Genomic DNA, 72,089 nt, shown 5'->3' with positions numbered 1-72,089 from the left:
AACTAGTTGTTATGACCTCGGGCAAGTTCTTAAAATACATTAGTTTCTTCATTTGGAAAAAGAGAATAAAAACTGTTTTCTTCATAGATTTTCTCTGAGTATTAAATCACTCCATGTGAGTAAAATTATTACAATGCAACCAGGCACATACTAATTCTTAATCTGCTTATTAATTTAAAAATATTTTCTTCATTTTCACCTTTTTGTAAACATCCAATGTGTTCAGCTTTTCCTCTCTCACAATGCTAACATTTATATAATCAAAACTACCTCATTCTCTCTCAGTACTACTAATTATACTCCAGTCTACCTTTAAATTTTTCCCACCTAAATATTCTTTCTTCACTAATCTCCCCAATCTCAGTATGTGGCAACACTATTACTAATTTTCCATGCTTAGAAATTTGATTATTTTCTTCTCCTAAGTCCTCTTCATCTCATCACATTCTATCAATTCCAACTTCTAGCAAGTCCAAAAGATATGTCTCCTTTTTTCTATATTTATTATTCTTACAGTACTTCAAGTTACAAATATCTCTTATCTCAAACACTTAAATAGCTTGTTTACTTCCAGTCTTTCCCTTAATCTATTCTCACACCAGTAGCCAAAACCATCATTTAAATGCATAAATAATCAGCACTTGTGGATAAGCTAGAGTAGGCACAACACACCCCCTATCCTACTGAATGCTACTCTGAAAACTGAGAAAAATATATTAAGCAGATGTTTGAGAATTTTGAAAAGTAAATAGTAAAAGTCTAATCATAGAGGGATGCTCAAAATTGGAGGAATTACCAAGCATCTTACTGCTTAAAGGATCTTCTTTGTCTAGACATAAGACCACCTAAAACCAGAAGTGGGCATCAGTATGACCACAGAGGAATCAGGAAGGAGCTCTTTATTTGTAGCTCAAGAAATGGGAAAGGAGGCTCCTGTGCATGGCAGTGGTGGTGACAAGGACCTACAAATGCCTAAAACTCTGAAGAGGTTTCCTTTTTTCCTCTCTGACTGCAAGTAGGGGAATTCCAATGAATAGTGCAAACCTCATTGCTTTTTTTTTTTTTTTCTGTGAACATCCTGCAGCTGAGCTCTGGACAGAAATGCAATAGCAGGCAGGCATACAGGTTAAATAAAGCCTGAGCTTCTTACACAAAGAACTAGAAAGGAGAGCTTCAGGGACTAAGAAAGTGCCAAGAGACTATGGAGGAGGAAGAACCAACCCTATAAATTTGCCTCTGAGCTCCTGGGCTCATCTCCAACTTCAAGCACGAATCTGATGCTAAACAATAACACAAAGAATTTTTGGAACTGAGCTAAAATTTCTATCCTTGTCCAGGTCCCATACTGCCTACTGTGTATCTCCCATGCAGGCCATGTTCAAATAGCATGGCCAAAACTCTGAAACACAACTGGTATTGCAACCATGACACAAAAAGTGCTGGCCAGAACTTGCAGACTTGAATTCATCCAAGTAAATGGCCTGCTGGTACAGAAATATTATTTTTCCATATGATTTAACTAATAACCAGAATTTTGTAGCATTTTATACAAAAGTTTCAAGATATAATCTTCAATTACTTGGAATATAAAGAATAAAAAAAAAATCCCACCTTGTGTTGAAAACACCACCAATATTTATCAATACTAAAATAGCACAGATGCCAGAAATATGTGACAGAGATCTTAAAAGCAGCTACAGTCACTCCTTAGTATTTGTGCATGTTTGGTCTCTGGAGCCCTTATAGATATTAAACACTATCGATGCTAGAGTCTATTATATAAAATGGTATAGTTTTGATGGAGTTATTTGAATTTTTATATGGAAAGGCAAACGATTCAGAATAACTAGTGCAATATGAAAGGACATGATGGAAAATGTCTGGGGCATATGTAATAAACCATTCTTTTTTCCTGAGTTCATTAAATATGTATCATGCTTTAAAGTAAATATTATATCATTTTTAAAGGGGTTTAAAATATGGGTATATGTGACATAAAAGACAATACTAACTTAAAACAGGGAAACATACATTTATGGTGTAAAGCTTCTATATGCAAATGTTGATTCTAAGTAGACTTTGGAAAGTTACTTATGGCAATTTTAATCATTACAACAAATGCTAAAAATAAAACTATATAAATAAATACAATAAAATACAGTTGATCAAATGAAATGAAGTAGGGGGAAATAATCCCAGAGAAAGCAGATAAATGGAAACAGACAAGCAAAAACAAAACTAAAATATCCAGAGAAAACAAATAGAAAACAAAAAAATCAGATTTAAATTTAAATTAATAATTACATTAGATATCTAATCTTATTCCAAGTCCAAGCACATCAAACAAAAGACATTGTCAGAAAATATCAAAACTTTTAACTCTAATTTGCTTGTAAGAAACTCAGTCTGAATATAATATTTGTAGATTAAAAAGTAAAATGATGAAAAATGAATATACTGGATAACTACATTCAAAAGGATGATGGAATGACTTTATCTATGTCAGGCAACTTCAGAATAAAGAATTAACAAATCACATGAAATTACTTCCTAATTATTATCATTAAGAACTTTCGAACCACTCATAGAATAACATAAAAATTACTTATTTTGACCTAACAAAAATCACATCTACACTCCTATTAAGGGACTCCCAGTATGCTTACAAACAACTTTGCTTTATAATTTCTAAAATATCTGAAATTCTGAAATTCTCTTCTTCATCATTGTCCGTTTTTCTTACATCAGAATATGTGCTTCATAATGGAATCATCCTGGACTATCTTGTTCCCTCCAATGTCTTTGGTATCTATACACAGGCTTAGTATAGAATAGATATCCAATGAAATACTTTTTTTTTGGTACCAGGGTTTGAACTCAAGAGCACTGAACCACTGAACCTCAACCCCAGCCCTATTTTGTCCTTTATTTAGAGACAGGGTCTCACTGAGTTGCTTAGTGCCTTACAGTTGCTGAGGCTGACTTGGAACTCACGAACCTCCTGTCTCAACCTCCTGAGCTACTGGGATTAAGGTGTGTGCCACTGCACCCAGCTCCAATAAATGACTTTTGAGTGTATGTACAAATCTTTTTTCCTTACATTTTTATATCAATTGTGTTTTTACCATGATATAATAAAGTCTTAAAAATTACCACAAGAAATAATCTTACCACCATTTGTGAATTTTGAACTCATTGATTAAAACTTTTATTACTATCTTTCTATAGGTAAATATTTTTTGACTTGTCATCTTATGAATGTATATTGATAATGTGAGGAGAATGCTTAAAGGATTATTCTGTCTTTTTCTTGGAAGTTCTTTGCATTATTTTACTATGGGTTTTCAAAGTAAGTACAAATTAGGCAAAGATCATGTAAATTTTCATGAATATCAGAAAGCATGTTGATGTTGGTCATTAATAAATTCCAAGAGAACTCAGGATCTATTGTTCCAATGCAATTAATATAAAAGGAATAAGAGGAGAAAAAGATTGAGATAATTTTATTAATAGTCCTGTGAATTTTTTTGTTTGGGGAGTGATTGAATCTGGGATGGACAAAGTTTGAAGGTCAATATTGACAGGGTTCAGTAGAATTTAATTGGTAAATACATTGATTACTTTCAGCTGGAAGGGCATGAATGGTTAAGTTATGCTGCGGTCTGGCTGTAGCAAAATAACCAGGGGGTGACAAACAACTTCTGTACATTGATACAGCAGGAGTGGGAGCCGTTTATTGTAGGAAAGGAGGGGTATATATACATTCCACACAGCTTATCTTAATTAACATAAACTAGATGCAGCAGTCAACCAATAAGGAATCTCCACACTTAATGGCTCCCTGGCATTACTTCACAAACCACTCCCTCTGGCAAAATGCCAGGCGCCCTCTTGACTTGGTTACAGACTCTAACATCTCCCCCTTTTGTTTAGTTTAAATAAGGACCATAGTGGTTTTTACACAAACACCATAAATAATCGGCTAGAAGCAGAAGGGGAGGATACAAAATATCACAATACCAAGCCAATTGATGGCTCCATGCAAGAGCCCTTGGAAAAATTATACCAGCAATGACACCGTTAGCAAAGATACCGAGTTACAATTTGTTGTAGATTACAGTATGTTGTCTCAGTCCAGGTAAAGCAGTGTCTCAATAGATTAACTCACAGTCCAGGTAAATTACAGCAAGCCATTGAAATGATAATGATTATGTTAAGATGTGCATTCAATTGGAGATTAGACCCCTGCTGTCTGCCTCGGCCTGATACTTTGGAGCTCTCGCGGGACTCCCAGAGAGTTCCAATTGGTTGGGGAAGTGCAGTAGGAGGGAATTCTGGAGGAGGGATTTCCTGTTGGTGTAGTGTGTCCCCAGAGAAGGCCAGGTGGTGTGCGAGAGAATTCCCGGGGAGCGTGGGTGGAGTGTGCTGGTGGAGTTCAGAAATAAAGTTTGTTCCTGCTTCAGTGGCTTGTTATTTGTGCCCAGCAAGACTGCGGCATTTGGCGACCCATGTGGGGAACGCCTGAAGCTCGGAGGTAAGTGAAATTGCTCGCCCCTAAGGGAAGGCAAGAGAATGAGTGACCATTTCAAAAAACAATGTGTTCTTGTTTTGATTTGTTTTGTTTTTGTTTCAAGCTGCCTATCCCTAGAACTTTCAGGCAAACTGGGAAAAATGGTTGGCTCAAGGTTTGAAGTTGTTCAGCCCTGAGGAAGAGATAGAGATAGACCATGAAAATACATTTCAAGAAAATAGGAAAATTGATACAACGATATTTTATTCTGTTTTTGTTTCATTCTGTTTCGGTTTTGTTTTGTGTTATCTTGTTGGGTTGCGTTATCTTTATAGTAAATTAGAAATTAGTAAAAAACAAACCGAAAGAGTGTTAAGCAAATTGTTAGAGGTTCAGACCATGGAGAAAGACATTTTAGATCAAGCAAAAGAGAAGGTCTCCCGAGCTAGTCAGACAGAGGAAGAAAATTTAAAGGAAAAGGGGCTATTAGGGAAAAAGCTACAACAGGAGACTGCTACTAACACTGTTCTATCACCAGAGGATGTAATTCAACCAACAGCTCCACCTATAGAGACAGCTGAGTGGCCCTCAGCCCCCGTAGTTGATAGATGGGATCCTGAGACAGGACCTCAAAGATTAGCATGCCCTGTACTTGAGCAGGCAGGAGGGCAGCAAATTCACCGTGCTTTAGATTTCAAAACAGTGAAGCAGTTAAAGGAAGCTGTAAAAACCTATGGTCCCCAAGCACCCTTCACTGTAAGCATGGTCGAATCCATTACCAACTTGGACATGACGCCAGCAGATTGGGCTAGCATGTGTAAATCTGTGCTAAATGGAGGACAATATTTGTTATGGAAGGTTGCAATGAGGAATTTTGCATGGAGACGGCTAGGCGAAATGCAGCAGCCGGTTACCCTCAAAGAAATCTAAATATGTTGTTAGGAAAAGGACTTTATGAGGGTCAAGAGCAACAAATTGAATATGATCCTGCTATATATGCACAAATTGCTGCAGATGCAGTTAGGGCGTGGAAGACTTTACGAGGACATGGAGATTTACAAGGTCAATTATCTAAGGTAATACAGGGAGCTAATGAACCTTACACTGAATTTGTAGATAGGCTTCTTCAAACAGCTGCCAGAGTTTTTGGGGATACAGAACAAGCAATGCCATTAATAAAACAACTGGCTTATGAGCAAGCAAAAAATGGACAAGGACCAAGTATTTACCCACAGTATCGTGGAGAAAGGCATCAGGCTCCATTGCCAAAAAACGGACTGAGGGGCCCAATGCTCCAGGGCCCACAACCACAAATATACGGGGCAACACCATCAGGGTAGTGCCCAGGACACATTATCCATTAAATCCCTCATCAGACAAACTAGAGGGAGCGCAGGGTTGGACATCTGCACCTCCACCAGAGCAGTACTAACTCCAGAGATGGGAGTTCAAATCATTCCCACAGGAGTAAAAGGACCTCTTCCCCAAGGAACAGTAGGCTTATTATTGGGACGCAGTTCTTCTACACTAAAAGGACTTATGATATGTCCTGGGGTAATTGATCCCAATTATAAAGGTGAAATAAAAATTATAGCTAGTTCTCCAAGAGGTATATCAGTAATTTCACCAGGAGATAGAATAGCACAGTTATTAATAATACCCAGCCTGCATGATAAATTTTCCAGTCATATTGTAGAAAGAGGTTCCAGGGGATTAGGCTCCACAGGTGTAGATTGGGCTATGCTTTCTTTAAATTTAGATCCTGGCCCCATGCTAAAACTAAATATTCAAGGACATGAATTTAATGGGCTATTAGTCCATATACTATGGATCAAATTAATGAGTTAGCTAATGAGTTAAATACTTGGGCAATAATCATGTGTAAATCTAATGTTTCATTTGATAATCCTTACCATCTAACCCTTTGTTGTCTTTTTGGTCTTCCCATCCTGTAGTTTTTCCAAAAATGACAAGAAAAACACCTATCATGAATGCTCCAAATATATTCACTGATGGGTCAAATAATGGTACAGCAGCAGTAGTTACCCCCTGATCAAACTTTTACATTTTTAGTACCCAAACAATCAGCTCAAAAGGTAGAGCTTGATGCAGTATTACAAGCTTTTGTGATGTTTAAAGATTCTGTATTTATTTTCTGATAGTCAGTATGTAGTTAATGCTATAGTATCCCTTGAAGATGCTGATAGGATTTCCCCTTCCTCTATTGTTTTCTCTTTGTTTTCCACTATACAAAGTCTAATCTGGGACAGAAAAGATCCATTCTTTATAGGACATATCAGGGCACATACAGGATTGCCTGGAGCCCTTAGTTTGGGCAATGATTTAGCAGATAAATCTACACATGACATACATATTTTCTCCACAATAGAAGAAGCTATAAATTTTCATAAAAGGTTCCATGTCAATGCTAATACTTTACAAAAGCATTTTAAAATAACTAAGGAACAAGCCATACAAATAATAAAACAATGTCAAAATTGTGTGACCTTTTTACCACAAGTTAATCTTGGAGTCAATCCTAGAGGATTGATACCTAACCATATTTGGCAGATGGACGTCACACACTTGCCAGAATTTGGAAAATTGAAATATTTGCTTGTTACAGTTGATACTTCTTCTGGATTTTTGATGGGCTCCCTTCATGCTGGAGAAAAAACTAAAGATATTATAGCACATTGCTTACAAAATTTTGTCACTGTGGGCGTTCCAAAACAGTTAAAAACAGATAATGGTCCTGGCTATACCTCTAACTCTTTTAAACAATTTTGCTCATCATTTGGCATTACTCACATAACAGGAATTCCATACAATCCACAGGGACAAGGCATAGTTGAAAGAGCTGATCAAACTATTAAAATGTACTTATTAAAACAAAAAGAGGGAATTGGAAATGGGTATATATCCCCCAAAGATAAACTTAAAATAACCCTTTTTACTCTAAACTTTTTAAATTTGGATTCATCAGGGCTTAGTGCTGCGGAAAGGCATATGTATCCAAAAAATGTACATAAGCCTAAGGTACTTTGGAAGGATATTCTAACAGGACAATGGAAAGGTCCTGACCCAGTGATTGTCTGGAGTCAGGGTTCTGTTTGTGTGTTTCCATAGGGAGAACAGCAGCCAATTTGGATTCCAGAGAGACTAACCAAAGCGATTTCTACAGACCAAAAAGAAGATGATTTGACTCAAATCCATAACAGCTGATATCCAGAGCTCTAGCTTGGCTATTCTTACATCTGCGACAGTGATTAACCAGGATGCTTTTTTCAATAGCTATTTTATTATTGCCTTTTCCCACATCATAAAGTTCTATTTTATTTTTTGAGCTCATACAGAACCTAGGTTAATGTTTTTCTGATCAGTTTTATTTTTTGACTGTGGAGTTTTTAAATATTGCAATGGAGATTTCACCTGTGTAAAGCTACAAGCCTTTACTATTGCCTTATGTGTTGCATGTTTGTGTGCACTCTTGTGTTTTGTGTTGTATGTCTGTGTGTGCATATGTCCATAAATCATATATGAGGAGCGCTCATGAAAAAATGGATCCAAATATTTTTATTATTCACGTGATTTAAATGGTTTAATTTAAATTGGGTAAAAAGCTGTTGAGGATTGTTTTAATATGTGAATAAATAAGGAGGTTAATAGATCTGTTTGTTTACTTTCACCTTTTCTTTTCATTATATTTAATAATTCTGTTCAGGATAATGTAAATTGTTCAGAAAGTTGTTTTCTTAGTACCTGTTGGAATGTTACATAATTTTTTTTTAGCATCATTGCCAGAATTCCTATCTTCATCCCAGTGCCAGTGAAGACAAAGATAAAACCAAACTACAGCTTCTTCGATAGTTATCACAACAAACTGTATAAACTGATGCATCAATGAATAATAACTCAACAAGTAATGCTCAATCAAGGAGTCGATTTACTTTGGGAGGAAATGGACATATTGATGGATTCCTCTGCTTTGAACTGCTTGCAGAACTTGCCTGGACTATGTATCACTTGTATGCATTGTGAACTATCTGTTGATGCAGCGAATTGTGGTAATGCTAGAGTATCTTTGCTGATGGTGTCACTGGTGGTACAATTTTTCAAAGGAGCCGTCAATTGGCTTAGTGTCCTGGCATTTCTGTATCTTCCTCCCTTCTGCTAGTGATGGTCTAAAATTTGGGGGCCAACAGAGTTGAGGCAAAGAACCTCACCCCCCACTAGTACAAAGGCCAAATTTGGGGGCCAACAGAGGTGAGGAAAAGAACCTCACCCCCCCACTGGTGCATAGGCCTATCCACAAGTATGACTGTATGCTGGACCAGTAGTCAGTGACGGGTATGATCCAATTGCAGTGGTACCAACGTAAGACAGGAGGCTGACGCCTTGAGGTCAGCTCATCCGATGACAGGTAAGGGCCATATGTAGTATTGGATAGCCTAACAGGCACGGTTCCTAAACCACATGCTTGGTGCTTAATTAAACAGACAGGGGGAGATGCTGAGAGCCATAGCCAAGTAGGAATGATGCATTTTTGGTTGAAAGGTGACACCAGCAAGCCCTTGAGATGATAATGATTATGTTAACATTTGCATTCAATTGGAGACTAGACCCCTGCTGTCTGCCTTGTCCTGCTACTTTGGAGCTCTCTTGGGACTCCCAGAGAAGTTCAGAAATAAAGTTTGTTCCTGCTTCAGTGGCTCGTGATTTGTGCCCAGCCAGACTGCCGCAAAGTTATACAGCATACTGGACTATTGCATAAAGTCTGCACATTCAGATCATCTTGGCATCCACTGTGAGGGTGAAGTGCAAATAAACATTACATGTCAAAGGACCCAACAATTATTTGTTGAATGGAAGAAAGGTAAACTACAGAGATTTTTGAAGGCCATTCACTGTATACTAACATATGATACTCTCCATCTCTCTTCTTATAAAGATATTCTGCTTTGTTACTCTCAGGAGTAAACATGAAACCCAGTCTAAACCAGTGATAATTATATCACTGAAATGTGCATAGTGAATTTCCAAGGGATAATCTTGGACTCAATCAAAATTCTTCAATAGAAATTTTAAATTTGGAGGAAAAAGTTGAATGATTCCTGTTGTACTTCCATTTTTTGTTCACTGAATGTTGAGATTGTGAGTGCTGTCAATTGTCACAGCTCCTCCATCATATGCTGATTATCAGGGAGTATGCCGGACATTTAGAAATGAGCTGGGCATGTTGACACAACCTATAATCTAAGGGAGTCTGAGTCAGGAGAATTCCAAGTTCTAGGTCAGTCTTTGCAACTTAGTGGAAGATCCTACCACAAAATAAAAACAAAAAGGGCTGAGGATGTAGTTTCCAGAGTGGTAGAGCATCCCTGGGTTCACTTTGGTGCTGGAGAAAAAAAAGTAAGAGTGATAGGGAAAGAGAGAAAGAAACCAGAATGTCACATGCTGGGGGAGCACATCTCTAACTCGAAATTCTTTTCATTTGGCAAAAGGAAACTCAATTAATGTCACATAAGAGCCTTCTATTCTCTTACATGGGGAGAGAGAATGACTTACCCCACTGATACATTTGGGAAGATTAAATCAGACATACTCTGTTCAAATTGGCTACTTTTTACTTTTAGAATGGAGCAGCTTGAAAAAAGGTATGAAAAGAATTCCACCATCATGGCCTGTAACTGGTTCTGTCTCAATCAGTGACTGACTGTTCTGCAAAAGGCATATCTTTCAATTTACCATTATCACTGATAATGTTGACTTCCTGAGGTATTCTCCATTGATTCAGGACTTTGACAAGGAGGAGGAGTAATAGATATCGGGCCTCTTCAAAACACCATAGGAAGGAAAGCTGAACACCAGTTTTCTATCTGTTTAAATTCTTGAATCCATCTTTTTTTTAAAATGCAATCCTTACAGGTAGATTAAGTAATCTAATTAGTCCCTTTTCTTCTTATTCAAATTCCATTTGTGTTTCTGTCACATGCCAAATTGAAAACAACTGAATAATATGATCATATGGATTCATTATATTTTCTTACCTAGACTAGTTAGAAAAATATCACTGTATTTGTATGAAGAGGATGACAAGTTGGTTTAATCTTCTAAAACTTTACTGTATAATGCTACCAGTGCCAAAATGCAAATCGCCATTCTCTTTCTTTAAGGTCTCAAGAATGTGGTATTCCTCAGTGCAATATTTCCTTCTTGGATGTTTTATTACAATTTTAGTAATAATAGGAAAGCAAATATATTATCAAAAATTCGATTTTTTTGAATTACAAATTCTGTTGCATAGTTGCCTCAGATGATTAAAATAAATGTGAAATTGTTCACATACTCATTGACTTTATTCATTGGGTAAATATGTGTAATTTAAATCACAGCATAGCATCCTTGAAATCATTTTTTTCCAGGATATTTTTTCCTTTGGCTCAATATAACATTCTGACACATTTGATTCATGTATTATCAATGTGAATGAATCATGTCATCAATATACGCAGTGTTTCTGTAAATTTTATGGTTTGATTGAAACTTTATTCTTGATACATTTTAGACAACTTCACATACTTTGAGTAATCTTGTGATTTAAAAATATGTTATCTTTGTAATTTTTAACCCGTAAGACGGTAAGATTTCCTAATGTGTACCTTAAATTCCTGAAAATGCATGTTTATTGAAAGAAAGGAAGAAAGAAAGAAAGAAAGAAAGAGACTGATGGTATTTTACCAGTATGAACTATATATTCACAGTTACAAATAATGTTTGTATAGCAGTTTGTTTTAGTCAGCTTTTTCTCTGCTGTGACCCAAAGACCTGACAAGAACAATTAGAGGAGGAAAAGTTTATTTGATTCTCACAGTTTTAGAGATCCCATTCTTTGGGACATCGAGTGAGGCTGAACATCCCAGTGGAAGTGCTTGGCAGAGGAAAGCAGCTCAGGACATTACCAGGATGCAGAAGAGAGATCCACTAGCTAGACATAAAATATATACCACAAAGGCATGCTCCAATGACCCCTCTCCACCAGTCACATCCTACCTGCCTTCAGTTACCACTCAGTTAACCCCTATCAGAAGATTAATTCACTGATCAGGTTAAGGTTCTCATAATTAAATCATTTTACTTCTGAATGTTCTTGCATTGTCTCACAGATGAGCTTTTGGTGGACATCTTTTATCTAAACCCTAACACAGTTCTTAACCATTTGGGAGTAATGAATTATTTTGAGTATCTAGAGAATGGTATCTCTCCTTTCTCTATATTCTTGTTCAACAATAGGTTTAAGCAATTTGTTTACTTTCCTGATGTCTACCCATGTACCTTTTGCATATATACATCCCAAGGTAAGGAAATAACTTTAGTTTTTTAGTGCATTGGGGAAAACATTTAACCAAGAAGCAAAATAATATTGATTTTTTTTTCTTATTCTCATGGTTCAATTTTATCTATTTATATTTCTTAGATTTCCTTATCCTTCTGTTGATCAATTTGTATTACATCAATTTTAGAAAATTCTAAGTCTCTGCATCTAAAATGGCTCAAAATTTACATTTCAGTAGCAAGATCTTCATCTGCAGTATTTCCGAAATGTTAAAAGATATTTGGGTTGTAACCAGCTATGATACTGTCCCATAGAAAGCTGAAATATTTAACATAGAATCTACAAAGTGTGATCACTTCTCGTTTTTTGTATAAGAATGTTTTTCTGTTTGTGAACTTCCCTTGGGAACCTGTTAAATTATTTTGCATGCTCAAAGACATGTGCTGTGAGTAAGGAAATAAATTTACATTCTGGTCTAAGTTACAGTTAGATAACAGGAACCTTCAAATTGGTAGACACTGAAAAGTCTTGTCTCCTGAATGATGATTCTTCCTGACTTGCAGTTATTTCCTCCAATTGGATCAGGATTTACTAATATAAAACTTCATGTCCAGTACCTTACATGTGTACACTAATACAATGCTAATTTTTTCATTTTAAAATTGACGCTGTGACAAGCTGGATAATTTTCATAAGTGAATTAATTGTCAAAGGATTCTTTTTTACAACCATCGGGTTGGTGATGGAAGTTGAGCTTAAATATTTCTTAGATCTTTACCTAGTACTGATTGCATACATCAAAAAGTCCAAATTCCTCAGCCAAGCATTTTAGAATTTTCATTATTTGCCACCATCAAAATTGTCCTGCCAAGCACAGTGGTTCATGTCTCTAATCCCAGTGTCTGAGAAAGCAAGAGGACAGACAGTGAGTTCACAGCCAGCTTCAGCACTTTAGTGAGACACTAAACAACTTATTAAGATCTTGTCTCAGAATAAAATATAAAAATAATTGTGTGTAGTTCAGTGGTTAGGTGCCCTTGGGTTCAATTCCCATTACTCCTCTTACTCCTCAAAAAAATATTACTTTTAAATTATCAATAATATTTCTTAAATCTGTACTTTTGCCCACAAATGGCTTAAGTACTTGATCTTATTTCATTTTATTTTGTTTTGATGCCAGTTATTGAACCCAGGGCCTCATGCATGTTAATAACATGTTCTATCACTGAGATACACCCCTGCCTATTTATTTTAATAAGCCAAATATTTTTTTGAAATACTACTACTATTGTTTTATCATTTTACAGAAAGAGAAACAGAGGTCTAGATGGATAAATCGAATTACCCAAGTTCTCAAAAATACTCTTGCCCACTTAAAGACTTTATCAAGGAGCATATTTGTTGTATTCGTTCAAAGATGGATACTGGAAATGAGCCACAGTTTAGACAGTTAATATTTTTTAATGTCCTGGATATTCATCATTTGTTTCTCTAGCTTTGATCTCCATAATTGTACACCTTCTTTTCCATACTTGGTAGAGTCAGAAGTGACTTTACTGACTGCATTAGTTTACCTCTCTTGCTGTCTAGCTTCATATTTGTCTCCACTAGTAGTATCATTTCAAGAAATGTGGGTCACCAGGAAGCTTGGTTCATGGGAAACAGTATATCCAGTGATGTTTGAACTATGTATTGTGAATAGGACTGCAATAACAAGTTTAATAATCAGGGCTCTGTAAGGAAAATACAATGTAAAACTGTGATGTGGATTTTGAAATGAAGTTGTGTTATTCTCTGCAAATAACCACTATTGTTTTACAAAACAGCCTTTGACTTGTTCGTAAACTTGACTATTAGCCATCAGGTTACCATGAAACCTGAGACTCTCCGATGACTTGGGTGCTTTTGAATCCAATATGCCATAGGTTGGGTAGCAGACTCAGAGCATTCCATTGTTAAATGGAAGTAGTATGTATACTACTGGGCTTGCAGAAATTCCAAAGGTATCAGCAATTTATATAGCTAAGTGATATAGATGTCCATGACCCTGTACACTGACTTCTTTACCGCTTCTCTTTGAGCTTGCACCTGTAGATAATAAGGTCTTGCGTTTAACAGGGTTACTTAGAAAGAAGAAAAAAAAAATCTAGTACTTGAAAATAAATGACTATAGTTTATATGCCTGTTCATGGTGGCCCCAAGGGACAGTAGTCAGGTATTTAAGTAGTGCACGTTGTAGTTCATTTTGCTTACAGAGAAATAATTGAAAAATGGATTTACACTGAGTGTTGATAGAGGTTAAGTTTTTCATTGGCTAGTCAGAGCACTGAAAGGGAAAAAGATAGAAATTTGGTTTAAATAGGTCTAGGGAAGAGCTATGGATTTTACTTCTCTGAATGGGCACAAAGTGTGAAGCTGGGTTTCACAGGAATGTTTACTGAAGACCAATAGCAGAAGAGTCAGATCTTAATATTCATGTGAAAAAGATTGTGCTGTGGATATCTGTTGACTTTTTTCTTATTATATGAATTTATAAACAGCACGATATTAGGGATGGAGATTTTGAATAGATTTATCACCCAGGATATTCACTTGCTAACCTCTTCTCAGACTACCAATGGCTCCCAAGGTGGCATCATTCCACTGGAAATGTGGAGAAGGTCTGACAGCCACTTCCTTTTCACTGGAAGAGTCACTGTCTCTGGATATAGATTCTCCTTTCCTAGCAGCAATAGTTTGGCACAAATAATCATCGGTAATACTTTTCTCATCATTGAAGTATTTCACATAACATTGCTCTTGACTAAGAAATCTTAGGTAGAGCAACTCAACGCAGAACAATAGATTCACAGTCATGGAATTAGTTGTATTACTGATTCTCACCTCTAGCCTGAGAGAATCAAATAGCCTTCATAAGTCTTGATTGTTGTGTCAGCTAACTACTAAGTCAGGCCAAAGTACTGTACTCCTTGAAAAATCAGGTATCCTAAATCAAGAACAAACATAATACAATTTCTTCCATAGGCAGGACTCCCAGGCAGAAATGGAGATGTTACTATTCTCAGTATTAATATCAACGATCATTTCACCTTTGTGAAATGTTTTTTTGGATATTATTTTCCATTTACAATTTGGGACTCTACTGATTTAGAAACATTAGTTCACAAAGAGGAGTGTTTCAGTGAGGGGAGCAACCATGAGGCTTTTCTTTGGAAGCAGAAAAGAAGCCAACAGAGAGGTCTGAGAGTAACCACAGGGGAAATGAGAAAGAAAGGAAGGAAGAAAGGAGAAAAGGAAGGAGAAAGGGAGAAGAGAGAAAATAAAGAAAGAATTGGTGGTCAAGTAAAGCAGTTTTTAGTAAGTTTGTGGAATTGAACCAAAGGGCACCTTACCACTGAGCTATTTCTCCAGCCCTTTTTAGTTTGGGGTTGTTTCTTTTTTCTTTTTTTTTTCTTTTTTTGCTTTTGGTTTTTCTCAGACATGGTCTGGATAAGTTGCTTAGGGCCTCACTAAGTTATTGAGGCTGGCCTTGTACTTGGAACCCTCCTGCCTCAGCCTTATGAGTTTCAAGGATTATATGTGTGCACCACCACACCCAGCTTGGTTTTTTTTTTCCCTCTCTCTATTGAGCAGTGATCACCTTCTTTTGGAAATAGCATCTGGGTTGTTTGTGTTTGTTTTTTTTTTTTTTTTTTTAAGATAACTGAATTTTACGTAACCAGTGTGTTAGTAAGCTTTGTGCTAAGGTGAGCAAAATACTTGACATGAACAATTTGGAGGAGGAAATTTTTATTTTGGTGCCACAGTCCGGCTGCAGCAAAATAACCGGGGGGTGACGAGCAACTTGTGTAGTTTGATACAGCAGGAGTGGGAGCCGTTTATTGTAGGACCGGAAGGGTATATATACATTACACACAGCTTATCTTAATTAACATAAACTAGATACAGCAGTCAACCAATAAGGAATCTCCACACTTAATGGCTCGCTGGCGTTACTTCACAAACTATTCCCTCTGCAAAATGCCAGGCGCCATCTTGACTTGTTTACAGACTCTAACATTTTGGATCTACAGTTTCAGTGGTTTCAGGATATGGCTGACCAATTCCATTGCTCTGGGCTTTAAGGGAGGCAGAATATCAATGCAGGACATGGCAAAGGTAAAGTTATTCAGCTCATAGAAACTGGAAAGCAGAGAGAGAGAGAAAGAGAATCAGAGAAGATGGGACCAATCCAAGAATATACCCTCTGTGATCACTTTCTCTAGTCTTGCCCTACATGCCTACAGTTACCTCTCAGTAGTCCATTCAAATTATTAATCTATCAAATGGATTAATCTACTGATGAGGTTACAGCTCTCATAATCCAGTCCTTTCACCTCTGAACATTGTTGTGTTGCCTAACACATGAGCTCTTTGAAGTTCATTCTTAGATTCAAGCTATAACACCAGATTGGAGGGAAGTTGCTAACTAAACCCTCACTCTAGACCAAGTGTGGTTTCATGATCCAAATTAGGTCAATCCAACTCTGCCTTTAGAATTTCAAAATTTTTGGAGAAACATATGGATTAGAAATTTTTACAGATTTTATTTATTTTATTAGCAGCATAGGGGACAGAAAGTCATTCGGTTTTGCCAGCTCTATCTTATAATCATCCATGGTTCAAGATTTTTGTTTTGTTTTGTTTTCCTGAGATCTAATTATTTAGCTTTACTTTGAGTTTATGAATATGCTCATGACTGTGTTTTTAACCAAAGTCACCTTGGCCATATTTTATAGCTTACAGCTAAATAATAAAAGAACTATAACATAAAATGAGAATAAAATATTGTACAGAGAATTTGACAACTTATAGTAGGGATAAGGTTGAGTGGCAGAATGCTTATCTAGCATGCAGAAAGTTCTGGGTTCAGTCCGCAGCAAATAAATACATAAGAATTTTACAACTTGTAAATCATCACTGATCTTGAAAAAGGAAGCTTAACTTGTTTGGGGAATATTGAAATGAGATAGAGATTGAGGATATGAACATTCTGAATGTAAATTTTATTGAGAACTCTTACTGTGCATGGGAATGAAGAAATTAAGTGGGATATTAAACTTATATGGTTTAAGAATGTTTTTCCTTTTTAAAAGAATTTCAAATAGAAACACTAAAATATGTTTTTATATTAACAGGTATTTTATTTTTTAGTTTTTTTTAAATAATGAATTTTATAAGTTTACAATTTAAAGTAAAGGTCTTTAAACATACAAATATTATGTTTGTATTCTTCCTATAATCTAAGCAAGCAAAGCTTGAGTGGAGTTACTGGCTGATGCGCTAGTCTTAGGCAGTGGGACACAGAAGCCTGAGGGTAAATTTTCTCCCTCTCCAGTTCCCACAGCTTCAGGCTGGAGACATGACAATCAATCCTTTGTATCCCTGGGTTCCACATCCTGAATTCAGCCAAATGCTAATTGACAATATTTAAAATGAAAATTGCATCAGTATTGAACTTATACAGACTTTTTCTTATTATTCCCTAAATAAATATTTATTTAACTTTTATATTAGAGTTTATAGGTAATCTAGAGATGATTTAAAGTATACAGAAAAAGGTTCCAAGGGATATGTAAATATTATTTCATTTTATTTGAGACATGAGCATCTACATATTTTGGTATCCACAGAGTTCCTGGTACCAATGCCCTACGGATACAGAGAGATGTCTGTGGTTCCACATGACTTCTTAGAACAGTCAAAGCCATTAGCTTATATTTGTATTTTTTTCATTTCCTTGCTCATTATCCTTTTTTTAATCTTTTTCTAAAACTGCAGCCTACATCAGTATTATCCCCTAAGATTATGCCTCAATTATTGTTTTCTAGAAAACCTACCATATGACAGCCAAAACTATCATGAACAATAGATACATATAAAATGCCATATTTGCATATATTTCTCAAATTATTAATGTTGTAAGTTATATTCTCTTAAGCATTTGTATATTTAATTCCAAAATTTTTAGCATAAACTATATTTAGCCACTACAGAAATAATTTTTATCATCACAAACAATTTGAAGAACTTCCTCATATATTTCTTGCTATTGCTTTCTCAACATGAAGTTTCTAAAAGACAGTTTTTGAATACAGATGAAAGTTGAATATTATTTGCACACTGATAGTATATGTAGCTGTATGCAACATCTATAACACAAACTCCGTAATTTAAATAAGAAGTGGCTATATAGTCCATGAGTCTTCATTTATGTCACATATGACTGCTTTTTGTACTCAATCTGGTTACTGTATTATTTGATTCAATTTTTACATTGAATCTTTGGATAATTAAGTCTTTTTTCCCAGCTGAAAGCTTTTTACCTTAATGGGAAAAAAAACTTATTTTTTTAATTTATTAAAGCCATAAAAATATATAATTCTTTTCAGTTTCCACTTAATTTTGCCTGATTATATAGTTATAGATATAAAATAAAATTGTTCTCAAAATGTTAGGTAGTAGATAATAATGAGCAGTAAAACTCATGGAAAGGTCATGCATTTTCTTTAAGGTATTCATAGATTCTTCTTTAAACTATATCCAAGGCAAATGAGTAAACATCTTGTAGCAGACGATTTGTAGAAAACCATCAGATGTGCAGACCTTGAGAATAGTCAAATAGAAACAAAAGGAGCTAATTGGGGAACTATGTCAAGAAAGAAGGATTAATGGAAGCAAATCTCAGTGGAGTCCTCTGAGGTCAGAGTAAAGCTAAGTGTAATAGCCATAGGTGTTCCCATCTACTTCAGAGGGAGATTTCTTTAGTACAGCAGGTGCACTGGGAAAACTTCTGACCATTCACTAACCTCAGTGCAGACATTAACAGAATGGACTTGTAAGCAAAGTCCCCCTGAATAGGATGGCTACAATGACATTAGCGGATAAGACCAACTAGGGTCAAAAACTCCAGTGCTCAACGTGAAGGAGTTGAACACCTGACTGGCAAAGAACGCAGAGGGTGAACCCCAGTTCTCAAGGCAAAAACATCAGGTGTAAGTTTGGAAGCAGCTGTCTCCTTTGTCTATCTCCTTTGTCATTCTCTTCTTGGAGATAAGCCACTCTTTATTGAGAGTGCTCTTTGCTGGAGCCTCACTTTACTTTCACTACACTTTCATTTATTATAAAGATCTCTCTTTCATGACTTCTGGTGTTTGATTTTAAACTTTTTCTCATCGGGACACACACACACACAAAAAAAAAAAAAAAAAAAAAAAACAGAGGTTTGGAGCTGTTGCTGTCCACTCTCTTGTGACAAAACTTGAGCATATAATATAATCATGGGGAACTATGGTCGAAATATACATTTCTGGGTCTCATACCAGAATCCAGAGTTTAAGATTCAATATGTTTGAGGAAGATCCTAAGGATGTGAATATCTTGGAAGTTTCAAAGGGATGCTGATATTGCTGCACTGGAAATCCCACTTTGTGTACCACTATTCTAATGTACTGATGACACAGACCATATCAAGTGCCACTATAGACCTTTAAAATGTGTGACATTAATATTGGAAATCCAAGGAGACAAGTAATACAGATGTCTATATTTGAAAAGAATCAGAATATTTGATGATATAAAATATTTTTAAATAAGACACAATAAATGCCAAGACCGAAAAAAAATGGCATTGTTATTATAAGTATTCTGTTTAATAAAATTTTCGTAAATAAACTAAGCTGTCATTTTCAAGTAGGGAGTAAATATTTGTGGTAAATATAAATAATTGAATAATAATCAGTATATATAAATAGCCCATACATGTTACAATGAAAAATAGCAATAATTCTATAAAAAAATGAACAATGGACCTAAAAACAAAAATTTTAAAAGTGCATATCCAAAGTTTCCATTAACTTATTTTTTTTTAATTTTTTATTGTTGGCTGTTCAAAACATTACATAGTTCTTGATATATCATATTTCACAATTTGATTCAAGTGGGTTATGAGCTCCCATTTTTACCCCATATACAGATTGCAGAATCACATCAGTTACACATCCATTGATTTTCATATTGCCATACTAGTGTCTGTTGTATTCTGCTGCCTTTCCTATCCTCTACTATCCCCCCTCCCCTCCACTCCCCTCCCCTCCCCTCTTCTCTCTCTGCCCCCTCTACTGACATTCGTTTGTCCCCCTTGTATTATTTTTCCCCTTCCCCTCACTTCCTCTTGTATGTACTTTTGTATAACTCTGAGGGTCTCCTTCCATTTCCATGCAATTTCCCTTCTCTCTCCCTTTCCCTCCCACCTCTCATCCCTGTTTAATGTTAATCTTCTTCTCATGCTCTTCGACCCTACTCTGTTCTTAGTTACACTCCTTATATCAAAGAAGACATTTGGCATTTGTTTTTTAGGGATTGGCTAGCTTCACTTAGCATAATCTGCTCTAATGCCATCCATTTCCCTGTAAATTCTATGATTTTGTCATTTTTTAATGCAGAATAATACTCCATTGTGTATAAATGCCACATTTTTTTTATCCATTCATCCATTGAAGGGCATCTAGGTTGGTTCCACAGTCTAGCTATTGTGAATTGTGCTGCTATGAACATTGATGTAGCAGTGTCCCTGTAGCATGCTCTTTTTAGGTCTTTAGGGAATAGACCGAGAAGGGGAATAGCTGGATCAAATGGTGGCTCCATTCCCAGCTTTCCAAGAAATCTCCATACTGCTTTCCAAATTGGCTGCACCAATTTGCAGTCCCACCAGCAATGTACAAGTGTACCCTTTTCCCCACATCCTCGCCAGCACTTGTTGTTGTTTGACTTCATAATGGCTGCCAATCTAACTGGAGTGAGATGGTATCTTAGGGTGGTTTTGATTTGCATTTCTCTGACTGCTAGAGATGGTGAGCATTTTTTCATGTACTTGTTGATCGATTGTATGTCCTCCTCTGAGAAGTGTCTGTTCAGGTCCTTGGCCCATTTGTTGATTGGGTTGTTTGTTCTCTTATTGTCTAATTTTTTGAGTTCTTTGTATACTCTGGATATTAGGGCTCTATCTGAAGTGTGAGGAGTAAAGATTTGTTCCCAGGATGTAGGCTCTCTATTTACCTCTCTTATTGTATCTTTTGCTGAGAAAAAACTTTTTAGTTTGAGTAAGTCCCATTTGTTGATTCTAGTTATTAACTTTTGTGCTATGGGTGTCCTATTGAGGAATTTGGAGCCCGACCCCACAGTATGTAGATCGTAGCCAACTTTTTCTTCTATCAGACGGCGTGTCTCTGATTTGATATCAAGCTCCTTGATCCATTTTGAATTAACTTTTGTGCATGGCGAGAGAAAGGGATTCAGTTTCATTTTGTTGCATATGGATTTCCAGTTTTCCCAGCACCATTTGTTGAAGATGCTATCCTTCCTCCATTGCATGCTTTTAGACCCTTTATCAAATATAAGATAGTTGTAGTTTTGTGGATTGGTTTCTGTGTCCTCTATTCTGTACCATTGGTCCACCCGCCTGTTTTGGTACCAGTACCATGCTGTTTTTGTTACTATTGCTCTGTAATATAGTTTGAAGTCTGGTATCGCTATACCGCCTGATTCACACTTCCTGCTTAGCATTGTTTTTGCTATTCTGGGTCTTTTATTTTTCCATATGAATTTCATGATTGCTTTCTCTATTTCTACAAGAAATGCCGTTGGGATTTTGATTGGCATTGCATTAAACCTATAGAGAACTTTTGGTAATATCGCCATTTTGATGATGTTAGTTCTGCCTATCCATGAACAGGGTATATTTTTCCATCTTCTAAGATCTTCTTCTATTTCTCTCTTTAGGGTTCTGTAGTTTTCATTGTATAAGTCTTTCACCTCTTTTGTTAGGTTGATTCCCAAGTATTTTATTTTTTTTGAAGATATCGTGAATGGAGTGGTTGTCCTCATTTCCATTTCAGAGGATTTGTCGCTGATATACAGGAATGCCTTTGATTTATGCGTGTTGATTTTATATCCTGCCACTTTGCTGAATTCATTTATTAGCTCTAATAGTTTCTTTGTAGACCCTTTTGGGTCTGCTAGGTATAGAATCATGTCATCTGCAAATAGTGATAATTTAAGTTCTTCTTTTCCTATTTTGATGCCTTTAATTTCTTTCGTCTGTCTAATTGCTCTGGCCAGTGTTTCGAGAACTATGTTGAACAGAAGTGGTGAGAGAGGGCATCCCTGTCTTGTTCCAGATTTTAGAGGGAATGCCTTCAATTTTTCTCCATTCAGAATGATGCTGGCCTGAGGCTTAGCATAGATTGCTTTTACAATATTGAGGTATGTTCCTGTTATCCCTAGTTTTTCTAGAGTTTTGAACATAAAGGGATGCTGTACTTTGTCGAATGCTTTTTCCGCATCTATCGAGATGATCATATGGTTCTTATTTTTAAGTCTATTGATGTGGTGAATAACATTTATTGATTTCCTTATATTGAACCAGCCTTGCATCCCAGGGATGAATCCTACTTGATCATGGTGCACAATTTTTTTGATATGTTTTTGTATCCGAGTGGCCAGAATTTTATTGAGGATTTTTGCATCTAGGTTCATTAGAGATATTGGTCTGTAGTTTTCTTTCTTTGAAGTGTCTTTGTCTGGTTTAGGTATCAGGGTGATGTTGGCCTCGTAGAATGAATTTGGCAGTTCTCCCTCTTTTTCTATTTCCCGAAGTAGCTTGAAAAGTATTGGTATTAGTTCCTCTTTAAAGGTTTTGTAAAACTCTGCTGTATACCCATCCGGTCCTGGGCTTTTCTTAGTTGGTAGTCTTTTCATGGTTTCTTCTATTTCCTCAATTGATATTGGTCTGTTTAGGTTGGCTATATCCTCCTGACTCAATCTGGGCAGATCATATGACTTAAGAAATTTATCTATGCCTTCACTATCTTCTAATTTATTGGAGTATAAGGATTCAAAATAATTTTTGATTATCTTCTGTATTTCTGAAGTGTCTGTTGTGATATTGCCTCTTTCATCCCGTATGTTAGTGATTTGAGTTCTCTCTCTTCTTCTCTTCGCTAGCATGGCTAAGGGTCTGTTGATTTTGTTTATTTTTTCAAAGAACCAACTTTTAGTTTTGTCAATTTTTTCAATTGTTTCTTTTGTTTTGATTTCATTAATTTCAGCTCTGATTTTAATTATTTCTTGCCTTCTACTTCTTTTGCTGTTGTTTTGCTCTTCTTTTTCTAGGATTTTGAGATGAAGTATGAGATCATTTATTTGTTGGTTTTTTCTTTTTTTAAGGAATGAACTCCAAGCAATGAATTTTCCTCTTAGAACTGCTTTCAATGTGTCCCATAGATTCCGATATGTTGTGTCTGTGTTTTCATTTATCTCTAAGAGTTTTTTTAATTTCCTCCTTGATGTCTTCTATAACCCATTGATCATTCAGTAACCTATTGTTCATTCTCCAAGTGATGTATTCTTTTTCCTTCCTTCTTTTATCGTTGATTTTCAGTTCCATTCCATTATGATCAGATAGGATGCATGGTATTATCTCTACTCCTTTGTATTGTCTAAGAGTTTCCCTGTGACATAATATATGATCTATTTTTGAGAAGGATCCATGTGCTGCTGAGAAAAAAGTGTAACTGCTTGATGTTGGGTGGTATATTCTATATATGTCAATTAAGTCTAGGTTATTAATTGTGTTATTGAGTTCTATAGTTTCCTTATTCAACTTTTGTTTGGAAGATCTGTCCAGTGGTGATAGAGGTGTGTTGAAGTCTCCCATGATTATTGTATGGTGGTCTATTAGACTCTTGAACTTGAGAAGAGTTTGTTTGATGAACATAGCTGCACCATTGTTTGGGGCATATATATTTATGATTGTTATGTCTTGTTGGTGTATGGTTCCCTTGAGCAGTATGTAGTGTCCCTCTTTATCTCTTTTGATTAACTTTGGCTTAAAATCTATTTTATTTGATATGAGTATGGATACTCCTGCTTGTTTCCGAAGTCCATATGAGTGATATGATTTTTCCCAACCTTTCACCTTCAGCCTATGTATGTCTTTTCCTATCAAATGCGTCTCCTGTAGGCAGCATATTGTTGGGTCTTGTTTTGTGATCCATTCTACTAGCCTGTGTCTCTTGATTGGTGAGTTTAAGCCATTAACATTTAGGGTTATTATTGAGATATGGGTTGTTCTTCCAGCCATATTTGTTTATTTATGTTACTAAACATGGTTTGTTGTCCACTTTGATTATTTTCCCCCCTTTAGTGTCCTACCTCCCACTGTTGGTTTTCATTGTTATTTTCCATTTCCTCTTCCTGTAATGTTTTGCCAAGGATGTTTTGAAGAGATGGTTTTCTAGCTGCAAATTCTTTTAACTTTTGTTTATCGTGGAAGGTTTTAATTTCATCTTCCATCCTGAAGCTTAATTTCGCTGGAAACACAATTCTTGGTTGGAACCCATTTTCTTTCAGTGTTTGAAATATGTTATTCCAGGATCTTCTAGCTTTCAGAGTCTGTGTTGAAAGATCAGCTGTTATCCTGATTGGCTTACCCCTAAATGTGATCTGCTTCCTTTCTCTTGTAGCTTTTAAAATTCTCTCCTTATTCTGTATGTTGGGCATCTTCATTATAATGTGTCTAGGTGTGGGTCTCTTATGATTTTGCACATTCGGCGTCCTGTAGGCTTCTAGGATTTGGGGTTCTGTCTCATTCTTCAAGTCTGGGAAGTTTTCTCGTATTATTTCATTGAATAGATTGCTCATTCCTTTGGTTTGAACCTCTGTTCCTTCCTGTATCCCAATGACTCTTAAATTTGGTCTCTTGATGTTATCCCATATTTCTTGGATGTTCTGCTCATGGTTTCTTAAGAGTCTTGCTGAGCTGTCTATGTTCTTTTCAAGTTGAAATACTTTATCTTCATTGTCTGATGTTCTGTCTTCTAAGTGTTCTACTCTGCTGGTAGTATTCTCAATTGAGTTTTTAAGTTGGCTTATTGCTTCCTGCATTTCTAGGATTTCTGTTTGTTTGTTTTTTATAACCTCTATTTCCCTGTATAGTTGATCTTTTGATTCTTGGATTTGTTTATGTAATTCATTGTTGAAGTGATCTTTCATTGTCTGATTTTGCTGTCTGATGTCTTCCTTGAGACTCCAGATCATCTGAAGCATGTATATCCTGAATTCTTTATCTGACATTCCATCAGCTGCAGCTATTACCTCTTCTAACGTTGAGTTGACCTGCAATGCTTGTGGTCCTTTCTTTCCTTGTCTCTTCATACTGTTCGCGTTCCTTTCTACTTGGTGAAACTGTTGTGCTATTGAATTTTCCCCCTATATATTTATATTGGTCTTGTATAGTTGCAAAGTCTCCCTCGCAGGCGCGGGCGGCGGCTCTGCCCCTCCTCCAATTGGGGCAATGTGCCTACCACGCCGGCAGGCCGCTGGGCCTGCTCTGCCAGTCAGTAGCAGGTCCGCCGACCTTGCAGGCGCGGGCGGCGGCTCTGTCCCTCTGCGGGCCGCTAGGCTTGTTCTGTCCGTGGTCGCAGTTCTGCCTACTTTGCAGGCGCAGGCAGCGGCACTGCCCCTCTGCAGGCCTCTGGGGCTGTACTGCCAGTGGGTCGCAGGTCCGCCTACTTTGCAGGCGTGGGTGGGGGGGGCGGCTCTACCCTTCCTCAGGCCACTGGGCCTGTTCTGTCTCTCGGTTGCAGGTCTGACCTGTTCTGATAGTGGTCACAGTTCCGACTACCTTGCAGGCGCGGGGGGGAGGGGGCGGCTCTGCCTCTCAGCAGGCCGCTGCTCCTCTTCTGCTGGTGGGTCGCAGGCCCGCCTACCTTGCAGGAGTGATTGGAAGCTCTGTCCCGCCGCGGGCCACTGGGCCTTTTCTGTTGGTGGTCACAGTTCCCCTACCTGGCAGGCGCAGGGGGTGGGGGGCGGCTCTGCCCCTCAGCAGGCCGCTGGGCCTGCTCTGTGTTTGGTCACAGTTCCCTCTACTATGCCGGCGCAGGGGGAGGGGGCGGCTCAGCCTCTCAGCAGGCGGCTGCTCCTCTTCTGCAGGTGGGTCGCAGGCCCGCCTACCTTGCAGGAGTGATTGGAAGCTCTGTCCCGCCGCGGGCCACTGGGCCTTTTCTGTCGGTGGTCCCCCTTCCCCTACCTGGCAGGCGAGGGGGGTGGGGGGCGGCTCTGCCCCTCAGCAGGCCGCTGGGCCTGCTCTGTGTTTGGTCACAGTTCCCTCTACTATGCCGGCGCAGGGGGAGGGGGCGGCTCAGCCTCTCAGCAGGCGGCTGCTCCTCTTCTGCTGGTGGGTCGCAGGCCCGCCTACCTTGCAGGAGTGATTGGAAGCTCTGTCCCGCCGCGGGCCACTGGGCCTTTCTGTCGGTGGTCACCCTTCCCCTACCTGGCAGGCGAGGGGGGTGGGGGGCGGCTCTGCCCCTCAGCCGGCCGCTGGGCCTGCTCTCTCCATTAACTTAAATAAGTAATCATGCTAAGAATAAGAAAAAAATGCAAATTAATGGTGATTCATTGGATAAGTAAAAATTGGACAAATTTCTTTATATCAAATTTTGGTGAGAACAGGGGAAACCTTTTTAACATTGCTAGCAGCAGCATTATTATTGAAATAGAATATTGGCAGTCTTTTTCATTTTAGTCATTCTCGTAGGTAGATAACAATTAGCATTTTACCCCACCAAAATAGTTAAAAAGAGTAGTATCTCATTTTAGTTTTGTTGTTGGGTTCTGATACTTTTGTATTGATTTTTGAATGCTATATTTAAAAATTTATACAAATGTACTGAATAATCATAGCTACTTAAATTCAATGAGTATATTCAGCTCTCTAGCAAAGTTTGAAACTCTAAAACACTAAGACAAGTCGAAAGTAGTAAGGAGCTTGGTTATCTTTCTCATGCACCTACTGAAGTAATTTTGTGTGTATCACTGGAAGGTGGTGTCTACCTAAAAGTTGTACAGAAGATGATTTTTGTTTGAGAAAGTTTTAATTTTATTGGATATATTTTTAAGATATATTATGATTTTACTAATGTAGATAAGTATGCTGCCAACAGTATTCATTAAGGACTTGGAATCTGCTAATGTGTTTTGTGGTTTTTATGATGATTTGAATTAACCTTTATAATAAATGTTAATTTTTGTTGTATTTTAAAATTTACCAGGTGAGAGTAACTGTTCTAAGACCATTATAACATTAAACTACTTTTACTGTTGTTTGAGGGTGGGAGGGGAGCATTATATGCATGTTGCAGATGAGTTAAGTGGGCCACAGGGATTTGAGCAGACCTCTTTCTCCTAACACTGATAATAATGGCAGACAGAATTCACAACTGGCATCAGATTCAGAGTCTGTGCTTTTGACTCTTACTCCTATTTTTTTCTTTGAGGAAGGAATCTGACAGGAATGGGAAGATCAAGGCCAGGAGAGGTTGGTACTCATGGAGGGTGAATCAAAAGCAGGCCGTTTCCTTCTGGAATCAGTACTTTTAACCACTGCACGTTTTTTTTTTTTTTTTTTTCATAATTCTAAGTAATTTGTAATAAGCAATCATGATATTCCAGTCACTGCACTCAACACCATGGAATATTTCATTTACTTAAAAAATTAGATATAACTAATATTCTTTAAATGTTCATATTTTATAGATAACAAAATTTGCTTGTAAGGCAAGGTAAGCAATTTGCACAGTGGATAAAACGCGATTTTCAGAACTATATATGAACACAGATACAACTCTTCGTTGTATAGCCAAAAGCCACTTTAACGTCTACAACTCTAATTTTAATTTAAAAAGGAAGCAACATCAGTAAAATAAACATTCAAAAATTCCTCTATTAAAATGTGTGTGATTCAGGCATGACGATATATACCTATAATCACAAGGACATGGGAGGCTGGAGGAGGCTAGCCTCAGCACTTGAGTGAGCTCCTCAGCAATATCCTGTCTCAAAATAAAAATAAAAAGGACTGGGGAGGTAGCTTCAAGGTAAAGCATCCTTGGGATCAAGCCTCAGTATCTCAAAAACAACAGCAACAAAAAACCTTATTGGTGTGATAGCTTCTTTTTCTTGAATAGATCATAAACAATTTAATATAATCTGAGCTCCATGACTTCAAGAGACCTTAGTCATATCAGTGATTTATTCAACAAGCACTTATGGAGTGTTTGCTATTAATTCTTTTATTTATTCTTTAACATATATTTCCTGTGTGCCTAGAATATTCCAAGGACTCTTCAACACACTGTGCATCTGAGATGAAAAAGAGAAAAAGACTCTATAGTCCCCAGGCACTTGTACTATAGTAAGTGGTTTCAGGGGAGAAAGCCTGTAAATAAATAAGAGCTGAATGAGCAAGGTAATTTCAGAAAGCAGTAACTACAAAGTCAAACAAACAAGATTATAAAATGAAAGATTTTGCAAAAGTTTGTAAGCAAAATCTGTTAAAGCCACCATTTGACATAAACACAGAGGCAAAGAAGGAGCCATCTCTTTGAAGATCATTCTAGAGTGAGGAAACTGGCCTCAGCCAAGAACAGTGGAGCTATTTTCTCCTTATTCTCATCCTGAACTTCATTATTCTATCAAGACTATTGTAATTTCCTAGCTGATCTTCTTTTTCTCTATGAGGTCCAGGTTAGCATTTATTCACCTGAAATTAGCAGGTTAGCAATTATTCACCTGGAAAGGCTTACCTTTCCAAAGCACAAATTTTATTATTTCATTCATCAACACAAATATTGTCATTACATTGTCTCAGCCTGTAGAAGCATGCCCAAACTGTGCATGCTGTCATTGTAACCTTCCTTTGCCTGGAAACCTGTATATCCTGCCATATTTCTCCAAATTTCTTTTCATTTACATCAACCAAAATAATTTATCCATGGGTCTTTGCATCATTTCAGATCTGAAATTTTTCTTTCTAATCCTAAATTCTCTTCTACTTTGAATCTAAAAATATCCAAAATGTATCCCATAGTCCAATGGTTAATAAAAGTTCTGAACCTAGTTTCAGAGTCTCTTGAATGAGTAAATTAATTGAAATTACTGCTCCATACCACAAATATAAAAAGACTAGAAAAGTGATTAGAATGACAAATACTTATGCAACTACACAATGTAATGTGTTTCTGTTAAATTTTCTTTCTGTCCAGCATCTCTTTCTACCCAGCTCTTTCTAATGGCTGGAAGATTCTTCTCTTTATGAATTATGCATATCCTAGGCTGGAGCCTTCACATCCACTCTTGAGAGTCTTTCTTTGAAGCTGAAACAAAGGCATACGACCTTTGGCTTCACCAATCAACTAGGGAACATTTGATTTGAAATGAATGGGGTACAGTTTCTGGAAAAAAAATATGTGTTTTCTTATTATCAATTTGACATCCTTCAACAACTGTAACAGTCATTTCAAGTTTAAGAATATGCAGGGTTTTTTTTTTTTTTTTTTTGTATATTCTCCTACTGATGTCGTACACTGTAACTTAAAGGTAAGAAAAAATAACATCTATAGTCTTACCTTTATTCATGCTGTTTTATTGTGCATGCATTATCTTCGGGAATGGGGAATATATGATATTTTAATATCTTACAACTCTCTTTTAATTAGAATTGACTCTGAATAAAGTATGATTTTGCCCTCTGTGAAACTGCCTTGAACTTACTCCACTCACATGGATTCAGCAGTTCTGTTGCCTGGCAACCATGTTCAGATTGCTACTTTGCCTTTGCTTGGTACCACACATTCACTTTGCATTTTTTAAGCATAAAGTTTTTTTTTTACTTGTTTCTTTAAAGAAATCGTATATAGTTCTGTGTTCTTGATGAATCTGTTCCATAAGTTATTTATATCCTATATCTTACACCTTTGAATTTTTTTCCTGTCAATTTCAGAAATTTGCATTTATATCTCCTTTTGCTTCTTCAGTTAAGCAGGATTGTAGTTGTTTCTTCATGTGGTAAAAAAAAAAAAAAAAAAATGTCCACCGCACTAAAAATGGAGGTAAGTATGGAAATAAAATAATTAATTCAGGAAATATTTACTATATTCCATTTACTCCTTATGGAACCAAGGATATACTAGTGACCAAAGCAAACAGCTTTAGAAACATAAAAAAAAATGTCTTATACTCTGCTGAGTGAAGATAGATAATATGTATGGGAACAAAATAATGGAGCAATATATAAAGTTGGTGTTGATATAACTTATAAGCATTAGGTGATAATATTTTGTGGAGTTTAAAGCTCTACAATAAAGGTGCTTGATACTGAATTAAAAAAAGATATAGCCCATGCTTTTATAAATACGTCAAAATGGATTCTGTTGTCTTTATAACCAAAAAGAACCAATTCTGTTGTCATTATAACTAAAAAAAACTCTACAATAGTTTCATGGCACTTTTTAAAGGAAATAATAAAAAAAAGATACAAAATTAGAAAAATTTTGGAAAGGAGTAGGTTAAATGAAGGATTCTGAAGCTTAAGTATTATTACTTTCACCATGCATCCAATGTTGATATTATGGCTGAATATAAAATTGAGAGAGTTATGGCGATTAAGGCTTGTGGGAAGTTGCAATTTTGTGTAGGATACCTAAAGAAAGTCTCAAGGAGGCCATGACATTTGAATAACAACTTAAAATGATTGAGGGAATTAATTGCTTGGTTGTTACATGGCTACATATAAATGGAGGGAACTTAAAGATAGGAAGCTGAACTGAAAAGATAAAGCTGTTGCTTCATAGTAGAATGCTTAAATTTGAGATGGTTGTGGACAATGATATTGATAATAATAAAGTAGTATATAAATGTTTTGGGGAATGAACAAGTGAAGTAGAGGGAAAATATGATTAGTAGATAAATGAAAGTCAAATAACTGCTTAGCAAATTTTAGCTGACTTATCCACATGGATATTTAAATAATTAGAAATTATTTAAATTACAATATCAATGTTAGACTGCATGAAAATTAACTAGGTGCTAAATTTTGTATAAATGATGCACCATGAGATGTTGGATGAGGGTGGTGGTTTTAAGAAGAAAGTAGAGCAGGGTTCTCACCAGGAACACACAGAGTTACACATGTGTACCCATGTGGATATGATAGCAAAAAGGATGGGCAGTGAGTGATAAAATCTGCTGTCAAAATTTATGACTGGGATGATTTAGCTAACAGAGAGGAAGGTTATTCTAAAATAACAGTGAGAAATAAGAGTGTGAGCAACTTCACCTCCAGAATCTTTAAGATGTATCTTATGTGACAGAAAACAGCAATCATTTGATAGCATTATAGAAGAAGCAGTGTCCTCAGGGAGATCCAGGTTTCAGTTCTGCAAAAGTTAAAGGGAATGTTCAAACAAGAGATTTAGATTGTAATGCATTTGCTGATGACCAAGCATGGTTCCCTGAAGACATATGTGGAACTATTTCAACAGCAGGAGAGCAGCTGAGAAAAGGACATGCAGATCCCTCAGGGAAAGAGGATCTCCATAATGATGGATGATATGGGATTCCTTGACTATTGGTAGGATTCACATACAGTGTCATTGAAGTGATTTGTCCTAATGGTCTTTAAGAATATTCAGAATTACATATAAACATATAAATTTATTATATCTGCATATAATCATACAAGTCATGGTTAAAAATATATATATACTTATATGGATATACATACATATATATGTATATATATAAAATTTGTATATATATATACATATATATATATAAAATGTGTATGTATTTACATACATATATATGCATGTATGTGTGTGTGTGTATATATATATATATATAAATTTGCAATTATATACTCATAAAATTCCAGAATATGTGTGATGGAACCTGCAGACTATAGGCTAAAGATGAGATATTTATATTAATTATCAACTAGCTTCTTTCCATTGGAGTTTCACAGCATCTTTCCAATAAATCACTTCTAGCAATAGAATCTTATAGTACCCAAATTTTAGAAGACCAAGGCAAGTGTAAAATTTCCTTATACCCACAGGTAAATCACAATGGAAAGCATCATCCTTCTGCTCTATATGAGCACACCAAAAATTAAAAGGCATATGTCCCTTATTTAAACTTTAAGTAAGTTCTTTTTTCAAATAAGGTGATTTATTCATTAACACAAATAATATGGAGTAGAAGAAAAGCAGAAAATTCAACAGAACATATTCTTATATTTACAAAGCTATCTAATGAGTCCTACCCATTTACTAAGTTCCTTTTATTGAGCAAACATTGAATCTATACATTTTTTAGTTCATGTGTTTAAAAGGAAGAGGACTGTTTCATAAAAGAACCTTGTACTCTTAATTAAATTCTAAATTTTAGTTGTAGTTCATTGTATGACTCATTGGATTTTATCTCTTAGGTTCTCTAATTTGAATTGAACTCACATAAGCTTTTCCTAAAACCCACACTGGTAATTTGTTTGTAAAAATGCACTTTGGAAAAGCATTTTGTAAATGTCTTTATCTCACTTGAACATAAAGTAATCCAAAAAATTCAGAGTAACTGACAGTTTCAATAAGTATTTTTCATTCATGAACATGAGTGGAAGACATTTTTATTTCAAAAAAGTAAGCATCTTAAAAGTTGGCCTTTTATAAAACTTTTAAAACCTCTCAAATCATATGCTCTAAGATTCTGAATAGAGGAAGATAGGCCAGAAGAATCACTGTGCACTGAGGGAGAATTAGAAAATCATGGGGCATGATAGCATTGAAGCTCAACCCTGATTCTATTTTTGGCTGCTTCTATCAGAAATTCTTTAGTAAGTCTACATGAGTAATATATCTAGAAGGATATTTATGATTTTATTGAGAAATACTTTCCCATCCTCAGATAATCTAGGGGATGTTTTATATATGTAAGTATTAGACTTGCCACCAGAAAGGGCTAAGCTCTTTGTGATGGGTAATTAAAGCCTTAACTTAAGAAAAACTAAATAAATGAAATAAGAACTTGTGTTCCTGGAACAGCTAGATCAAAAGAAGGACAATAAGGAGAAACAGAGAGAGGACAAGAGTGTTAGAATCTGAGGGATCAAAAGCCAGGTCTTTTCTTTAACAGAACCCCCATTCTTTTCAACAGTTTGAGCTTTGAAAGCGCCAAGTCCAGTCAATAGATGGGAAAGATCCTCCAGTGAGGTGTACCCTGAGTTACCAGGGCCCATAAGGAATGGCAAATTTCAGATCAGGACTTTAGATTGTTAAGATATTGTGCCTATTCTCTGATAGAAGAATTTTCTGGTTTGCCTGGGCCCACATCCCGCCCTCGCCCCCAGTAAATTTTCCCCTGCAATCTTTGCATGAATCCAAAATTTGAATCCCAAATGTAACCTTGGGCTTTGGAATTGATATGTGTCAAATCTTTAGTTTACATGGCAGGATATGTCCCTGCTTTTTCCCAGAAAGTGGCTTCCCCACCTTGTAGCTGGTAGAGAGCAGCTTCCTTAACAGAGTCCCCTTGCAAAAAATAAAACATGGAATATACCTGAAATGGGAACCTAGTGAAGCAAATTTTTCTCGTGTACTACTGATAGTTACCACTTTTCTTTTTATTTCAAGTAGAAATAGCAGAAGACAGATGTTGCACATAAATAATGTTGATGGAAATCTCAGAGCACAAATACATGTAAGACAAAATACTAAAGGTAGTTTAAGTTCTTAAAATTCTTTCTTGTCTAAAGGAGAAGGGTTTGTAAATACAGAAATACAGCTTCTCATTGAAAAAAGGGGATGAGACGTTATTAGGATTGGGCGGAAAATGTAGAGCCTGAATTTGATTTAATCAAAATAATAATATAAGTAGGGTTTGTCACTAAAAGAATTCATTCTACAATCCAGACTGAAATTGTTCTTAGGAAGTCTACTGATTAAAAGGAATTCAATGCAGAATAGGTTTTGGTGGTTTTGTAGTTTCTGCAAACATGTGTCATATCTTTTAGGCCACAGAGAATTTATGATTTCTCTATATATTCAAAAAATTTCTTCCAGTCCCTTCCTTTGTCCCTCCGTGGGTAGGTCACAGTGGAGGCCATTAAATATTGTTCAGATCTGTGTTTTGTTAAGATTATATGCAGGGAATGATTTTATTCCACTCAAAATAGAAATAAACAAAACAAAAAGGAGGTAGAACAAATGATTCTAAAACGGTCATTTTTATTAGTAAAAGACAGTGACAGTAAAAGATAGTGACTGCATGAATGACAGAACGTCACTAAGAATAAAAAACTTTATCACAACTTTCTTTCAAGTTACAATTTTGGAAGCCCCAAGGGTCAAATGATTTGCATAAAAGTATAACAGTCAACCAAAATCATCAACAAAAAAACACAAAAATGTAAAGCAACAAAATTCTAGGGTAACAAGATAAATCCAGCCAGATTCAATGAAGTTATACAGAATGTTTTTGAGATTCACATTGCATTGTGAGTACTCATCCATATGTGACAGATCAAAGAAAGAATATAATTATTATTACTAAAGGTTCAAGAAATGTGTGTTAGATTTGGAAGCTTCATGATTTCAATGAATGAAAGGAAAAAGACTCTTCAAGGAATTTTAGTATAAAGCTTTACAATTCACTGAAATTACAAATGAAAATGCTAAATTCATTCATTAAAAAAAACTAGTTTCTCACTCAACAAAGAAAAGCATGTGGTAATACGGAATTGAGGAAAAATGTCAAGTGCAGGCTATGTTTAAACAAAGCAGAATTTTAATTTGAGCAAAATAAGTGGATTTGAAAGCAGAACCTACTCATGGAGGGTTGTGGGTAGAATGCTACTATTAGTATGGGATTCAACAGAGAACCAGTCCTAACCACCCCACGTGTTTCAGAGTTATGTTTTTGAAGATACTCAACAACATTTAACATTTTATTAAATTGTAAAGATTCTTTTAATTATATTGCTCAAATACACCCAAGAACCAAGCTTAGAGAGGAAAAAAAAGAGTCAAAACACTGGCTGATTTTTTTCTGTTGTATTAATTTGTTTGTAAACTAATCATGCCTTCCAAGTATAAGCAATGATATGGTGATATGCATATTTTTGTCTATTCATGGGGAAATTATGTTGAGATGGCCTTTATTCAGATGTTAATTATTTTTGTGCTGTCAAGGAAAAAATAATTCAAAATGAAGTAGCATTGGTTTGGGACTCCTAAAATGAAGTTAGTCAGTTAATATGTTAATGAGATTCCAGACACTTGTAAAACCTCTAAACTGGGTCAAATCACAGATTCCCATACATTGTCTGGAAGCCTCTATTGACCTTCCGTACATTGGGCCCATTCAGTCAAACTAATCAGAGACTGAAAGCAAAACCAGGGACTTTCTTAAAAGATAACTTTGCCAGCACCAATCATATTTTCTGGTCAACTAGTGATGTACTTTCCAACACCACTTGCAGCAAAAGTTTGTAAGTACCACTGCAATTTTGTAAAACAAAGCAACACATTTTCAACTAAGTTCGAATCTGTGTTTTCCTGAACTTCCATCTTAATTACCTCCAAATAAATACCATCTTTTCTTTTCTCCATTAGGTTGAATTTATTCACTGTTGAAAGTGCTTATAGTAAACATAGTGTAATATATGTAATATATATTCCAGATATGTGTGTGTGTGTATATATATATATATATATATATATATATATATATATATATATATATATATATATATATAATATGTATATATGTGTGTGTATATATATATATATATATATATATATATATATTCCAGATAAAAATCTATTATACTGTTTAATAATTCTTAAATGGTATTTAAATGTAAGATTTAACAATAACCACACATGATGATAATTTTACACTCACAGATAAGCAATAAGGTCATAATTTTCATGAATGATTTATTATGTTTTTAATGTCTTATAAAATTATATACAATATATAAAATGCAAGATTTGCATTTTATACCTTTACAGAATTTCCACATAGTTTCTAAGTCCCAGCTTAATTTCTAATAGCAATTTGGTTAAGTTTGACTAACTTAATAACTGAATAAAAAGTATATATGTATTTTAAATTATCACATTACCAGTAGGGTTTGGTTAGAAAACCACTCGCAGAAAACCTTAGGGAGCAAAGAACAGGGATTTGCCATGACTTATGTCAACTGAAATCTGAAACACTCAATCCAGGAGTATTTATGAGATCTTGTGAAAAACTTCTTTGACCCTAGTTGCACATGTAGCTGAAACTTCTTCTGAAGAATAATGGAATATTCTGTTGGTTTTCCAAACATCATATATATGGTCCTCTGAGAAAACATTATTTTAATACTGAATCTTATTTTGTTGCATTATTTTCATATTGCTATATTTAGAATGAGTAGATATAGAGTATCTTTAATCCAGGGGAAAAAGTAATTACATTGTTTGCAATATAGAAAAGCGACAAGAAAATACAATTTCCCAAGGCAGTTTTTCATAACACCCCTATAGCTTATACACTGAATAAACAAGAAGGCACACATCAAATAATAAAGTATTTTCCAATTGTCACCACATTCTGCCTTGTCCTATGCTCCAGGTTTTCTCCTCTTCCCACAGGGACAGTTTGATAAGAGCTTCTCACTTACTAACTTCTTAAAACTTTATAACAATTTTATTAGAACATTTTTTGCCCTTTTATAGATTAAGAAACTAAGTCATAGAGAGATGAAAGAATTTTTCCAAGCTCATACAGTTTTAATTATCCAAGAAACATGTGAAAGTCATAGAGAAATTTAATAACACAAAAAATGAATATTGGTTTTTATAAAGTTCCCTTATTTAAATGCCCAATGATAACATATGGTATATCTTGATTAATATGCAATGTGTTTAAATAGCTCGGCATTTTCTGCCTTTCATCTAATAAACTTAGTAATGAAACTTGATTTCTATTGTATTTTATTGCTTTAACAACTTATTTTACCCTTTAAAGGTGTGAACACACACAACTCAGAAGCCTACTATTATTGATTTTGTTTTTCTCTTATCCAGTTTGAAAAATGAGCTTTCAAATCAGGATTAATAGTATGTTATTTATTCTCTTCTTTTTGAGAATTCTTATATAGAAATCATTTATTAATTACATGTCATATTATTATAAGATAACCTCTTAAATAGGCATAAAAGGTGATTTCCAAGGACTTCTAAGTTATATAATCATAAGACATTTTTTCTGTCTTTAAATATAAAGTAAATTGATCATTTTTTTATATTTATATTTTAGTTGCAGTTGGACACAATACCTTTATTTTACTTATTTTTATGTGGTGCTGAGATTGAACCAGGGATTTGCACAGACTAGGCGATCACTCTACCACTGAGCCACAACACCAGCCCAAATTCATCATATTTTTATATACAGATTTTATGAACATTTAAAAAGCAGAATTTAGAAAGTTGTTAGCTTTATAAAAATATTGTTTATTTGATGCTAAATATATTACCAGAATTACCAAGTACATTTAAGGAATTTTAAGGTATTTGGTAGGAAAACTCTTGATTAATAAATGTATTGAAAGAAAATATATTTTGTTTGGATCAAAAAATAAATGGTACAAAAGAAAAATACATGGTTATTTCTTAATCTTATATAATAGTTTTATTTTAATAGAAATATGTATACATATACAAATATTCACATGTAAACCTGAATACTTACTATCTATACTTAAATAATTTATTTTGATGTTACTTAGAAATTCAAAACATAGTCCTATAAATAAATTCCAGTAGGTATACATTTATGAAAACAAAACTAATTGAAAATTAATTACGGACACTATAAAATTAGTAACATTCAAATTAATAATAATTAATTGTATGTTACAAATTACACTTTAATGAAATTTAACTGCAATAGCCTGCTGTGCTAAGCATAGGTTGGTTTTTAAGTCAGCATGATTAGAAGCTTGTGTCCTATGATAGCTAAATGTTCTTACCAGTATTTCTATTCAAATGTTGTTGGAAACTTCACCAACTTAAATCACTTAACAAGAATGCAGAATTTACAGTTAATATGCTTCTGTTGTTATCTCATTACTAGTAAAATGTGACATTCTTTCCTCTTCTCATTAAAATAATATCACATGGATTCAAAGTGCCTTTAAAACAAACAATAAAATTGAGAGGCAAATTTTCAGCTTCTATTTTTAAACATACATTTTATAAACCTAAAATATCATATTATTATTTTATATGCATCCATTTATTTTACAAAATCATTGAGTTTAGTAGCAGGCACTGGGTAAAGAAGAGAACTTAGACAAAAAACATATTTATAAGTATTACATTCTAAAGTAGGAAACTTTTTTTTTCAAAAAATCTATATCATGTCTCTGTATATATCTGTATCTACTTCTATTTCTAAGTATTCTAGGGAAAACAAAAGAAACAGGATTAAAAAATCTTTTTTCCCTCATGATATCAGACATATAAATATATAAAATGATAACAGATTGAATAATTATCTATATAGGGATTATGCCCATATGTGAATAATATTAGTGTAGCATTATTTTTAATGGCATAACATAATATACATACCAAATTCTCATCAGCATGAGCTGTCTAGATGTCAATGAAATGGAATATAGCAGAGCCATAATGAATCAATTTGCTACTTATATAACAAAATAAAAATCTCCACATGCTTTTTTAATAAGTGAAAAAGTATGGGGGATACTATTGTATATTGTGTGCCATTATTTTTCAAGAAGAGTTAATATCTGCTGATGTACCTGTTTAAATTTTTAGAAGAAAATACAGAAGAAAACGAAAAACAGTAGCTACCTTCCTGAAAGAAGGCATCTAGGAGAATGGGATGGAATGTAGGCAGAACTATTACACTGAATGTTTTTCTGCATGAGAATCATGGGAATTCTTTACCCATAAAAATTTGAATTAAATTGTAGTTATATGAAGACCTTCTCCTGGACTTAAATCTCTTGTATGCGTTTGGAGTGACCAGATGGGATAGCACTAAAGTGCTTGTTTTAAAATATGAAGAATCCATAGACAGGTAAGAGATTTTTCACATTCATGATACATTTGAAAGGTCACATAAGAGTTGGCAAACTATAGCCCTTTGCTGAAATCAGGGCCATTGTGAATTTCTTTTTTCTCTTTCTTTCTTTCTTTCTTTATTTATTTTATTTTAATTTTACAACATGATTATACCCATTTCTTTATACATTGTGTAGGTATGAATTTTATACTTCAATTGTAGAGTTAAGTAGCTGTAACAGTGTCATCTTGCCTTAATATTACAACAATATTTACAATCTTGAACTTCACAGAAAACATCTGCTAACCCCTGCTACAGGACACAGAATTTTGCAATGGACATCCTCTGTGGTATTAAATAGTAATGAAATAATGGTTTCACCATTTTTAATCTAAGCCACTGGCAAATTAAAATGTCCATTTGCTAAGATAAGGAACACTTGGAGTGCAACAAACTTAGGATGAGAAGGACTACAGCATCCAATATGGCAGAAGAGAATTTCCTGAGTTTATCTGCAAATCCACAGGGGTCCATAGATGCCAGTTTGTGAAACTGTCCTGTAGTGGGATAGGAAGTTCTAAGACTAACAACCCTTTGAGAAAATTGTTTAAACTTTCTGATTCTCAATATTCTCATAAATAAAATATTAAGCTTATCATGGTAACCACTAAAGTAGTTTTCCAAACAAAATTCTATAAAATGGCTATTGGAATTTTTATATGCATACAAATTCATTAGATGTTGCTTCTAAAGACTTGTATTAAAGTTAGTGAAGGATGCAAGGTAAAGATAAGAAGTAACCTGCCCACTGAGGGTGTCAGGGTAAACATTAATAAATTTTTGTAAAATAAATAAACTTACTATGATTTATAGTACATATTTACAAATATGTTCAAAAAAGAATGAAACATATCATTCACATCTTACTTGAAATCTGCATAATGCAATTGTATTTTAATATAAAATAGCTTAGTTAAGATATTGCTACATTATATATAAATGTAAAAACATAATACTAATCATCTTTTATATTTGTTTTTGATTCAAATAAAGACATCATCAAAACTTAACATTTATGCTCATTAAATTGTATGGTATTAAACCTTAGGAACACTTACATTTCAAAGTTTGATAGAAGAAAAATTAACCTATCTGCTTGTCATATCCATCAAGCTTTCATCATAGCTCCACTTTGCATTTCAGTTTGCCAATTGAGCATAAAAGACTTTGATGGCAAGCAATTTCACGAAGTATAATTGCTAACAAACATAAGGTATTCTTTTGCAAGTTTAACACCTTACTGGCATATTTGACTTAAAAAATAAATGTAGCTGGAGTGTAATGAAAAACAGAAAGTTTGACAGTATTCTCTCTCTCTCTCTCATTAGAAACTTCCCCTTTCTTTTTTTTATAATTTTAATTTTTTTTTATTTTTATGTAGTGCTAAGGATCAAACCCAGGGCCTTGCACACACTAGGCAAGCGTTCTACCACTGAGCCACAACCCCAGCCATACTTCCTATTTCTTTAAAAAAGAAGTCACACTGAAAAGAAATATGTCTAGTTATGAAAGCCAATACTCAGTTTTAGCATTTCTAATTGACACATTGTTTTTGTCACTATGAAATTTTTAGGCCATTTATGACCCTTTCAAATAATTAAATATATTTAAATATTATCTTAGTTTTTAAGAGGTAGTTGGGTTTTTTTTAAGCAATCTCACCTATAATTATTTGTTGTTGACATATATTCACTCTTACTGTACAACCACTTTATAAAAATAGCAAAATTCTACATTTAGATTTTCTTTATAGCTAATCTTTTACAGCTAATTTTCCCGATAGTAGAAGTGAGTATTCTTTGATAAAGGCCCTGAGGAATACAACCAGCTGTCTATGGACTGAGACCTCTGACACTGGAAGCCCCCAAATAAACTTTTCCTCCTTAAAATTGTTCTTAGTAGAATGAATCATACATTACTTTATTATGTGCATATATGATTCTACTACCAATGTAATTCTACAATTTAGTATCTAAATTGGTATCAACACAAGCAATATAAATGAGGAATCCCATCATTCTTGCATAGTCTTTGTAAAACTCTATTTCCATTTTCTGCAATATTTTTTCTTAGGTTTTCTATATTAATAAAATTTTATTCTTAAAACCAATAAACAGTTGCAACTGAATGAATTGCTGCTCTGTGTAATCTAATCATTCTAATTTTTAAATCACATCACTTATCTGAATAGTTATCAGGCACACCTCAATAGAATAAAAAATAAAAAGTTATAAACCTACCTGCACATATAATTGTTATTTGCATTCTCAACCAGAGTTTGTACTTTATTCTTTATAAATTATGTAAAGACTATCTCAGAATATTTAATACACATTTTAGAAAGAAATCCATGGAGATTGTTACATTTGCTGACACTAGAAATGTAAGTTTACAAGAATACTATTCTTTTCATCTTGTAGTTGTCACAAGAGAACAGAAATATATACTATAATTTCATAAATGGTCTCAGTTTCCCCATAAATAATACTTTAGTGTTAGTTTAGATATGAGATGTCCCCCAAAGCCTCATGCGTGAGATAACACATGAGACTTTAGAGGTGAAATGATTGGGTCATGAGAACCTTAATCCAAAAAGTGCAGTAATCTCCTCATAGGGATTAACTGAGTGGAACTGAAGGCAGGTGGGATGTGGATAAAGGAGGTGGGTCATTGGAGATGGGCCTTTGGAGGTATAAATTTGTTGAGTTGAGCTTAGTCTCTCTCTACTTTGGGATCATCTTGTGAGCCGCTTCTTTCTGCTATGCTCTTCCACCATGATGTCCTGCCTCACCTGGAGCCCTGAGGAATACAACCAGCTGTCTATGGACTGAGACCTCTGACACTGTAAGCCCCCAAATAAACTTTTCCTCCTTAAAATTGTTCTTAGTAGAATGAATCGTACATTACTTTCTTATGTGCATACATGATTCTGCGACCAATGTAATTCTACATCATGTATAACCAAAAGAATGAGAAGTTATAATTCATATATGATGTATAATATTTAAAAATACATTCTATTTTCATGTATAACTAGTAAAAAAATTAAAATGAATAAATAAGAAAGACAAATTGAAAAAAGAGCTGTTGAGCAAAAAAGACAGCCAAATATGATATTTTGAAAATTCTCCACCTCTTCAGCAGCAAAGAAAGCATAAGTCAGAAATACCTGATTCTATGCCACATAAATTTTGGCATAGAGAAAAGGCTGGGAAATCCTTTGCTGAAACCTCAAAGAGATCAAAATGTTGCAGTACACAAACTCTTGCACTGAGGGAAGGAAATTCCTCAGAGTTCTCAATTAAGCCAAAGGATGTTCTGGAAAAGGTCAAGGCAAAGGGTCTTCTCAATCTTAAACCAGGGGGCCTCCAGGAGTTGGCCTGAGACAACTCAGTAAAAGCCACAGACAGGGGCTTTTGGCTAATAGAGAAAAGCCCCTGTGCATTACATGAACTTGAGAAATTTGTATCAGTAGAAACACTCAGTTTAGATCAAAAAAGGGCAGAAAGGATCACCTGAAGGATGGGTACTAGATGCCACAAATTCTACAGGAAGAAGCAAGCTGATGAAAATACTTGGCTGCAGACTTGTGCCGCTTTAGGAGAAATGAAAATATAACTCAGTTTGTGAAGCTAAAACCCCAGTGGGCAAAGCCAAGTACCACTGAAGATGATTCCCAGACTTGGAAATCTAATCAAGAAAATATTGTTTCTGCTTGTCCAGTTACATGTTTTTGGATTTAAAAAAATGTTAATATGCCAAGTAAATGCCAAATGCCAAATAAAAAATATATTAAACACTGAAAACCACAATGCAAAACAATTGTTATTCACAACTGTTGACAACTTTTATGAGAAAATTCTAACATCACCTTAGGTCGTGTGGTCCAGTAAAGAGACGAGAGAATAAATTGTATGATACTTACCTTCTTATATGAAGTTTTACTTGCATGGCCTTTGATACTCTTAACTAAGAAGCTATGAATAAAAAGTTAAATAATCTACTAACTGAAGGCACCCTCAAAATACTCCTGAAGTTGGAATCAGCTCTAGTGTGTGCTATTTCAGAAAGCTAGAAGGATATTTAATATTTTCACTAAAAAGAAATCATAAATGTCAGAGGATATAGACAAGTTTATCCTGATGTAAATATTGTATAATGTATACATGTTTCAAAATATTACAAGTACAAGTTTTTTATATATATTTGTATATATCACATAAAATAATAAATTTAAATAAAAAATAAATAAAACTGTGATATGATTCAGCAACCCACTATTGGGTATTCTCCTAAAGGAAATGAAATTAATATGTTGGAGAATTATTCACATTTGCATATTTATGGTACTCTATTCACAATAGCTAAGATATGGAATTAGCTGACCTGTTCAACAACAAATGAACAGAAAGAGAAAATGTGATGTATAGGTAAAATGGAATATTATTCACTATAAAGATGACAAAATTTTATCATTTGAGACATATATGAACCCAGAGTACATTATTTAAATAACCAGATCCAGAAAGACAAATATCACATGATGTCACTCACATGAGGAATAAAATGTTGATATCATAAAGTAAATTTGGTTATTGGAAGCTCTAGAGGTTGATGGGATTGGGGAGTTAGGGCAGGTTGGTCAATAAAGTACAACAATATAGGAGGACAGTAGGGTAACTATAGTTCATAATGTATTAAGTATTTCAAAATAGCTAGAAGAGAGTATTTTGACTGTTTCACTAGAAAGAAATTATAAAGGTTGGAGTTCATGGATATTCTAGTTTGATAGTTGCATAAGGTATACATTGTACTATATATATATATATATATATATATATATATATATATACACACACACACACACACACACACACACACACACACACACTGTATTGAAATATCACATTGTATCCCATGAATCTGTACAAAGTTTTCAATTTAAAAAAATGAGTAAATTTAATAAACACAATTTTTGTACCAATTCTGGTTTCCAATTTTCCTCCAAGGTTATTTTTTGTTTTGCTTTGTTTTATTATAGTTTTAACTTGTTAATTTAGATTAAATCTCTGGAACATGCCTTCCTCATAGACCATAAGTTCTGGTATCACTGATCAATGTTTATTTTGCTTGTTTTAACTTTAAGCCCATGATTCTAGTGATCACCCCAGTGTCAGTATAGATTAGTGTTTAGTTCATTATTAGTCAAAGGTTAAGTTTAAACAGCATGAGCTAGTAAAGATTCCATTCTCTGCTGTTGGATCTCATACAGAACAAAATAGCAATAACAAATCGGGAAGTTTAGATTTGTACTTTGCTTTCTACCTTCCTCCAGGCTTTCTCACATCTTCTTTGCATGTGTGCTTGGCTTTACATGTAGCTAGAGAAATCTCTCCTCTTCAGCCTTGTTCAATTGTGCATGTTTCAAGACTCCTAGGGATATATGAGATGTTGTCGACGTTCTTTTTTTGCTGTTTAATATCCCAGATTTCCCTGTTAATATCCCAGGTAGTATGCTTGATTGTAACTTAACGACAACAATCACAGCACTTGGAGACTTACAGAGGTATTTGACTTTTCCATTTGTTTACTACTGGTTTTGTTATTCTTTCTGGCAATGTCTCAGGCATGAGATATTTGTATTCTCTAAATAAAGTGAGTATCTCTTAGCAGCAATGTTACTGATTTTCATATTTTCTCTCTCCTTGGCAGAAATTCTAAACAGAGTCTGGTGTAAGGAAATAAGGGAAGCTATAAGTATGAATACTATGACTCTCATGATTTTTTTTTCCCTCCAGGATCAGTACTTTTTCTTGAATAAATGCTTCTTAGTTAGCTGTGTGCCTTTGATTCATTTCCAGAATCCTGAAATTGTTATTTTTAACAATTTGGTTCAATTTATCATTGTATTATTTAGATGCAAAATTGCCAAACCCCTCACTCCACCAATCGAGAAATCCTGCCAAAACACCAACTTAAAAGAATTACACTCCATGACCAAAAAGTGGAAAATAATCTCAAATTTACATAAATCTCATCTCAGCTTCACTCTTCTAGGGATCTGAAACTGACTTAGAACATTACATTCTTCAATCATTGCTGAACGATGCATGACAAAGGGATATCTAGAGATAGTAGAGAAAAAATTAGAAATAGCAGAGTATAATGTTAAAGACTATTCTTAGCCAAGCATGGTGGTACACACCTCTAATCTCAGCAGATCAGGAAGCTGAGACAGCAGGATTGCAAGTCTGAGGCCAGCCTCCGAAATTTTGCAAGACCCTGTCCCAAAATAAAATGTAGGGAAAAAAAATTATAGTAGGTCTTTTTATTGGTTCTCTATTAGTTATGAAGTATACTTTAATTGAATTGTGTCATATTGAATTTAATGCATATTAGGAGAATAACATTAAATAAAGAAGATATATAAATAATAAAGAATACATATTACAGTATTAAGTAAAAAGATTTTCTTTAGAAAGTACATATATGTTACTGAGACATAACAAAAGAACAAACTAAGTCATCTTCTTGATTTTGCTTTTAAAGATAACAGCTTACTTAAACTCCTGAAAGACTAGTTAAGGAATCTCTAATTTAAAAATTTGCTCACGCTATTCACTTTAAGGACAATGCATGGAACTGAACAGAAAGAATGCCACCTATAAGAAGCAACTGCTCCTGGGCCTGGCTCATTATCATCAGGCAGGAGAATATTCATTGCTATAGAAATATTTTGATTCTTTGAAGAGAAGACAGTAAGATAGATTTTTTAAAATTTGAACTGTCTTAAAATTGAATTATATGTGTATATATTCTACCAGATTTTTTACCTCTAATCTAGACATTATATATTTTCAAGAATCCTCCAAACATGAGTGCACATAAGCACCTCAATGTAGTCCATGAAATTAAGAAGTAGCATTTTATATAGGCGTCAAAATTTTCTCAATAAGTTACTATAATACTTATTTTTATAATCTTCATGAAATAAGGCAGAATGATAAATTCATTAAAATCAATAAGTTTTTATAAATAATTTATGACAACATTGTTAAATAGAAGAGTTCAAGATAAAATCACCAAAATAAATATAAGCTATACCATCTCTGATATAGGGATTTAACCTAAAGACATTATCTAATAAAATAAACATTGCTAAACGTAATATTCAAGACACTGCTAAACAACAGAGACATAAGTGTGAAAAGGCCATGGTTAATGAGATGTTCAGTATACCCTATGCAAAAATGGAACAATTCTTTAGCACATATGTATACTGCAGATAGGGGCATTAAGTGGCTTAAATTTTCAATACTACGAGTAGGCAAACCAGGTCAACAGCCATTTTATTTCTAGTAATGTATCCTTTGTATATAATTACAGATATATACAAGAAAGCAGTTATAAGGAATTCAATTCATCTTAACAACTTATCAACTAATATTCAACATTAAGAATAAAATTTTATAAATTATATGCGTTTCTAAGATCAGATGTGCAGACATTAATATCATGTTCTCAGTGGATGTTAATGATATGAGAAAATGTTTTCATTATGTTATTGGGAAGTGGATACAGGATGCAAATGTATAAACAGCAAGATTGCCAATAGATATTTTATAGAATGATTGGCAGGAGGTATGAAGATACATGGATAGAATGATAGGTACAGAGATGGATAGACAGATAAGCAGATGTATAGTCATGGATACAGTCAGTAGTCATTACAAAATTTTGTTGTATCTCTGATTTATGGTATCCCTTAAGACTTTTTCCTTTATATTTTTCTAGGATAGTAAGAAATTCTTTTTATAAGCACTTCATTTCACATTCGTCATCACAAAATTAAAATTTTTTCTCTCACCACCTACTCTACAGCCTTAACTAACTTCAGACAGAGTACTCCCGATGGGCCCTATGTGCCCACAGTATTCAATACCTACACAATCATCTTTATATGAAAAATAATCATAGATCATTGTGTCATCACCTTCAATCAACTCTAATATCTTAAAAAGTAGGAAGCATGATATTCATCTTTTTCTCCCAGATATAAATACCCACATCTGACCATAAATTTAAAAAAATTGACATGAAGGCATCCAATTTCATTGCAAAAACAGAATATACTGAAGTACGTTAAGCCAGTAATAGATGACATTTTAAAGTGGTAAATTTTGTCAGTAACATGATCTAAAAATTATCAAGAATTATAGAACTTGTGTATGCAAGGTCATATATTTTTAATTCTCTCTTCTTTCAGCATTTTTGGTATAGGTGTACCCATTTATGTACTTACATATGTGCCAAATAATTTTTAATGTTCTTATATAGATTCTATCTTATTTCCTGTTACTTTTATGTACTTGTCAAAACAACTGCAAAAACATCTATTGGTTACCTTCTGCTTTAGCATTTTGTTTTTAGTTGACATTTACTAACTGTCATTATTTTATTTTTAGTCATTTATTTTTATCTTTAGCAAGACCTCCAAATCCAATGCAATTTACTCTGATCGTTTTCCTCAGTGCTGAATTATTTTGAACTTCTGAAGCCTTTTTATGTGAGTTTAGATAGATAAAATGGATCAAGCTTAACTGTTTAATAAAGCTTCAATGAAGTGATACATCAGACACTATATAAAACAATGTAGAAATACACTGATATCCCTAAATGATGCAAGAAACATATCTAGTATAAATGAATTGTTTGAAAATCAAACACCATTCAGTTCATTTTTTTTTTTTTTGGTCAAAGGGTCCTTCAAAATCTGTTTTGCTAAGAAAAATAACTGTTTCCTTTGAGCTATGATTTTCCCCAAGCAATTACCAGCAATAATAAAGTTTTTAAATAATCTGAGTTCTCAAAATCTGAAAATGTAGCCCAGTTATTCTTTATTCTGTATTTACTATGATTTTGTTTTAAAATTTGATTTGTACAAGTGAAGCCCTCCAAAAACTTCTAGATTAGAAGCTAATATTAATCCTTTTCTTGAAAACATACCTGTTACATACCAGGATCACTAAAGTCATCATATTCTCATGAGACAAAGACTGATGAGATTATGCCATGCATACTTATGAGATATCTTTATATGTCCATTTGATATTTCCAAAGCTCTTTTGAAGATATTGTTGTTATTATAATTTTTATAATATGCTCTTTTTCTATTCTCTTAAAATACCAAATGCAGAAAGATTAAGGAATATTTGTTTTTTCTAAAGAGAATCTTCTTTTTCTAATCTGAGTCGCAAGGAAACAATCCAAGCTAGCCCTTTCTATTTCATGTTCCACAGGAACTGGAGAGTAATAGCATATTTAAAATCAGGCTTTCTTTGTGCACATTCTGGCTTTTGTGTGATTATTGCCAGCATATAAAATAGTATATATGTATGTATACACTCACACACACACACACACACACACACACAGAAACCTATTTAAGTTTATATTCATGAGATTAGAGTTCAGTTTGAGTAGTCGCCTAAGAAACCTTTGCACTATTCCTGGATTCAATTGTATAGTTGAGATTTTTGTCTATGATGGACCTCTGGGCTTCTTATTTGTACCCTTTTACCTAAATTTTTCTACCATCAAGACTGAAAAATGGGTTTTAATAACTGGAAGAGGCAACATTTCCCTCCTCTAACAGCACATCACCACAAACCCACGTTAAGACAAAAAGTTCTTGGAGTAAATGTATCCTTTAAGGATAAAAGATAGTCACTCATTTTTTGATAACTGTTCAAGCAGAAATAGGAGAGAAGCACAAATAGGTGCTGAAAAAAGTAAACTGCATCACAACATTAGTTTGGCGGCATCCCAAATAATTCTGAGTGCTCCCAGGAACCAGAAACACCCAGCTGGTAATCAGGTTGCTCCTGTTTGCTCTGCTGCCCTACCTGAAGTCACACCCTGCACATGCTCTACTAAGTGGAATGCATATTATAGAAAATAACCAAGTCTACTGAATATAGGAATAGACCTAGAAATCAAATCTCTTCTAATATATTTGCTATGCAAATTTCCACTGAAAAGCAGGAGAAAAAAATCTATTCTGTTGTTTATGCAGCACAATTTGTCTATTAATGCTTTTAGATCTCTTTTCACATTTAAAAGCATAACTCTCAGTAAACACAACTCTAACTTGAGGGAGCCCCACCATGTATTATCTTCTTATTGTCTTTGCCACTCATAATGACTTGTTCCATTACCTCAATTTTCCATGATCAGCCATGTAAAAAAAAAAAATATATATATATATATATATAAAAAATATTCTATTAAATATCTCTTTTATTAAATTCCCAGGAATACTAAGTGGCTCATTTCCTTGATAATAACTTGTAGATAAATCTTCAGAAGTAAAGAGAGGTAGGAAAACCAAGAAAAAGAAAGAAGGAAATAAAGAAATGTAAGAAAGAAGAATGAAATAGATATTTTAGGCAATATATATAAACTTGATTATATACAACATAAATAAAACCACAAAAATTACTTATTGTTGAAATTTTAATTTAGTTCAAATTTAATCCTTTTTTCTCTTGGAAAATCTATTCAATAATAAAAAAATACTTTAAACTCATACCTGATACCTTACCAGCCCTTTGTATAGGGAAAGAGTAGATTAAGCAAGATTATTTCAGTGTAAATCACTGCATGAGTCATTACAATGGTAAAGGAGCTGAGCTACAGGCAATTTTTTTCTGAAATATTTTACAATTCCTGAGACAGTAAATCCCTGGGATTATTTTTAATGACTATTTTTAGTGATTTTATTTTTAATACAAGCATTTCAATTCCTTTTTTTAAAATTTTTATTGTTGGTTGTTCAAAACATTACATAATTCTTGACATATCATATTTCACACTTTGATTCAAGTGGGTATGAACTCCCATTAAGTAGTGCTAGCCAGCAGAAAATAAATTTATGAAAAGCTTCCACCTTGTAACAACAGGGAATTTGCTATCATTGTCATTTTCACTACTCTGCAAAAAAATCTGGAAGATTCACCAGCGTTTTTCTATTTACCCTTAGTTCCACATGCTGCTCTTTCATAGTTGTATTTAATTATGTTAGACATATGGTACCATGAAAATTTCCAATACTTTTTTGGAATAATTTTAATGTCTATATTCTCCTTCATCTTAGATAACTTTAGCATTAGTTTTCCTTACTAACCAGTAGAAATTTTCAACTAAAGTTGTAGAATTTGTAAATAAAAAAAAAAATATGCGATTTTTTTTGAAAAAAAGTAAACCTTTAGAAAGTAGAAACATTTAAGAAATTGACACCATAATTTTTAATTTTTTTTAAATTCCACCTTAGCAATGTGTAATCCTATGGATTTTTACAAAAGAAATGAGTTATATTTACTGCCACAATCATGATACATAACAGTTCCAGTAACTTAAGAAGTTCTCCACCATTCTTTGTGCTCACCCTCTTGTCTCTTCCTTGGCCCTGAAATTAATTATATGATTTCAAATAGTTGTATTTTTCTTTAAAAAATTAATATACATGGAGTAGTATAAGAAGATAATATTTTAATACTAGTTTTTCCCCTTACAAAATGTAATCTATACTGCATTTATAAATTGTTTAGTGCTTTGTAGTGTTAGGCATCTCTTTTCTGGGCTTCCTGAATCCTATGCTTTGGTGTCTCTTATTAATTTGTAAATTCTTGGATCCTATTGATTCTAACATATTCCTCTGCTCTGCTCTCTTTCTCTTATCTGTCTGGGACTTCAATTTTAGGTATATGTAACAATTTAGTATTGTTTCACACATATTGATTACTTTTTAAAAAATATTTTTCTCTTGTGTTTCAATTAAATTTCTGTTGACTTAGATTTCTAAGTTTGTCAATTCATGTCTACATTGTTTGAATCTGTTGATTAATACAATAAATATTGTTTATTTTTCTTTTTCCTTTTTAATACTTTTATTTGATTCTTAGAGTTTGCATCTCTTTGCTGAAACCACCTTTCTCATTGGAACATTAACAAAATATTTACATTTAAAATTGGTTATTTTCAATATTAGGGTCAAATTCAAGTCTTGTTCTATTGTTTTCTCATTTACATGTCTTTTTTTAATACTAGTTTTTGAAGCTGGAAATTCTGTGTGTCAGTAAGAACTTACCATTTAAAAAACCAAGTAGTGAGTTTATTTTGGGTCAGAAACATATAGATAATCGTGTTTCAAAATAAGCGGCTCTTCTTCCATTAAGCCTTTAAATGTGGAGTTTTGATTCAATTTGAGGAGAGGTGGAGCTGATTTTGATTGTGTTAGGCTAGGGATTCTCTCAGTGCATCAGAAGCCCCAGCTGGTTTTAGAGTAAGTCTGGTTTATCAATTTTTTTTCTTTCCATTATGTATTTCCTGATTTGAAAGTATGGAGTAAATTTTTTTCTATCAGTTCTTCTGAAAAAAATCTACTCTATCCTGAGCTTCAATCTCCCCCTTGCACTACACAATTTCCCCCTCTCCTCTTCTACCCTCCGCAGTATTCCTTTCACTTGTTAACCTGAGGGTGTTGTATGTCTGATTTTCTGACGGAATCTTAGTTTCACATACACTAGGTCTGAAATATCTTTTTTTGTACTCTTGGTTCTCCTGTGTAGGCAGTTCTGTGCACAGCCCATATTCCTTCCCTCCACCCATTGGTAAAGGTGATTTTTATGTTCTCTCCCTCCAGCTGTGCTGGGTCTTCATAAGTGTCTTAAGGGCAATATAGAGGAAATAAAAAAGAATCTTTGTAGGACTTGGTTTCCCTTTTTAAGGAGCTGCCCTTAAGGCACTTTGAAGCTGCTGGCTTCTGCTTTGAAACACTTCTCCCTGGCTGAACCATGAAGGAGGCTTTTTCAAGACTCTTGTCAATCATTTTTGTGAGCACTCCATGAACTCCACAGAAAAGAGCCTGTGTGAACTACCTGTATTTTATCTGTCTCCTCAGTGGCTGCACTTTATCACCAAACCACATTCTGCTCCCACTGCTTGGAATGGTGTTTTTTCTCCCGTATCCAGAGTCAACTCTCTCCACTCCATCTCACAACTCAAATAGCTTATGTTTTCTGACACATTCTATGGTCATTCTAAATCAAATAGAACCCTACCAGGCTTCTCTTTTCATTCTTACTCTAATTTTTCCATGACATTACTCTCTGACAAAATTTATGTTGGTTTTTATTTATTTTATTTTTCTTCCATTTAAACGTAAGATCTATGAGGAAGGAAAATTGTTTTGCCTTTATAAAGCATTTAATAAAATGCCTGCAAAACCACATCTCCAAGTAATGGAATGGACCAAATATTTTAAGATATAATGAATGAATGGCTAAGAATTTTTCAGAACTGATAGAAAAAAAGTCACTCCATAAATTCAAATCAGGAAATACATAATGAAATCCATATATAGATACACTATAGGAGCATGATTATATAACAATATATAGCTACACTCTAATGTTACAATTGTAATTTTAGTTATAATAGTTATAAAATCTAGAGATACTACAACATTATAATATCTATATATATATACTAATGCTAAAGATTTTAAGTAGAAGATTATATCTAAATAAAAGCTAAGATAAAAGGCAAATTATTATTAAAATTACAAGTAGACTGACAGCTGACTTCTCACAGGAATAGTAGATGCCAGAAATGGCACTAGATCTACAGTGTTCAGAAAGAAATCACCTGTCAGTGAAGAGCAAAGTATGATACAAAAAGCTAATACAACAAAATGGTTAAATGCACAGGAATATTTGCATAGAATAATTGGATAAAATGAAATGTTTTGTGAGAGTTAAAATATGTGTATGTGTAATTAGAATAGATAATAGCATGTAAAACAAGAGGTTTCAAATAAAATTAAATTTCATATTATTGGGAAAGAAAGTAAGACCATTGAATAATATCAGACCTTGGTAAGTCAGGGATGTAATACATTATGATTTTTGGTGAAAATGTAGAGAACTCAAAAGTATACAACTTTCATAGTAATATGAAGAAAGCAAAAGAAAGACAAATATTGCTAAGCCAATAAATCTTAAAAAAATAACACTAAAAATGTAAAGCAGAATAGGTTGAATAAAGAAAAAACACAGACTAAGGACCTATGCAAACATGATGCTCATATTGTTGGCTATATCACAGGAATTAAAATCCTCTGTCTCTATCTCAGGAATCCCATTATCTCATTATCTATCTCCATTTTTCCCGAAAAAAATTCAAATCTTGAACTTGAATGCAATTCAATTTTTTAATACAAAATTAAAGTAAATACAAATAGTAAAATCCTTTCATGCATAATTGTTATGCTTTGGATATGAAGTGTCTTCCAAAAAGCTCATGTGTAAGACAATGCAAGAAGTTTCAGAGGAGAAATGATCAGATCAAGAGAGTTTTAAGGCAATCAGCTAATTGATCACTGATGGGATTAACTGAGTGGTAGCAAGAGTCAGGTGGAGTGTGGCTGGAGGAAGTGGTTAATTTGGGGGCATAGCTATGGAATATATATTTTGTGTCTGGAACTGGGGTCTTTCTCTTTCTACTTCTTGATCACCATGATGTGAGGTGCTTTCCTCCACCACCCCTCCCACCATGATGTTCAGTCTCACCTCGAGCCCTAAGGAGTGGAGCAGGCCTTCTCTGGACTAAGACCTCTGAAACCGTGAACCCTCAGATAAACTTTTCCTCCCCTACAGTTGTGCTGGTCAGATCCTTAAGTCACAGCACAAAAAAAAAAAACCTGAATAAAACATCAATTTTCATTGGCTCTATTTTCCTAATCCATAAATCATCATAGCTTTCCATCACAGGAAAATTCCAAATCTTATACTTTCCTTAATTGCTATTCAGTGCTGTCAACAGTACTGTCTGGTCTGTTCAATCAGCTCAAGTTATTAACCTGTACTGATGAATCTATGTGTTCCTAAATTGTTGATATTTTGTTTTCCAAAGTAGGTGTCCAGGTACACCAGTAACACTCTTCTCATGGACCAGAATCCCATTCATCACTGACTTTCAAAGTCACAAATAAGTAGGGTCACAGTGAAGCAGACCCTCATTTCTGGCATGTACCCTATAAGAAGTCTATGCATCCAAGGAAAGGCTGAGGCTCTTCCCAGCTCCAATCAGTAGGTCAAAAGGAACATCTCTTGAAGTCACAGGTGTAAAATGCTTGTGCAATTTTGGTGAATGATATAGGTGTATGGGTACCTGCTCATGCCATTTACTTGTAGTACCTAGATGGGAGCCTGCTTGATTCCTTAGAGACCACGTGATTAATTGCTTCTGAGCCCATTCCGCCTTATGGTTTTTTGGATCTGGCCAGTTCAAGATGAATAAATCTTACAACATGCTTAACTGATGCCCTACATACAGTCAGGCTTTCTGCTTTTTTTTTTTTTGGCTGCTGCAGATGACATATCCATCCATAGTTTAAAATTTTACAGGTACATCATCGTAATTCTAAATAGAGGCTTTTCTATTGAGGTTTATCATAAATCCATATGCTGTCTATTTCTCAAACACTTGCTTTGAATATCACACATTCTATACAGTAGTTTTGATCTGTGGAAGAGTCCTTTCTTACTTTGCCCTTTTCTCTAAGCTGTTGAAATTTCTTTTAATAAAATACATGGATCAGAGCAGGGTTCTCATAGAGAATGTTCTACCTCTAGAAGCTAAAGGGAAATACTTAGTGTCCTTCCTGAATAGCAGTGACAGTACAAGATAAAATATGCCCATTTTAGGACAGAATGTCCTGGCATGCTTCAGAAAATCGGATCCTTAGAAACTTTGTTGATGTGGTATGCCTCTGAAGCTGATTTTGGTTTATCTCTAGAGCATAGAGCTTTTATCTTGGTCTCCAATATCCTTGCCTCTTCTTGCTCATCTGATTTGATTAACATCATATCATCATTGTGGTATATCAACAATTATACTATGACAAGTGTCAGCTGGTAACAATTCCTTAGGACGATATTATTATAGCAGAAAAGAGAATTAACATAATTCTTGGTCAAGAGAGAAAATATGTATTTTAGTCCTTAATATATTAATATAAATTGTTTCTGGGCCTACTCTGATCAAGATTAAAATAGAGTTCAATAGCCAGAGCAATGAAATAAACCATATCTTGGAAGTTGTGCTAATCTACTCTAAGAATATGTTCTCATTTCTGACACTATCTCTATAATTAGGTTACTATTTGTCTATGAGGTAGAATACTTGAAACCTTATGTATAGTTTTCATAAGTACAAGATGATTAAAAAATTTTTGCTATACCGGGTACAACAATTTCTAATTGATTTAGGATTTTAAGGGTGTCATTAATCGATGACATTTCATTAGGTATATGACATTTTCTGCTTATTTATTAATTTTCTCCAAGCTGTGTATATGTAAGCTTTCTGTTGCTGTGACAGAATATTTCAAATAATTAACATAAGGGAAAGGAAAGTTTTGCTTGGTTTTGTTACTTTTTTAATTCAGAATTTTGGAGGTTTCATTCCACTGTTAGCTGGCACGGTTGCTTTTGGTCTGAGGCAAGGTGGATGTGACTAGATCAAAGCTGCTTACCTCATGGTGGCCAAGAGGGGGGAGAGAGAGAGAGAGAGAGAGAGAGAGAGAGAGAGAGAGAGAGAGAGAGAGAAAGGAAGGGACCAGAACAAGATATTCCCTTTCAAGATAGGCCCCCACTGACTTACTTCCTTTAACTAGGTCCTATTTCTTATAGTTTCTACTACCTCCTAATAGTTAATTGATGAGATGAGACCTCATGATCCAATCAGTTATCAAAGGCCCCACTTCTGAAAATTGCGACATTGGGAACAACGTCTTCAACATATGAGCATTTTTTGGTGGGGGGGGCACATTTCATATCTACATTATAAAAGTGTGTGGGGGGTATTTTAAATGTTTCTATTTGTTCTTCTCTTCTATAAGTCTTACCCCATCCCTTCAAGGAACCCAGAAATGTTTCTATCAACACCTATATTTATTTTCCTTTTGAATAAACAGAACAAAACCATATGTATCACTTTCTAAATAGTTTCCTTTGGCACTCTCTCTCTTTCCCTTCCTATTCTTTATTTCCAAGATGTAATTAAGTTACATTAAAATAACTTCATTACAACCAATGGATGCTTTTCTACTGTGATTTATTGTCTGAGATTTTCCCAGGTGTCTTGTGTTTAAACAATTTTGCTCCTGCATCACTTGATGATCAACATATCTCTGCTAACTTAGTTCTTTTAAACATATTTGATCTTCATTTAAATTTTTCTCTTTACATTCTAAAATAGGAAAAGACTAGACAAGACTAGAAAATTCAAATTAATAGAATATTTCTATGCTTAATCCAAATGTCACTCAATTGTGTAAATAGAGATTGTCAGATGAAGCAGTAAAACACAGACCCTACATAAAGTGCTGTACCCTGCTGAGCAGATTCTTAGAAACACTGAAAGTCTTGAAAGAAAAATGAAAGGAGTCTGCTTTGAAATAAGCATGATGTTTCATGCTGAGACAAATCACACTCACAGGATATGTGAACATTGAAAATAGAATTGCAAACCAGAAATAAGAAACAATGTAATGCTAGCTAGATATTCTACCTCCAAATAAAGAAAAAGCAAAATTCTAGCATTTGAAGGGATTTCAAATATGAAGTTAAGCAAATAGAACAAGAAAATCATCCTCAGGGCTATAGACATGGTTTCTTTTAAAAACAGGAAACGATATTCTGTTTTGACTTTGTTGACAAGTAGACTCCTATAAAATGTCGGTGGCAAAGTGTAACAGTTGCAAACTTAATTAGATGAACCAGATGTGAATATGGTGAAAGCCATTTTAGCAAAACACTGGTTTGAACCTGCTGTTTTTAAATCCTCTATCAACCTCTTTCTGAAGTCAGTGTTAGAAAAAAAACCATCTTTAATATAAAAACTTCTAGCTCTAACCCCATTGGAACATTTTTGTTATGTTTTCTATTTCTGCTTCATATTTTTTAAAATGACAGCTGTTTTATAAAATATTGTTTTCCCAGAGTTTCATGTAACTTGCAGCAATATTAAACCCACACACTCCTACAAATGAAAGATGAAAAATGAGTGTATCATAACAACTGAAAACTAATCACTAAATAAATGAATTCCAAACAATTATCAAACGAGAAGACAAATATACATAATGATATATTTATTTTTCATATAGCTCTTAAAGATAACAAGGGTATATTATTTTTTCCTACATTTTTCACCAATGTTTCATACCACAGTACATTAGGTTGACTAAAATGTTGAAGAAATAAAATCTAAATATGTTTCCAATGTGCTACATGTGAAAATAAAGCTATGGAAAATTAATTTTAGTATTTTTATTTACTTGAGAAGTTATGCAAATTTGTGAATTAGAATCAGTTATTCAAAATGTCCAAATTAAAATAAATAAAATTCAAAACAAAAAACGTTAATAAAAATATAATTAAGGTTTGTATTAACTACACAAGATATTCAACTAGAGCATTTTATTTTCTAGCTTAATTGTAGCATGCCATTATTTTAACAATCTAAATATCAAGCAATAAGAAATAGGGGCATGAGAAAATATTTAAGTTATTAAAAATTATAAGAAATGCTTATGTACAACTTGGGTGTCAGCAAGGTATTCTTATAAGTATTTTTCATGTGAAAGAGTTTAATCACAATAAATTAAGGTAATATATAAGACTATTAATAAACAATTCATTGATATGCTTTTCCTTGATAATCAATTTCTTTTTACTTACCCAATCATTATAGATATATATAATTCTTTGAGAAAACAGGAGACAAAATACAGCCTTATCTTCTGTGCATTTAAGATATAGTTACAATGAAAATTTTAATATTTGTATCTAAGTAATGCTCTCTAGATTTCTATGAATAAATTATCTGTTCAAATCATTTAATAATACTTGGAAAATCCTATAAGGAAAGATTGGCATGAATGTTATCTGATAATCTTGGGCAAAACCTACAAAGAAAATGCAATTGTTGCAATAAAGCAAACAAATATAGTAGAACATCCAGAATTTGGAAAAAGAGAGGGAAGGATAATATGTAAGGAACTTCCAGATAAGATGATAAAATATTAACAAATTTATATGCCTAAGCATCTCAATATAGTCCATTAGGACTCAAAGAAATCCAAATATAATCACATCATAGTCAAAATGTTAGATACAAAACCAGAAAATCTTGAAAGCAGCAAGAGAAAAATGATTCATCACGTACAAAGGAATTGTTCAGAAAATGAATAGGTGACTTCTCATAAGGAATCATGGAGACAAGAAGGTGATGTGATGAGATATTCAGCATGCTGGGAACAAACAGTAAACAAACATAAAACACACAAAAAGAATGTCACTCAATATACTCAGCATATCTAACCCTTGAAAATCAAGGAGAAATTGTGCCACTTCCAGTTGAACAGAACTGAGAGCCCTTGTTACTAGAAGAACAACTCAGCCACAAATAATGGGAGTATTCACACTGAATAGAATGTCTCAAGTGGACATAAATAAATAAATGAAGAACAACAGTGAAGATAATTACACAGATAAATATAAAAACCTGAACTTTTTCTTTTCTATTTGATTTAAATGACCACTGTATCACACAATACTTATTTCTTTTGATGTGCTCATAATGTATAAAAATGCAATTTTTATTGTCATAATAACAGAAAAGTAAGGGAATGGATTGAAGTTAGCTTGGCATGAAGTGTATGCATTCTATTGCAATTAAGTTGGTATTAACACAAACTTTATTGTTAAGATGTCAATTATATTCTCAGAAAACCCACAAAGGCACAACATAAAACATCCAGAGTTATTAAAAGGCACACTAAAAATATCCTTTTGACAAAAAGAAGGCAGTAATGTAGGAATAAAATAACAAAGCCATAAGATGTGTGTACATGTAGCAAAATGACAGAAGTAGATCTTGCCACCTGCAAACTCCCATTAAATGTGCATGTGTTAAACACCACGATCTAAAAACATGGGTTGGCTAAATGGATTTTGAAAAACAAAAAACAAAATAATGATTCAACTATATATTGCTTATGAGAAAGAAAGTTTAGATTCAAAACAAAGGTAAAAAGTAAAAGGATAGGAAAGGATATTTTAGGCCAATTATACCCAACACTTCACTGATGCTATATTACTATGAGATAAAATAGACTTTAAGACAAAGTAGAATATTTTATTTTAATAAATGGGTTAATTCAACATTACAAGTTAACAATGGCATGAATTATAAATCCATATACACTTCAAAACTAAGCCTCAACATACATGAAAAAACAATTCATAGAATTGGAGGGAGACAATTAAATAGTAATAGTTGAAGAACTAAATACTAAATTCTCTATAATTGGATAGAACATCTGAAGAGAAGACCAGCAAAGAAATACAAGGCTTGAGTAAATTTATAAATCAACTAGATCTGACAAACACTGGTAGAACACTATGTCCAATAAGAGTAACATACAAGTTTTTTTCAAGAGCACATGGAACATTCTCCAGGGTGGGCATATATTAAGCCACAAAATAAGTCTTAAAATTTCAAAGGATTTATGTATTATTTCAATATTACAAGTGATATTCTTTAAATACCATGAAATAAATTAGAAATCGACAGACGTAGAAGATTTAGAAAATCCCAAAACATTGAAAAACTATTCAACATAAACTGAGTAAGTCACAGGTCAAAGGAGAAATTGCAAAGAAAAATTATAAAATATTTGGATTAAATGAAAATAAAAATACGTGTTAAAAATTTGGGGACGTAGAAAAATCTTTTCTGAGAGCAATGTTAGGTCAGTGTTATCCCAATATTGAAGTCAAAGTTATCACAGGAAAAGAATATAGAATGATATATTTCAAAATCCTCAACCTAATTATTAGAAAAATTAATCCAATATTTTATAAAATGACATACATCATGAAATATATTTTATTGCAGAAATGCATGATTACTTTACTATCCAAAAACTCACCAATGTAGTACATCATATTAATAGAATAAAAGAGGCAAAAGATGAATATAATGTCTTTAATGAATGTATAAAAATAATTTTATAAAATCCAGCAGCTACTCATGATAAAATCCTTATCATACTTGAAATTAAAGGAAAACATCTCAATCTGATAATTTATACCTATAAAAAGTCTATAACTAATATCATAGTTAATTGTAAAGGAATACATACTTTCCTCCTTAGTTTAGAAACAAGGCAAGAATTCAAGCGCATGCCTCTTCTTTCCAGCATAGCACTGTAGATTCTAGCCACACAATTAGGAAACTAAATAAAAGGCATCCAGACTTAACATGAGGGAGTGCAATTTTATGTATATTCATATGTAGAAGATTTGAAGAAATATTTCTTCTGATCAAAAATTAGAACAAACAAATACAACAAAATTTCAGGATACAAAAATTAATTATATTTTCATATTTGAGCAGGGAACAACTGGAAAATAAAGTTGAGTAGTTTATTCACTATAACACATAACATAATAAATACGTAGAAATAAATTTAACAAATCAAGTGCAGGACTTGTAACCTGAAATTTGTAAAGTATAAAGTATTTGTAAAAATAAAGTTAAAAAATTTTTTTTTAAAGTACAGACCTCACATATTTATAGATTAGAAATATATTGTTACCATAGTAATTTTGGTAATTGTAACCAAATGCAAAGCTGCAGTTAGACAAGAGGGATAATTATTGAAAATGTAATGTAGATCATGGTGACTATGTTTAATAATTAATGTATATATATTCATGATTTTCTAAAACAGTATACTTTAAATATTCTCACTACACAAAGTTGATAATTATATGATGTGATAAATATATTATGTCTTGTTTTAATCATTCCAAATTGGACACATATGTAAAAATATCATGTTGTATCCCATAAATAGAGAAAGAAGGAGGAGGAGGAAGAGGAAGAGGAAGAGGAAGAGGAGGAGGAGGAGGAGGAGGAGGAGGAGGAGGAGGAGGAGGAGGAGGAGGAGGAGGAGGAGGAGGGAAAGAAAGAAAGGAAGAAAGAAAGAAAACTTTACCTTTAAAAATAAAATATAGAAGAATATCTTTGAGTTCTTGGGTAAGGATAAAATTTCTTACATAAGGTACCACATACATAGTCTATAAATAATATTGTTTTCCTTTATCTTTCTTTCCTTTTTTTGTGGTAATGGGAATTGAAACCTAGTGCCCACACATGCTTGGCAAGTGCTCTATCACTGAAATTAAGTCACCATTCCTAAAAGCACTCTCATTTTAGTGTAAACTATAAAGAAAATAAAAATAATACAACAGTCCATGAGAAAATGTTTCAGAATTTACAAATAATTCTTATTCCTCAATAATAGCACTATGATCTAATTAAAAGTGGACAAAGTATATTAACATCAGAGCTCATATACAAATGTCTAATAAGCACATAAAAATATGTTCAACATAATTAATATTTAGGAAAACAAAAATTAAAACAACAATTTGATTTTACTTACTTCACACTAAATGTCCATGGTAAATAAAGCAGACAATAGCAGAGCTGGTGAGGATATGGAGAAACAGGAACTTTGACGCATCCTTGGTGATAATGTAAATTGGTGCAGTTACTTACAAGTTTGAAACTCTAAAATGTGAAATTATCAATTAACTCAGCATTTTGACTATGATGTATCAAGCCAAACAATTGAAAATGTATTTTAATGTAAATATTTTCATATGATTGATAATGGAAGAATTAGTCCCCAAAACCCCCAATTAGAAGAAAAATAAAATCTAAACAGAATAAATGAAGACAAGATGTGGCATATTTATACTATAGAATAATTCTCATCAATAAAAGACACAAAATATTGTCCCATTCTATGAACTTCAAAAACAGTATCTTACGTGGAAATGACCAGACATAAAGTATCTCAAAATATATGAAATTTCAGCAAAGACAAATGTATATGGATGGAAAATTGACTAGAGATTGGTTAGGTCTAGGGGTGAAGTGATCACTGTAAATGGACATGAAGGAGTGTCTTGGGAGATGAAAATTTCTTAAAAGTAATTTATGACAATAGTAAACTACTCAGTAAAGTCAATTAAAATGATTAGATCGTTGATTCAAAACACTTATATTTTATGATATATAATAGACTCCTCAAAATAATCACCTCAGGTGTCATCAGTTTTTAATTTATAAACAATATTGATATTGTTTAATAATGATTGTGGAAGGACATGCAATCAAAACTAATTTTTAATTCCATTTACTTCTACATTTTGAATCAACACAGAATTTGCATATTATGATATAATTTATCATATTTGATCTCATATAACCCAGTGAGGTGGAAATAGCAGTTAAATAAACAGCCTTTATAAAATTTATGATTAAGGTGGAAATAAATACTAACTCTAATACTTGAACCTTACTTGAATTGAAGTGTTATGCAGATTGGATTGAATGGAGTTGGAGCTGAATGTGGACTATAAATTAAGAGAATAATATATTAATTCATATTTTCTGTGTCAACAACATAAAAAATGGCAATAATCCATGAGCATTGCTTTAATAACTAATTAAAATGTCAACTTAAAGTCAATATGTATTTAATTAGTCATAGGAAGTTTTAATATTTATACCTCTTTTAAGCAACCTTTGATTTTTTTCACTGGACACAATCTGCTCACAAAAGAATATAAAGGATTTAACAGCATAGGATAGAGCAATGGAATAATTATAGATGTAAGGTGTTTACAGAATGAGTTTCACACCAATCCCAAGATGAATGCTTATATTTTGCTCACTAGATTCAAGGTGTGAAATTACTACTTCAACACTATTTTGTTAATAATTAATTCAGTCTCATTTAATAGATGTATAATTAATGTTTAGATATGGTTGATAACACTAGTTGATCAATGTTTAGAAACAATATGAAATTTCTGCTTAATTGTATGTACATGTGACAAATGTGTACAAGATTTCAGAAGATTGAATTGGTTATATTTCTTACCTCACATAATACAGATTAATGACTATAAGTTACAAGTTTTGTCTTGAGATTATAGTAATGAGAATTCTATCAGACACAGGCAGTGTTTTTCAGTGACTACATTTCACTGAATCAGATTCCTTTATGTCATTTTAGAGAACTTGCTAAGTCTAAAATGCTTTTCCTAACATATCTAAGAATTTAAAAGGTTAAAGTCTGAGATTTTAATTGACTTTATAATTGAACTATAAATAATGGGCCTAAAATGCTAATGTGAATTTAATAATGAGTTATATGTTCTAAGTTCTTGAACTTTTCTTTTTGAAGAAATATTTTCATTCAGTGTAGTACTAGTGTAAAACCCATCAGTTTAGTTTGGATTTCAAATGTAGCATAATACAGAGATAAATAATTATTTCAAATTTAATTCATTTAGGTAAAAAATAAAACAGCATCCTAATTTAGGAAATAATTTTAATGTTCCTAAGTATAAAATAATACCACTGAAGGAGAAATAATCAAAAGACTGCACAAAGCCTCACAGTTTTTACATAAAATCATTAGCTAAATCTTTCTGACTGTTCTTAAGGACTACTGCTACAATAGCCAACCCTAATTTTATATTTATTATATAGAAAAGATCTATAATTGCTGTTTATTAACTCATTGAGTCATTGGAAAGATATTCATTTGATGTGCCCTCTGTACTAGAAAGTATTATAGGTAGATTATGTTAATGCCATTTCATGATCTTAGGAGGGGTAACTGAAATGTTTTTCACACTATTGAGACACTAATGACATCTGACTGACAGTGGTTATTAGATGCATTAAGACTACAGTGGTGTTAAAATGTGAAGGAAAAGGCTGAGGCAGGAGGACTGCAAGTTTGAGACCACCCTCCGCAATTTAGCAAGCTCAAAGGATTCAGTGAGATCCTGTCAAAAAATAAAACATTAAGAAGTGATGGCAGATGTTGCTCAATGGTTAAGCATCCCTGAGTTCAATTCCTGGTATCCTCCCCCCCAAAAAAAGGAATAAAAACCATGTGTACTACAAACCTCTTGAAATGGTGAATTAGTATATACTAGCGGGTGAAAAGTAGTCTATAAAATAAAATTAGACTCTGTTAGGATTATTGAAAATGTTGAGAGGCTTGGAATTCAGATGAAGTCCTCAGAAGAGAGATTATTTTTAGGAGGTGTTCAGGAGAAAGGAAGTGAAGCATGAAGGTGTTGAGCTGAGAGTTCCAGAACGCAGGAAGAGACAGTGCAGAAAATGTAACCTAAGAACAAGGTTGGAAAGTTCAAAAGAATGAGGAAGTGAAAAACAGCTGGGGTGTAGTGAGTTCAGTGGAAAATAATATGAGATGAAGTTAAAAAAAAAAAAGGCAAAAGAGAAGGAGTGTGAGGTCAAGTAAGTCTCAGCAGTCAGTGTCACAGAAAAGACGACAGCACCAGTTTTCACAGAAGTGCTCTGATCTCTGTTGCTGATGAATTACAATAACATACGTTATGACAGAGGCACCAGTTAGGATGCCCGTTGCAGTCATCTAGGAGAGAATGATGGACGCTTAAGAAAAGACCCTGGAGGAGGAGACACAATACGGAAGCTTGCAGAGGCTAGGGAGAGCTGGAGGAGGGAAAACTGATGAATGGATACTGAGTTATACTGAGGTAGGAATAAGAAGTTATGGTGTGCTACTGCCCACTGTGGTGACTATAGATAATGATAATAAACTCTATTTCAAAAAGTCAGAAGTAAGGATTTTGAATGTTTTCCTCTTTAATAATAAATGATGCAGTGATGATAGGAGATAGATGTGTTTAACCTTATTTACTTGTTACATAACAATGTTATCCCATAGACATATGTGACTTTTGTGTATTAGTTTAAAAAAAGAAATTCGTTTCTTTTTAAAAGCAAAGCCAACAAAACTTTTTGGAGAAACAAATGTAGGGTGCAAGAAAAAATTTAAGACTCAATTGATGGCAAGGATTTTGGTATAAACAATAGGACTTATGGTGAAGTTTAGAAGTGAGAGTAAAAAAATCATTAAAGTGAATTATAAAAGAGTAATTCTAATTTACGTTTGCTGTAGATTCTATAAGTAAGTGAATCATTGAAATAAGATGGTTAAGTCTATACCAATTTGTTTGAATTAAAAATATTACTCTCTCAGTTTAGGGCTATAGCTCACTGGTAGAGTGCTTGCCTAGCATGTGTGAGGCACTGGATTCAATCCTCAGCACCACATAAAAATAAACAAATAAAAACATTCTTTCCATTTACAACTGCTAATTTTTTTAAATTTATTACTCTCTCTCTTATTTTCTAGTAGCTTATTAGAATGACCAGTTTATTATTTAACAATCAATTGCAGGTAGGCCCTAGATATTTCCATGCAATATTTGTTGCAGTGTCAACTTTGTTTATATTTACACAGTTTTTTTTGCTTGGAATAATGTATGAATTTCATATAAACAAATTTGTCTAATAGTTGCATTGATTAATTTTATACTGTTTTAGGTTTTCCCATTCTTTAATTGGTAAAAAGTAGCCACCTATGGTGTTATATTTCATTCGTTTAGATACATAAATACATGTCATATTTAAAAAGTTTTAGGACAATATGATGTAGACCCCTATACATACCACTTTATTAATTTCCTATGGACTTACATGAAAAATCGCAATGAAACTTTTAGCCTATGATGGTTCTGGAAGCATGGTAATCACGTTGGTGTCCACAAGATAAAATCATGGTGTCTGCAGCACTGTGCTCCCTGTAGGGCTCTGGGAGAGTAAGTTTTCTGGACTTTTTCACCTTCTGGATGCTGAACTCAGTCCTTGGCACCAACAACACATTCCCTTTACTCCTCTGCTTGCATGTAACACAGACTTTTTCTTCTTCTGCGTACAAATCCTCCTCTTTCTTGTCATAAGGACACTTAGGATTCTATGTAAAACTCTCCCCAATAATTCAGGATGATCTCCCTATTTCAAGACACTTACTGAAACACATCAGAAAAGTCCTAGCTACCATATTCAGAAGCAGGAATTAGCTCCAGTATTCATTCATCCTACCACAACCATCTACTTGAGGGGAAAAAATAGGCTAGAGAAAAAAAAGAACAAAAAAATTGCCAATATACTTGAAGAATCATCTACCAATCACATCCTACTCTTAAATCCAAATTTATCCTAATTTAGTAGAGTATATAAAATATAAATTAATTATTTTACCCATATCATTAATCACTTTTTCTAGCACTTTTAACAAATAATTGCTCATTTCCCCTCTAATCAGAGATGTCATCGGTGACAGAAAAGCCTGCTTGCACCTTTATCTATTTCTGAAGCTTAGTTTTGGTATAGAATTTGCAGTCAAGGATCTGAGTGCAAATAATTTTTCCAAGTTTAATCCTCTTAAAATCCTCTCTCTGAATCTCATGCTCCAGACAGTCTAGAAAGACTGAAAATACAAAAAGGATGGCCCTTCATCTGTACTTGGCTTTTCTCATAGTGTTACATCCTTCGCAAGTAACTTTTCTGTTCCCTATTTAGCTTGGAGAAATTTTAGCTCTCATTTAATTAATTGCTGAAATGCCTGCCTTTTCTCTAGCCCCATATAGAGATAGCTATTCTCCCATGTGCTGCAAGATGCTTATTGACACTTACCAAGCTTTACTTTTTATTAGTATAAGGTTAGAATATAAATGTGCAGAGAGATTTGGATTCCGACTCTACCACTTTATGTAAGTTGGGGGTAGACCTTAGGAAAATTATTTTTCTTTGTTTTGATTTATTTTCGCCAAGCATAAATGATGCAAGTCCTAATTTCTACGAGGTGTTATAAGGAATAAAAAAAAATAATCCACATAAAGCATCATATACATTTAGTACTTGGAAACATTAAGTATTATTATACTTCTTTTTTTATAAATTTTCATATTTAGGTATTTATCATGTCACTTATTTGGGGAGGAAGAATGATGGGTAATACACACTATGTTTTTTTTCCTTGAATTTTTTATTGGTGCATTATAGTTACACACATTGATGGGATTTGTTACATATTCATACATACACACAATATAACAATATAGTGTGGCCTATATCACTCCAAACACGACCTTCTTCCCTTCCACGTTCCACCCCTTGGTCCCTTTCCTCTACTAATCCTTCTTTGATTTTTAGGAGATCCACCTCCACCTCTGATTTCTTAGAACTCTTGTATTTATTTTATGATCATTTAGATTATGAGCTTCAAATATGTACCAATTTCTTAACAGATTAAACTCAGTTCAACTATAATAGCCATATTTCTTTAGCATATCCATCTTACAAAATAATCATACACTTTTTTTCTTCATTGAGACATATTTGTACATCTTCATAGGGTGTATATGGTAATTCAGTGCATGTATATAATGCAAAATAATCTAATTAGGATAGTGGGCTGGGATGTGGCTCAAGCAGTAGCGCGCTCGCCTGGCATGCGTGCGGCCCGGTTTCGATCCTCAGCACCACATAAAACAAAGATGTTGTGCCCGCCGGAAAAACTAAAAAATAAATATTTAAAAATTATCTTTCTCTTTCTCTCTCTCTCTCTCCTCTCTCTCTTTCTCTCTCTCTCTCTCCTCTCTTTCTCTCTCTCTCTCACACACACACTCTCTCTCTCTAAAAAAAAAAAGGATAGTAAGCATTTCCATCTCTTTAACCCTTATTTTCCCCCCTATGGTATTTTGTGCTTATCTTTTGTAGTCCTTTTGAAATGTCATACTATGTTCTGGTTAGAACAGTTGCCCTACTGTGCTAAGTAGGGACCAGAAGCAATTAAGCCATTGCAACTGTTGTTGGTGCCCCTTGCTGAGCTTCTTTCTCCTTCTCTCTTACATGCCCTCCCAGCCTCTGGTGACCTCCACTTCCATCCATGCTGTTTCCCATGAAAGGATTTCATTCTTTATTATGACTGAATAGGATTCAATTGTGTAAATACATACCTTTTTTTGTCCATTTCTTCATTGAAAGACATCTGTGATGACTGCATATTTTGGCTACTGTGAATAGTGCTGCTATTTGGTATAATGATTTCATTTCCTTTCCATGCATACTCAATAGTGGGAGAGCTAGATCACATGGTAGTTCTACTTTTCATTTTTCCATGTCCTCTAAAGCTTCTTTCGTCATTGTTTTATAATTTTCATTGCAGAGATATTTCTCTTCCTTGGTTAAAATTATTCCCGGGAATTTTGTTTTTTACATCTATTGTGAATGGAATTTTCATCTTAATTTCTTTTTCAGTAAACGTATTATTGGTGGACAAAAGTACTACATCTTCTGTATGTTGAAAACAATCATACACCTTAAAAAGTACTATCTCTCTCTATTTTTTATCTAGTTTTTTATAACTTGTTAAAGTTATTTAACACCTCTACTTCAAAATGCTTCATTACCAACACATTTACATATAAATCATAATTCTTGATCAATATGTCAGGGCAGGATTTTTAATTATGTAGGTTAAAGTTAAGTTTACCAAATAACCATCCTGTCTACCCTAAACACACACCAGTTGATCACCCTGTATATGTTGAAAAAGAAGTTCATTTAGAAAACAAATTATTAAAATGCTTTCTGTCTTAAGACAAATACTTACTAATCCATTTTCTTGTTGGATGGAAATAATACATCAACTTATTGAATTTTTACTTCAGAAATCATTTTTGTATTTTTCTTAAATCATACACGACTAATGTGTATCTTTAGGTTGTGGCTGTCATATGCACTAGCAGTCTTTCTCCTTCCCTGAGAATCCCCCTACTTTTCCACAGCTATTCTTTTTCAAAAATAAAATATTTTGAATAATTTTATTCATTTTTCTGGCAAAAAATATTATTTTGAAATATTCTCTGTCATATATTAGTTTCTCTAACAGGGTTAAAAAGAGAGATGGGGGAAAAAACTCCAGGTGTGTGACTTCTATGACTAAAAAGTACAGATAATTTGCTTGTTTTCCCAGAGAAACAGGCAGGCAGCCAAACCTCACCACCAAAATTAGTCCCCAATTTAGTGTTTGATGTCATTTCACAAGGACTAGAATGAAAAATGAGACATTGGACATGTTAACTCTGAGGAAAATTATCACTTCACCTTGTATAGGGCGTCTTTACAGGATGAAATCAGGGGAGATAAATCATCTCATCCTGTGACAGATATGCCTGTCATTTGGGGAAAGATGTCCCATAGCAAGAGGGCAGGCATTGTCTGAGCTTCCCTCAGGTTATGGCTAGATGTATTTTATGCCTCAAAATAATTATAGAAATTTTAAAATGTCCATGATATATGCAGGACACACTTCTCAAGTCAATTTTTCTGAATGACATTTTAAGTGTGTTTATATAAATACAAAAAGTAATGCATACACATTGTGAACTGCATGTATCCTTGAAATGGTCAGTGAGTAAAGAAAATGTTTGTTGAGTTCTTACACCAGCAGCCATGGTGGTGGCCTGTAAATTCATGGGGACAAATTAGGTGCTGGGTGTTTTATACCCCAAATTTTTCTTCAGAAAATAAGATATCCAGTTATATTTAAGTCTCTACTAATATCATCATAACAAAACCTATCACATACTTTATAGTGAAATCCTCAGTATTTGGGGGTAAAAAAGCATAGTTAGCAGATGGTATCACTCTGAATCAAATTTTGATTGCATCCACATGACCTATGGAATTAATAACAATAGAGGTAAAGATACTTCATTCAGACTTTGTGGATATTTTATCTCATGTTAGACCATCACAATTGAGTCTTGACTAATGTTTTTAATATAAGTTAGAAAGTAATAAAATTTCAAGAAATGGCAATTTTAATACATGCTTTCAGAAAATATAGAAAAATTGTTAGCCCAAATTATCTACAAATGGGTTCTTGTGACATGGAATCAAATGCTCAATAGCATCATCATAAACACTTTTAAAGTGGTATATTTCAAATATTTTTCAAAGAAGCCAAGTCTAAAACCCCACTAGATAACTACAAAATAGCTCTAATATTAAAATGTTTAATATATAGATACTTCGAAAAATAGTTCTGCATTAACAAATTTAAAGGTAAAATAAATTCTTGATAATACATAATTTAACTCTAAATTGAATAAATTTAAATCTATTAATATTGCTAAAAACTGAATCTACAGCCCCAGTATTTCGAGTTAAGGTTATGTTGTAAACAGTTTAAATAATTTTTAAAAGTTTTTTCTATAACTGTGTTCTAATTTTATTTTTTATTAATTTTTTGAATTCATATATGAAAGCAGAATGCATTGCAATTCTTATTAGACATGTAGTGCACAATTTTTCATATCTCTGGTTTTATACAAAGTATATTCACACCAATACTTGTCTTTATACATGTACTTTAGATAATAATGTCCATCACATTCCACCACCGTCATTTCTAACCTCATATCCCCGTTCCTCCCCTCCCACCCCTTCACCCTATCTAGAGTTTGTCTATTCCTCCCATGCTCCCCCTCCCTATTTCACTATGAATCAGCCTCCTTATATCAGAGAAAACATTCGGTATTTGTTTTTTTGGGATTGGCTAACTTTACCTACCATTGTCTTATTGAACTCCATCCATTTATCTTCAAATGCCATAATTTTATTCTTTTATTGTTGAGCAATATTCCATTGTGTATATATGCCACATTGTTTTATCCATTCATCTATTGAAGGGCATCTAGGTTGGTTCCACAGTTTAGCTATTGTGAATTGTGCTGCTATAAACATTGAGGTGGCTGTGTCCCTGTAGTATGCTGTTTCTAAGTCCTTTGGGTATAGACCAAGGAGAAGGATAGCTGGGTCAAATGGTGGTTCTATTCTCAATTTTCCAAGAAATCTCCATAATGCTTTCCATATTGGCTGCACCAATCTACAGTCCCACCAGCAGTGTATGAGTGTAATTTTTTCCCCACACCCTCGCCAACACTTATTGTTGTTTGTCTTCATAATAGCTGCCATTTTGACTGGAGTGAGATGAAATCTTAGAGTGGTTTTGATTTTTGTATTTCTCTAATTGCTAGTGATGGTGAACATTTTTACATATATTTGTTGATTGATTTTGTATCCTCTTCTGAGAAGTGTCTGTTCAGGTCCTTGGTCCGTTTACTGATTGTGTTATTTGGTTTTTTGGTGCTTAGCTTTTTGAGTTCTTTATGTACACTAGAGATTAGTGCTCTCTCTGGTGTGTGAGAGGTAAAGATTTGCTCCCAAGATGAAGGTTCTCTATTCACCTCACAGATTTTTTCTTTTGCTGAGAAGAAACTTTTTAGTTTGATTGCATCCCATTTATTGATTCTTGATTTTAATTCTTGCACCAATGCAGTCTCATTAAGGAAGTTGGGGCCTAATCCCACATGATGGAGATTAGGGCCTACTTTTTCTTCAATTAGATGCAGAGTCTCTGGTCTTATTCCTAAATCCTTGTACCATTTTGAGTTAAGTTTTGTACATGGTGAGAAATAGGGGTTTAATTTCATTTTATTGCATATGAATTTCCAGTTGAAGAGGCTATCTTTTCTCCAATGCATGTTTTTGGTGCCTTTGTCTAATATAAAGTAATTTTAATTTTGTGGGTTAGTCTCTGTGTCCTCTATTCTGTACAATTGGTCAACCAGCCTGTTTTGGTGCCAGTACCATGCTGTTTTTGTTACTACTGCTCTGTACTATAGTTTAAGGTCTGGTACAGGGATGCTACCTGCTTCACTCTTCCTGCTAAGGATTGCTTTATTTTTTATTCAGGGTCTCTTATTTTTCCAGATGAATTTCATGATTGCTTTTTCTATTTCTATGAGGAATGTCATTGGGATTTTGATCGGAATTGCATTAAATCTGTATAGTGCTTTTGGTAGCATGGTCATTTTAATAGTATTAAATTTGCCTATTCAAGAACAAGGTAGATCTTTACATCTTCTAAGGTCTTCTTTAGTTTCTTTCTTTAGGGTTCTGTAATTTTCATTATATAGATCTTTTACTTCATTAAGTTGATTCCCAAGTATTTTATTTTTTATTTTTGGAGGCTATTGT

Source organism: Marmota flaviventris, chromosome 12 (assembly GCF_047511675.1).
Source record: "Marmota flaviventris isolate mMarFla1 chromosome 12, mMarFla1.hap1, whole genome shotgun sequence".
Lineage (NCBI taxonomy): Eukaryota > Metazoa > Chordata > Mammalia > Rodentia > Sciuridae > Marmota > Marmota flaviventris.
This window is presented reverse-complemented; position numbering follows the sequence as displayed.